General features: G+C 47.7%; 2 protein-coding genes across 2 annotated transcripts; one reads left to right on the top strand and one right to left on the bottom strand.

Annotated features, from left to right (window-relative positions):
* The first annotated feature begins 15,152 nt into the window (after nt 1–15,152).
* OPRL1 (opioid related nociceptin receptor 1) lies at nt 15,153–26,510 on the top strand. The gene is made up of 4 exons (XM_075022606.1): nt 15,153–15,391; nt 15,862–16,115; nt 25,138–25,493; nt 25,772–26,510. The coding sequence occupies exons 2-4, from the start codon at nt 15,889–15,891 to the stop codon at nt 26,293–26,295; spliced, it is 1,107 nt and encodes a 368-aa protein (XP_074878707.1). The 5' UTR covers nt 15,153–15,391; nt 15,862–15,888; the 3' UTR covers nt 26,296–26,510.
* Nucleotides 26,511–39,642: 13,132 nt separating this feature from the next.
* NPBWR2 (neuropeptides B and W receptor 2) lies at nt 39,643–40,714 on the bottom strand. Its single transcript, XM_075022605.1, has one exon. The coding sequence runs from the start codon at nt 40,639–40,641 to the stop codon at nt 39,643–39,645; it is 999 nt and encodes a 332-aa protein (XP_074878706.1). The 5' UTR covers nt 40,642–40,714.
* Nucleotides 40,715–70,440: the final 29,726 nt, after the last annotated feature.

Raw genomic sequence — 70,440 nt, 5'->3', positions numbered from 1 at the left:
ATCTTCACATCTAAGGATGAAATCCTCCAAACAGCCCATCTAAATATTCAGCCCAAAGCCACATAAATGCATGATCTGAAGAACAACCTTGAGACATGTGCAGCGGCCTTGCTGAAAGACAGGAATTTGGAAAAGAGAGCATGAGTCTATGATTCAGAGCCGAGAGAGATTCACTTTACACATAAAAGACAAACCCAGGAGTTAACTGGGAAAAAAGACATGTAGCACACTTGAAGCACATAATGCCCTTGAGGGGACGGATAACAAACTGAGAGCAGCAACTGCTCAGCTGAGTTGGGAAAAGCTCAGAGATGTCCCTCAGCAGGACTGGGAGTAACACATGATCCCAGGAGAAATGATCTTGGGCATCTTCATCCCTGTCTGAATCCCTCGGTTGCATCCCAGGTAAATCGGTACAACAGCCCTGCTCTTCTCCAGGGGTACGTGAGCTCCCAGGGCAGCAAGTCAGAGCTGATGGAGGGGTCCAGAGCCATCAGCGGTTACATCCCAGGGTCCCTAACTGGGTCTAAGACGACACGGGTGGGGAACTGCTCTTTGCTTGCTCCTTTGTAACCCGTGCAAAGGCACTGGGTGGTGTTGGGTTCTGCCTTTGCAAAATTTCAAGGGAGCTCCAAGGCTTGGACCAAGCCAGCTTCTTACTGCAGGCTTAGGGATGTCCAAATGAGCCTGACCCAGCGAAAGGGCTGGCACTTTTGCGCGGCTGATGTTACTGATGTACACACAGGGGCTTATCTGGCCCCTGACGCCCCTGAGGCTTTTGCTGTTCCTACAGAATTGTACAACTGGTTGTGTTTCATCCCAGATGTGAAGGTCAGCCACAGCAGGGAACATTTGGCATCTGCAGAGAGCTGCACCTTCTGAAGATGCTGCTCAGAACCAGGGAGGGCACAGCCTCTGCTCCTGGCACTGGTCCGCAGCCCGAGGAGTGACCTGGGAACTGAGAAACGTGATTTCCTAAATGACTTCCTAAAGGTTTTCCTGGGCTTTTGAAATATACCCCATTGTCTGGGGCTGTGGTGAGGCAGAGATCAGGTCGGTGCTCTACTGTACCCAGCGTGGAGGCTCGGCACTGGCAAAAGGGATTGCTGAGAATGAAAAATGCCCTTGTGTCATTTTGGGCTGGGAGGAAGAGGATGGTACTGGCAGACCCGCACAGAGGGATTGGGGGGAACGCTTCTGCCCAAAGCGAATGATGGACTGCAGGCAGGTTAGGAGAAGATGGATGAACGCAGACTTGGAGGGGGAAGAAGCTGGAAGTCACTGCTGTGCGTGTTTATGGCAGTGCTAGCGGGGCTCACGTTTATAGCAGCACGTGTTTACTGCCGGCTTCTGCAGCTGCCATAAACAGTTTCAGCACTCCCGAATTCACGGCTGGCTCTCGAGAGCCCTTCGCTGCATCGCACGGGCATGCTCCGAGAGCAGGCAGCTGCCAGCCCTGCTTCTCAAGGGCCGAAGGAGCAGAGCTCTCCTCGGGCTTCGGGGGCCTTCACGTGCCCCATCCGATTCCCTCGTTACGTTTTGCCGCGTCTTGTTGTTAAGGAGCGAAAAACCCAACAGCCCCCCAGCTTACTAGGAAATGAATTTTCAACACTCTCCTTAAGGATGGAAGCTGCACCTGGTATTTCTTAGAATGAAAGCAAATATTTTGCTTGCTTGCTTTGTTTCTTTCTTTTTTCCTAGAAATTAATTTTCAATCATGCCATCTGGTTGCCAGAGGTGACATTTTCTGCAGCTGAGGTAGCCGATGTCATGGGAGGGTGCTGTGGAGGACTCTGAGCATTTCTGTTTCACATTTCTTTTGTTTCTTTTCCATCAAGGTCACGGTGTCTCTTACCCAGGGTTTGGCTCTTACTTTAGCTGGAGCTTTCAAGAAAATGTTAGTGGCATCGTTCCTTTCTGGGGAAAATGCTGTGCAGGGTTGACTGAAACTGCAGGAAAATTTGGGTGAATTTCATCTAGGATTGAGCTAGAAATTAAGACGGGATATGAAAGTTTGCTTTGAACTTGTGGTCTTTGTTTGTTCTGTTTGGATGCTCGTGATGCATGTGCTTTCAGGGAAATCAGTGCACATCAACTGAACTAAATCCTCAGGGGAAGAAAAGTAAAAGGAACTAAAATCTTTTTACAAAAATATTCACCAAGCAAAACTTTTAAGCCCAGTACATTTCCATTCTGGAAATAAAGGCGTCCTACAGATGTTACTGTTAGTTTTATGTGGAAGGCACCCGGGTACAGTGATGAACTTCCCTAGCAGAGCATGTATGGGATTTGTGCAGGCAAAGCCATGAGGGATGCAGGGAGAAAACCATTCCCTGTGCAAATCCACCAGATCCAGCAGGACTGGATGAAAACGTGTACGTATACTCTCTGCACACCCACTGGTGTGCACAATCTTTGCACTCTTGGATCAATGTGTTGCAGCTCCCAGTTCCCAATTTACACACAGCGTTGCAAATATAATACACAGAAACTGGGGTGTTGTGGAGCCACTGGCCGGTTTGCTGGTGTCCACTTCGATGCCCTCCTGGATGTTTGGGCCTTGGTTCCCTTGGTGAGTGGGGCAGGAGCGAAGGTGTCAAACTCTTCCCTTGAAATACTGAAGATTATTGTTTCCCCTTCAGCTACTGAAGTTTGGCAACACTTGCAAATGTCATTGCCTGTCAGGAAGATCTTTTGCATTTCCCATCCCCTGGAGTGGAGGCTGCCTATCAAGTGTCTCTTCACCACACTTTAATGTTTCTGGTAAAACTACTGATTTGATTTTTAGATTTTGTCTGAACAGAATTAGCACATATCACATGCTTGAGCTGCCAGTTAAGGGAAAAGCCAAGGAATGGTCAGGGGAATAAACCAAGTTATCCCTGCCAAGGAATGGTCAGGGGAATAAAACAAGTTATCCCTCCTGGGGCTACATCAGCAGACTAAGCCTTGAAGGCAAAAGCTTTTAGCCCACGCCATCCTGCTTTGCACATCACAGGGATGACAGGGACAGAGGTGGATGACAAGTAGGGCCTTGGGACGGGTTCTGCCCAGATTGTCGAAGTGAATGTTTGCAGGGCCAGGGTGCCACTCCATCAGCCGTGCCGTGCCTGTCCTTGGTGGGTATTGACCAGCATGGAAATGGGGAGGATGAGGTGGTGGCTGGACATGGGGCTGGGGCTGGGACGGACCAGCTGGGTGCCGTGGCTGGCTGGAGATGGGAGGTGAGCAGGAGCTTGCGAAGGCGTCCGGGCTCTCCCGCAGTGGTGGGGTGCTGGGGAAGGATGGTAGAGCATTTATGTCTCTCAGGGAACACTGGCAACAGCAACGGATTTGGCTGATATTTAGTGACGACATATCCATTTCTCCTTCTTGTCTAATAAATATGATCTCTCTCACAGGCAGAGATCTCAGCTGAAACGTTTAGATGCAGAATTAACTCAAACACTAAAAGCAAAAAACAACCCAGAGAGGTGCATCTGTAGCACTGCTAACCCTTGCAGTGTTCAAGCTTCAAGGGAAGACTATCAAGATAATTTGCCAGGGAGACTTGCAAAACAGTATGACTCCCATAAACTGCTGCTGATGCATGCCTTGGAAAAGAAAAAGCCATCTCTTCTTGCTTTAGACAGGGTCATTTACTGCGCTGCCTCATGTTTGCAGAGGAGCGCGCTAGAAGTGAGTAAGATGCTGAGCACGAGTCTCCTCTCCCAACACAGCTGCTTCCAGCAATGTTCACTCCAACACCTGCAGACGTGCGAGGGGACACGTGGTGTCTGTCACACACCGGGAATGTCAAGGCGAGGTCGGGAAAGTGCAGCTTTGGGGCTTTGCAAGTGCTGTGAAATGGTCAGCTCAAGGAAAGCTTAGACCCCACTAACCTTCCACTAGAGAAATGTTCCTATTTTCTTTCAGGTGTCCTCGCTCCATCCTAGGTGTGAAAAAGCCCGTGTGTATTCACGGGGATCGAAGAGCTGACTAGACAGTGAGAACAAAGCCATATGCTACGTGTCATCATTTATATCCTACACTTTCTAAATCCCCCACCAAGATCACAGTATTCTTCTCACTTAGGAATTTTATGGAAGGAAAATAAAAGCCTAATAGAAGGCAGAATGAGCTCCATGTTTTCTGCTTCAGCATCACCTGCTGGTTCCAATGGGATTTGCAAACCCATGAAAGAGCTCAGGAGGTGTTGGGCAGGAGGTGCAAAGCAGCCCATTTTGCAGGCTTTGGGATTTTTAATGGGATGCGTGGGTGCTGCTCTGTAATGGCTCACTACCTGAAGGCTTAAATGAAGAAAACAAGGGCAAGGAGGACAATAATAAGGCAGGCTTGTTAAATCACTTAAATTTTACTGTTGTACTCTGAGATTCACAATGAGGAGGCAATAAAAGACATCCTTGGGCACAATTTAACAACCACCCTTGGTGACTGTGGCACTGAACTGCTTTAATATCTACTTTAAAGCTAGTAGAAGCAACTCCAAGTATATTGTAAAACCTAATCCATCTTGTCTGAAAGATCAAAGTCTGCAGGAAAGCACAAATCCAAACCTCCAAAAGTATAATTACCCTGAGCTGCAGGAGCAATATTAAAAATGTCATTTCCCTTCTTTTTCCCTTTTTCTTTCCTCAGCCCTCATTCAGATTTTCATGAAAACAATTGACAGCATGAGATGATGCTCCAGCTTGTAGAGTGATGTCATACAAAGGTAAGATCTCAACTGAGCTTTATAATTTTTGGACTTTAAAAAATTTTATTTCAAGAACAGAGTTTTTTTTGCTCTTGAGTCTGTCTTCTCACCTGGATTGACCCTCAGTGCAGAACGGGGACCTAATCCATCTGCACCAAACCTCGGCCATGGGGAAACCTTGGGAAGAACTTGTAGGAACATCCTTCTGGAACAGCCAGTCCTGGGAAAATACTGGTATATGGACATGCAGTGAAAGCTCAGGCAGCATATGTTGCCTGATCCAGAGGTCATGAGATGGAGACTGTCAGGGCAGGGAGGAAAAATTGCTCCCAGGATTGTCCCTGACCTGTGCAGCATTTTTATTATTGTAGAACTAGAAACCTTCAATCACACTTCAGGGGTGGTAGCTGGAAGTGTTCAACATATACAGTAATAACAAAAAATAAAAGACAGGTGGCAAAGATCACCTAAATTTTCATCAGAAATGAACTCAATGAGATCCCAGAGGAATTAGATGTCTAAGGCTGTTTCTGCATTTTCCAAGGCAGCTCTGCCACTACTTTATCACTCCAAAATGTGGAGGTTTGATGCTTAGGTGACTAGATGAGACCTGGAGATGGAATAGATTTCCTGTCCTACATAGTATGCTGAATGATTAAAAAACCTCCCTTATTTACTGGACTGAATCTGAGACACTTCTAGGTAGTGCATCCCCCCCCCCCCCCCCCCCCAGTTAATAATAAGATTTCACAAAAGCCTGTGAAATTTCCCAGTTTCATGTGTCACAGCTGTTCCACCCTTTGATGTTGCTGAGATCTGAGCAACATGATATCTAGGCATGTCTGTGGTCTCAGAAAGCTTTAGCACTTGCGGATGCTATCAGAATTTCTCAGCAATCTGGGATGCTTTCCAGGGGAAATCTGTTCTGGTTTGTATTAGAGGTGGACTGTTTGGAGCAGAGCAATTAAAAATGCTTTGAGAGGTTGTGATGTGGACTGAGCAGGGGATGTGATAAATGGGAAGGGGACTGGGGAGCCTCGTGGCTCTGCTGGTGCTGGCAAGGGGATGGGTGGGAAAGCCATCGGGGGTGGGTGCCTTCGTCCATCCACCTCACTAGTGGGATGTTGCTTTCAGATGACAGTGCCCTCGATTTGGATGGCTCTCTCATGACTGCAGCTCCTCTGGCATGGCAACAGCACTTTGCAAGGCTGGGACATTTTTACCTCTCTGAGAGGCTGCTTTACTCTCACCTCCTGCATTTTAGCCCCAGGCTCCTGGTATCTCTTCCCCTCTGTCCATCTCGTAAATGAGTTTACAGAGTTTGCAGCACTGTCTGGGTTTCTGCAGGAGAAGCACAGTGTAAAAAGTCAATCCTTATTTCTGTGATTAGTGCAGCTGCCTCCGGCTCTGAGCTCACACTGCTCTGGGAGATGGACTCAACCCAACACTGCCTCAGTGAAGCTGATGGAGGGTGCGAGTCAGGAAAAAGCAGAAGATATGAAGCAAAATGGTCTTGAGGGCTATTTAGGGGAAGTAATGAGAGGGGAAGTAATGGGACTGAACTGGGGACAGGCCTGGCAGGAGCATGTCCCTGTACCTGAGGGAGAGGATGAGGTGCCAGGGTGGCTTCTGAGACATGCAATGGTTAGCAAGAGATCCAACCGTTTCTGCAGTCGGTCACTCTTTGGGAAGGTCTCAATCTCTTCACCTCTGAGAAGCATCTGATAGGACTCCTCTCCGTGGCTTCCTTGCTCTGATTAGGCACATTTTCGGTACCTCCAGCATCTTCCTCAACTGCTTGCTGCTCCTTGGGCTGAGCCGAAGGGGAAGCAAGGGACAGCGCGGGGGAGCAGAGCAGCGTGTGAAATGGCTGATGCCCGAGAGCTGGGTGCAAGGCCAGGGGCTTGTCCATCCCTTCCCACTGCCAGGAACATTTCCAGAGCGCCGTTCCCATCCCTCCTGCTGCCTCTGGTCCCTCCTCCAGCGCTAACCTGCAGCTCAGCACTCACGCACAGATCTGACCGGGGCAGAGCTGTCTCTCACCCTGGCACCTCTGTCAAAGAAATCACCCGAGAGCACAGGCAAGGACCTCGCAGCCCTTCTTCTCTCTTTTGCACAGCCACTTCTCTCAACCCCCTAACTCAGTGGCTAACCAACTTCGCCAGCACATCTGGTCTTGTTCGTGCTCAGCGCCAGCATCCCCTTGGTCCTGCAGATGCTTGTTCTGCACAGGCTGCCCGTGAAAAGCGGGGAGGGAGATGCAGCAGGGACCAGAGCCAGGCTGATGAGTCCTGACCCAGAAAATGAAACCCAGGAGGGGTTTCAGCTGGGGTTCCCAATTCCCTTTGCTTGGGAATTGGGTCCCTACATACACCCCAAATTGTCCAGATCTCTTTGCAAGGATGCCTGGGAGCCTGGTGTTAGATGTCTGTGCAAAGAATCAATGCTGCTCTTGTTAGTGCCAGAAGCAAGGTATTCCCATGCCACCCATAATTTCCCAGCTCCATGGCTGTGCCCAGCTCTCATTTACTTCTCATCCCAGCCCTCGAGTCAACCACAGAGTAAACTGGACACAGGGCAAATGGTGTGCTGAGGGCTACCCCATCGCAAGAGGACCTCTGGGGAGCTTTATGCCTCCTGGTTGCAAAACACTTAAATAACAGCCCCAGATTTGTTCCTTTTGTGTTTCTGAGAGCCCAGTAGTGAGAATTGTGGCAGGGTATCTATTTCTTAAAGGTCTTTCACACCATTTTTCACATTCAGAAGAGGAGATTGTAGTAGGGTACGTGTTTCTCAGGGTCTTTTCACACAAACTTTCACATTCAAAAGCCTGCCTCAATCACACACACTCAGTCTCAGCATTGGTGCTTTTGCCAAACCAGGTTTAAAAACCTCTCCCAGTTCCCAAGCTGCTGCCGCACCATTTGTGCAACAAGCTTTGCCGAGGCTGGAAGAGCCCATGGAGAGGAGCAGCTACAGGTGACACGATTTCATCCCATGATGAGCACAGGTGATGCAGGTTGGGTGGGTGAGGGATAAAAGGGCTGTGTGGGGCTGGGGAGGGGGGTTTGGTGGTGTGGAGGGTGAGGGATATGTGGAAACAGATCAGCCCTGGGGGAACCAAGCAGCTTCTTAGGTAAGGCTTTGGCTTGGGGCAAGGTGGGAGAGGCTCTTTATGGAGGCTAAATATTGTTTTTGTAGGGGATTGGTACGATTTTCCAAGCTGGGAGTGAGAGCTGAGCAGCCCAGGGTGCTGGATAGCCCCTCTTGGTCACCAGTGCACCTCTGCCCACTCAGTGTGGGTGTGCATGTGGTCCTGTGGGCAGGCATGGCTGGGCGCAGTCATTGGCATCTCTGTGACAAATGTAGAAGCGTTTTCCTATTTTGTCAAACCTTCAGGCCCTGGTTTTTGGCTCCTAGTGAAGCAGCACAGCTTTGCTGGAACCAGCTTATCCCAGCAGGGCCGTTGACTCTTAATCCTACATAAATTATGGGGAGCTGGAGTGTATGTACAATACTTCTGGTATGGCTCTTTGCATGACATCTTCAGAGCAAGCATGACAGCTACATAAATAGCATATGTGAGGAGACATTACATATCTGCTGCTTGTTGCATATTATTTGCATACATATCCTCTACCTAACTGATGGTTCTTCCTAGTTATAGATTTGTTTGACTGCAGTGTTTTCAAGGCAGATATTCAAGCCTTTGAAAAACTGATGGGAATATATTTCCCTCTACAGTTGCTTGAAATTTTCAGTAAACATCTATTGTTTCCTCTTGCTAGAGAACAGAACAAGGGAAGGCTTCTGAGACTGCATTTAGGTGGGTTAAAACTGTGAAAACAAACTGCCCAAAAGCAAGTTATCAGGCATCAGCTGCTATTGATCCAAATAACAGCAAGATCTTGAGTGACATCTCTTTGGGGAAAGCAAGTGTGGAGGGAAGCAAACAGCAAATGGACCCTGAATATCTTGGTGCTAGACTTTTTTGCAGTGAATTTGTTGCTCTCAAAGCTGCTCACGATGTAAAATGACTGCAGTACAGAGGCGATAAGCAGATCCTTACTTTGAAAGACTTCTGTGAAAATCGCCATCTGAGCACAGAGGTGTTTTCCTCCCTAAGGGATAAGAAGTTAAAGTGCTGGGATGGAGCTTGGAGGATCTGAATTCAGCATCTGCTTCTGTTTCTTACTGAGTACCTGTGTAAATCATGCAACTATCGTTTCCTTCCCTTAAATCAGGGACCTTTCCTCTCTCAGCATCTGGGCTGTGGGGACCCCCAAATAGGGAGCCCTGGATGCTGGGTGCCCACTCCCAAAATGGTGGGGGGGAAAACCCCAAAACAGTGTCCTGAGTGAGGGGATAGCAGGGGGAAGGAAGGTTTCTGTCTTGCAGGAGTGGGAGGATTTGCTGTCTTCAAGGTCGATGGGTTTGAGATGCAAAGAGGAATAAGACTGTCAAAAAGAATAGAATGTTGCAGAGAGGATTTTTAATGGCCTCGTCCACAATAACCTGAAATGATCAGTCCCTGGAAAATTCCAAATAATGATGGCAAACAATAACATATCAGTGAAGTGAGTAGCATTGTGTACTCCCTTTTTCCTGTTAGGGCTTGAGGGATTTTGCTCTAAATGAATTTTTGGTGAAAGCACGAGCCACTCTAATTACCTGTAAGTAGTGAGGATCAGGCTCACTACTGCACACAGTGTTCTTCGAAATGCAGGCAGCTGCTGGCATTAAGTGGATCTGGTTATTCTCCTTACCATGGGCTTTGTAGCTTAAGGGGGTGTGGAACCTCTGATCTTGGTGGCTGCTGTCTTTTGGACGTGACCGAAAGGCATGAAGAAGGCATGCTGGAAATATGGGAGAGACTGGAATAGGACTGAAGCAACTCTTCCTGTGAGGTTGTGCTCAGGTTTTGGGAGCTGAATGGCTCTTTCTTCTCCTGTTGTGTGGTCCCAGGAAAATGTAGCAGGAGCTGATATATTTCTTGGCATTGTAACTTCATGGCTTTGGGAGCTGGAGAGCAAATGGAAGGAAAAAGATATGTAGAAGAGAAGTGGAGAGAATTTCTTTGTGTTTGAATTGGGCATGAATTATACTTGTTGCACTGTCCTGCTATTTTAGAAAGAGGAATCGATTGACTCCAGCTCTGTTAGCTAGATGCCCCTGGGGATCAGCTGTCTCTTGCATGAAATTGTTTTATTGTACAATAGGCCCGTTCCTATGGATCAGTTCCTTGCTTGCAGTCTCAGGAATGGGCAGGGAGGTGCCCAGCCAGCAGCAATGTTGGGTTTTCAGGGTACAGAGAGAAGCAGGAACTGACCCCACGGCTCTGGCACAGCAAGAGGTGAGAGCAGGCAGGTGGAGCTGCCTTTCAGGGATGTGGGGGTGGATTTGCTCGGCTGCTGTTCTCTGCTGGCTTGAGCTAATGGCTGTGTGCAAGTGTCTGGGCTTATATTTATGACTAGGTCCAGGTGTAGATGGGGTGTACTGGGATCAGCCCCCTGTGATGTGGACTGGACCCTCACCATCACCCTGCCATGCACATCCTGAGATCTTGTCTCAGATATGCTCTTCCTGAGAAATTCAGTGATCATGGAAGGGAAACAGGGACTTTGAAAGGGATGGGGGACATGGCCTGTGATGTGCTGCTGACCCCGTTCCCCTTGGTGGGTCTGGGTTTTAAGTAGTGTCCCAGTGCAAGCTGATGTCAGCAGGAACCTTTTTTTCCACAGTGTGTTTGTTCCCAGGCCCCTGTTTGCTCCTTGGGAGAGTTATTCTGTTTTTCTTTCTTTGTTCTGATGCTTAGCATTGCAAAAGAGGGTCTGCAGAGATTTCTGCCATCTCTAAAGGAGTCTGATGGAGCAAATACAGAAGCTACAATGAATATGTATTATTGCAAATACTGAAGAAACCAATGTCCCTCTTCTTAATAGATGTTATTTCTCATTCTTTGAACAAGTCTGTTGGTGATGGAAGGCAGATAGTCTACTTCTGGAATATCTCTCGCCTTGCGTTGTTATGTGATTTACGACATCACACAAGGAACAGAATTTGTCACCACCATCTCTGGGAAGGACCACTGAATCCCCTTGTAGAGAGGACTCTGGGGAGGTGGGTTTTGGGGCTCAAGAGACAATTTTTTTTCATTTTGTTATGTCTTTTCATTCACTACTTCCTGCCAGTTTCTCTGATGCTCTAGTAGTTTGCCATAGATCTGTGATATTATGTAAAGCAGTCAGAATGTTCATATACTGAACCCAACATCTCTTGCTCTTCTGGAGCTGGTGCAGTGCTGAGCAGTGACTTCTCTGTGCTATTCTGTGGCTTCACCATCCTAGATCTCATTTTCCATGTCTGTTTTGCAGGTTTTCCAGCTCTGGAAATTGCTTGAGCTCTTGCTCTAACTTCTCTAGCTGTAATGCAGTTTTGCTGTGTGGAGGTATATATTTTTTTGTTGTTGTTATTAAAACCCAGTACCTGCCCTGGTTGCTTTCTTAGTGTTTAATGCTTTGCTGAAAGATGGAATGCCTGCTGGCGCTGCTCTGCCTGCTCAGCTGCAGACACAGTTAATGTCCCTGCTCAGCACTGACCCAGTGAAGGGAGCAGCGATGCTCAAGGACCTCCCAGTGCTTGCTGGTGATGCTGGCCTTGGGGAGGCCATGGCTAGTCCAAGCTGCTGCTGGGCTTACTTTGACTTGTACAGCTGCTTAAGAAAACTAGAAAGCTGGGAAAGAATGAGCAGAGAGCTCAGGGAAGAACTTGTAAGGCCAAGGCTGAAGAGGGTGAAATGGGGAGCCAGAGGGAATGCTCCTCAAATGCAATTCTTGCTGGAGGGGTGAATGTGGGGCGGGTTGAGCAGCCAACAGCTGACTATTCAAAAGTGCAAACAGTTGGTCAGGAAAACAAGACCTTTTGTGCTTTTTTTGCACAAATGTTTAACAGCAAATAACAGTCCTACCTGCCTGTCGCTTCTGTTTCTCATTCTACCAAACAGCTTGAGCCCAGTTTTATGATGCTTGAAACGAATGGGTTCACCAATGGTAATGCACTGCCAAGGCCATCGGTTTTGATGAGTGGAGGCTGTGTGTCTTTACCAGAGATGGTTTCAGTGTTTATGGTGTGGACAGGGGTGGGAGAAACAAGGCTGTGTGTCTCCCTGTGTGTGCCTTTTGTCCTTGGCTGGTTGCTGAATTTGTGTGATGATTAATGTGCAAAGAACAAATTTCAGTCACCATCAGTGGTTGGGGTGCAAATTTAGCTAATTAGCATTTGGCATGTGGTTGGCAGGTGCCCATCATCCCAGGAGTAAGGGCTGCATTTTTGAACCTTTTCTCTCCATCCTCTCCAGCACATTCTGCATTCCCCCCAGCCTTCCTCCCTCTTCTCTCCAGCCCAGGTGCTTGTCCCTGCGGAAGAAATGATTTCACGTCTTGCAAAATTAATTCTCTGCTCACGATGGCCTTGATTAAACAGATTGGCAAACTATGCTAAAGGTGGCAAAACAGCTCTGACATGCAGATGTCTTCACCTCCTGAAAGAAAAGGCAAAAATCTGTGGGCTGTTGCTATTATGAAATGCAGGTGGCTGTGGGCTGTTTTCTGCAAAAGCAGCGAAAATTCTCCATGTTTAGGAACAGCGTCTGTAAAGTTAACCTGGTTGAAACGATGGTAGGTGTAATTATTGTCACTTGAACTAGATTAGCTTGAAATAGATAAGGTTTGTTCATCCATAACTGTGTAGACTGTACTGATGGTCCAGGAGTTTGGAGATAAATATGCTATAGGTATGTGGGGAAAGCCCAGGGTCCTGCCTCTGCCAACATATATCCATTAACCAAGCACAGAACAAGTGTGCTTGGGTCCCAGCTGTGATTCTTATATTATAAAGCCTCTGAAAATTTGAAAAAAAACCAAACAAAAAAACCAAACCCCAAATATGCACAAAGCTCATTTTCAGACAAATCTTAATTTTTAATGGATATTCTAATTATTTACCCAATTGTTGTAGTTTAACCCCTGTTGGCAGCTAAGCACCACACAGCTGCACTGCAAAACCAGCACACCAATTAACAAACTTTTGTATATTTTCAGTTTGAGTCTTATTTTGCAGATATTCAATGGAAAGTGGGGTTGAAAAAAGAGGTATTTGCACCATGAATGTGTTGTTGACTTACATGTTGATGCTCTGGACACTTTCTTGTAAACCCAGCATCTATTCGTGGCGTGTCACCTGCTGCCTTCGTGTGTGCTTTCTGGGCAATCATCATCTGGAAGAAGGATTGCTTTTTTGGCTTTTTCTTTTTTGGCGTTGTTTACATTGCTGTCTGCATAGAAATCTTCAAGGAGAAGAGTTGATCTGTTTTTTTAAGAAATAGGCTGGGAGAAGTCCTTTTGGGTCATGCAGATGAAATCTTGGTGGCCTTCCTTGGTGCATAGGTTCCAATGGACAGGGGGAAGACTTCAGATAGGGGAGAAATCTGGCAAGTCTCCTGCTCTTGACCATGAGATGTTCTGGAAGGACAGATCTCTTCATGGTTGAATTAGGATTGGGGTGAAATCAGGTGGAACAGCAGGATTGGAACTGAAGGTGAGTGGCATGAACATCCCGGGCTTTTTCCTGTGCAAGAGGACAGGGCTGAACAGTGTGAAGATGCTAGATGGACAGAAGAGGAGAATTTTTGGAAGAGTTTTAGTCCCAGACACAAAACATGTCTTGGCTGTCAGTAGTTCAAGGTGGCAATCCTGATCCCCTTTTACAGCAGTCATTCCAAAACACTAGGCTGTATCGAGTCAAAACAAGGACCCCAACAAGACAAATAGGTGAACATGCTGTATTTGCTACGCTGAATGAACATAAAATGAGTATGTGAAGGGCTAAGTGCATTTATTGGGGTGGGAGCCAGCAGAGAGGAGCAGAGCTGAATTTGCAAACACTCTTTTCCCGTAGACTCCTGGGCTGTCCAGCCAGGCTGTCTCACACTGATTTACTGCTGTCCTTCCTTCAGCCTTTGAAAATCAATCCATTAACAATTAAAGTAATGTCTAGTCTAGTATTTATTTCACACTCTTTCGTTAATGGACTGACCAAAAAAAACCCACCTTCAAGCGCTAGGACTGTTGTATTTCACAAGAGGGCTGCATCTCTGGGTCATGCTTTTTCCCTTGTTCCCTGTTACAGCTGAGACCTGCTCTTATGGAAGCATTCAGGAAAATTACCGTGCATTACTATACCATACCATTACACTCCCTGTAAAGAAGGTGTAGCTTCTGTGCTAAATATCCTCAGACATCCATTAAAGCAGAATTGGAGCAGAAAGGGCTAGCCCTGACTGTGTCTGCTGGGCCTAAGCAGCTCTGCGTTGGGCTGTGGGCTCTGGAAGAGAAGCAGCATTTGCTCCCCAAAAGGCCATTTTCCTTTTCCCTGTCTCCTTCTGGGCAATAGCAATGTGCCCCAAATTGGATCTGACCCGTGTGTCTCTGCTTGTGCCCTCAACACGAACTGCTGGGAAATGGCATCTTCAGGGAAACACTATAGATAGCCAGAGGCGCCGGACCATGAGGCTCTTGTTTTCAGCAGCCCATCTGCCCCTGATCTGGAATCAAACTGGGGATGGGTGCCAAAGACCTCTTTGCATCCTGTTTTGGGGGGTGGCATACCTGGGGGGCTCTGCAGCTCCTGGGCACTGAGTCTATTGTGGTCGATGTCCCGTGGCCAGACTGGGAACAGCAGGGACCTGGGGGGGTCTACGTGGATCACACCACCCTAAGGTAATGAATTTACCACTGCAGCTGCTTGAAATAAATGTGCTACTGTAACTCTGATCCGAAGTGCAGGATGCTTTGCGTTACAAAAAAATGACATCTAGCAAATGCTACTAGCAGAACACTAAATAATAACAGTTTTTTTCCCCCTCACTTCTCAGTCCTCCTTGTATTTTTGCCAGTTTCTAGGTCAAATCCCCCATTCCGCTTCTCCTGCGCTAGCCCAGCGTTCAGGTTGCACAATTGCAGAGGAGGGAGGAATTTGCATCCCGAAGCCTTGTCTCCCCTGTACCCCCATCCTTCCATCCTTCCCAGTGCCTCTGGGTGGGAAAACCCACCCCAGGTAGGCTGCGGGTCCCCTCCACAACTGGGGGCTGTGGCAGGGTTTTTTTTTTTTTTGGGGGGGGGGGGAAGGTGATGGACCCCCCCCTCCCCACTCGGGGGGTGGGATGGGGGGGCGGCCGGCAGCTCGGAGCGCCTGCGGGGCGGGGAGGACGCTGCCCTTGGGCTCGCAGGTGTAGGCTCGCTTTCCCTTTGGTTATTTATTATTCCCCCCCTTTCTCTTTTTCTCCTTCTCCCCCCCCTTCCCTGCTTTTCTCTTACGCAGTGGGAGAAGCCAGGCAGCCGGGGCTGGCTCTGCCCAGCCGCCGTCCATCCTCCCTCCCTCCCTCTCCCCCATCCCTCCCTTTTCCTTAAAAACGTGGGCTCCGGGGTGCAGCCCCCTGCGCTGGCAGCATCCCTGCCTGCGAGAAGAAGCCCCTTACCCCCCCTTACCCCCCTTCACCACCGACTGCCTCCGAAGCGGAGCCTCCAGCCGTGCCCGCAGCCCTTTTTTTTTTTTTTTTTGGTACCCCCCCATCCATCCCCAGCCTCGGGGTACCTGGATGCGGCCGGGGGGAGCACAGCCGCGCTAGTGGGGGAGGAGGTAAGGAGCCAGCTGGGGTTTATTTTCAACTTTGGGCTTTTTTTCTACCTTTTTCCCAGGGCAGGAGCTGGGGGGGTTTGTACCCCAGCCCTAGTGGGATGCTGCGGCGGCTTTCGGAGGGCACCGTTGGGGTGGGGGGGGAGGTTTGGGGGTACAAAACCCTATGTTGGGACTCACCGACCCGGCAGGCAGGTAGGAGCATCGGAGGGTTTTGGGAGGGATGGCGTTGTGCAGCCCGCAGGTCCCCTGCGCTGGCGGTGTGGAGATATGCGTGAGCTCCCCGTGTGCTCGGGGTGCACCAAGCTCGCAGGGTTGCAGCCCATCCAAATGCTCTTGGGGAGGTTTGAGGGGGGCTGCGCTCTCCCCAGCAATAAATCGTCCTCCCTCCCCCAGCGTTTCTCACGCTTCGCTACGGTCCCGCGCTGCCCGATGGATCAGCGGATCTTAAAACTGTCTCTTTGGTGCCCCAGGTCCTTGGCACAGGCTGGTGTTTCAGGATGGACCCGCTCTTCCCTGCCCACATTTTGGAAGACCCTGACCTGAGAAAGCTGCTGAACGACTCCTCCATGCTGAACCTGAGCTTTCTCCCCAGTAACTGGTTCAACAACGGCACGGGGGACAGCTTTCTGCCTCTGAGCATCAAGATCACCATTGTGGTCGTCTACTCCATTGTGTGCATTGTGGGGCTGGTGGGCAACTGCTCCGTCATGTATGTGATCGTCAGGTAGGACACGCAGGCAACACGCCAGGGAGGCTCTGGGGAGGGCTGTGAGCGGGGCAGAGCGTCCCCCCGAAATCCCTGCGGTGGGTAAAGCAAGGCAGGCGCTTCCCTGGTAATTGTGATGTGCTTTAGAGGTAATGATGTGGCATTCGTTTTATTGTTTTGGTTTTATTTGTTTTTCTCCCTTCCTAGGCTGTGATGGAGGTTCCCACCAGCTTTCAGCTGCCCTCTGGTGCCTCCTAAAGTTTAACCCAGAGAATGGAACAGAGCATTCAAATCTGCTCAAAAAAAAAAAAAAAAAGGAAAGAAAAAAAATGGGGCTTTTTTGCAAACTGCAGGACAGGGAGCTGGATGTCCTCAGGGAGGGCAAAGTGCTGGGAGCATCCCGCTGCCAGGGTGTGCCTGATCTTTAACAGGACCTCTCCCTCCTGTGCCATGTCCAGCACCCCAGCTGTGGCTGCAGGTGCTGCTCCTTCTGGGAGCTGGTAATTTCCAAAGCTGAACCTAGTTGCAAGGTAAGGGCCTGCTGGGAGGCTCAGTCTTACTTTTACAGGGGGGAAAAAAAAAAAAAAAAAAAAGAAAATCACAAATACAGCTCTTCCAACTCCTTGGAAACTATAAACGTAAATAAGATGTGACGGGATGCTGCAGGGTTGAGGGCAACTTCTCCGGCTCCTCACGCTGAAGTCGGGAGAGCAGAAGGACAGAGCACGGAGCATGCACCGCTCCAGCAGCACTGTCCAGCCTCCCTGCACATTGCTGGCATTTTAAATGTCACTGTCTGGTTCTCCTGTGATCCAAGTCCCCCTGTTTTCTGGAATCAGAAACCTTGTTCCTCCCTGTAAGTACAAAATAAGTTTATGCAACCTTTAGGGCTGTGATTCTGTGTCAAATGCTAGCAATGCCCTTTGATCTCTGTACCCTGTATGTTAAGGAGTGAGCTTCCATTTTAGACATGTCTCAGAGCAGATTCCTGGTGCAGGTGGATGCTGCCAAAGACAGGGTGAATTTTTCTCCTGCAACAGAGGATGAAAATCTTTAGCAGGTATTCAGACACTGATGAGATTAAGTATTGCTCCTGGCAGGAGCCCTGCTGCTTCCAAAGCATCTTTCCCTTGAATACACACAACTCGGCTGGGGGAGATGCTGCAAAATTAAGTTTTCAGTATCACAGGTCGGTAAACGGTGGCTAAATCTCTGCTACAAGGGCAAAGTGACGTGACTGTTCATTAGACTGCCTGTCTGTGCTCTTCCTGCCAAGGAGTTTATGGCAGGGAGAAAGGATCATGTTAGCCCTGGAGAATCTGGAGCTGGAGAGGAGGTTTGCGGTGCTGCAGTACCATGTTTGGAGAGCTCGTGTTTCTGTTCAGTGTAGTAGCAATGATTCAAGTAGGCACGGTGTTGGTGGGTGCGTGTAAGCGTGGTGAGTAGTGAGTCTCTGCGAGTGAGAAGCCTCTGGCCCACAGCGATGCAGCTCCCTGGGAATGACTGAGCTGGTGTGCGGGCAGGGGAAGGGAATCTGTGCACCCTGGATGAACCTCAGATGTGTGTCAGAAGGAGAAGATTTGGCAGTCTGCAGGCAGAAGACTCTGTCTGCAAAGGTCTCAAGGGATGTGGACAGCAGGACCCTGCTGGCCCCTGCCCGGGGCTGTGGCCAGTGTGTCACCAAGAATACAAATGTCCCAAACCAGATTCCCAGTCAGGATGGATGTGTGCCATGACTATGCGGGGTCATGCTTTCAAAATGGTGCCTTCTGTTCCACTCCTGTTTGGCTTTGATACCTTCCAGTTGGGTAAATGGAACCCAAGAAAAGAAAAGGGAGATTTAGCACTGAAATTTCCCCTGGAACTTAACTTTTTTTTTTTGTATCTTCTGGTTTTAAACAATTGAAAACTGAAGACTGGTGTCAGCCCCACCTCCCCCAGGCCTTTTCCACTTCTGTTTCCCCTTTATCCAGTAAATCCCTGTATATATAGAAGAGCCAATAGAAGTTTTAATTATTTGGGCACTCCTTTTTGGGGATTCACCTCTGTTTTTCCAAAAACCACTCCCATGTGAGTCTGGAGGGACCCCTTGAATAAAGTGTGCTGGGGAGTTATAACTGAGCTAGAGCACGTGTAGAAGAAGCTGCAGTTTCCCCCTGGTTCTCCCCACCAGTTTCTCCTGGGAGCTCAGTGCTGGCTGAGACTAACACTCAGCAAAATGACCCTTCTCGGTTTGGTGAGTAAGTGCAACTTTTGGTTATCTCTGCCCAGGATTTTCCTCTTCTTGTTCTGCCCATTAAGGTCAGGAGCAGGTGTGGTGGTAAACTGGACTCAATATCTCAAACTCTTGACCCTGATCATGTATGCAGATTCATGCAGAGCTGCCAAATTAGTGGCCATGCACGGAGGATGTTGATGACCTCTCAAGCACAGGTTTTCTCCCCAGACTGGGGCATTGGTGCTTCTGGGCTTCATGACTTAGCGTCTTTTTTTCAGTAGGTTGAAAGTTGGTTGCTGGTATGTCAGCGTGGAGTTTTGGGACTCTTAGCGATAGATCTCTTCCATTAATGGGAAAAAGACTGCTAAACCCTCTGTGCTGCACCCCCACCATCTGTAGGTATGGTGCACCCTACAAAAGCTGTTTTTTCTCTTTCCATGCTTATATTTCACCAGGGATAACCAGACTTCAGCTTGCTACACAACCTATAACAAAAAGGTGTATTATCTTCCAAAAAAAGAACGGTACTATGACGTACACAGTAATTGTTTCCTGTTTTTGAGGGAGTTGGGAAATAAAAAGACTCTAATATCAGCACTCAAGGAAACTGGAGGCATCAGGAAGGCTTGGTGTTTTTTTGTTCCTCTCAAATGAGTTTTTTGCAGCACTGATGGAAAAGTTTAAAATCTCCCGGTATTTCAAAAATACAAATTCAAAGCCTCCTCTGGGTTTTCCCCTCTGTTGTAGAACGCAGCTTACATCTCTCTTATATTTGGAGTGATTTAACATTTTAAATGATTAATTTATAGAGACGGTCATCGTGTGACTGTCAATCCCCTTCTAACGCTGAGCAGCGCTAATTGGATAAGACCAAGAAGGGTTCTCGTCAAGAACACGATTTCCTGGACAGCAAAGGGCCTGTTGTGGAAACCTGCCTTGTCTGCGGCTTTGTTCTGCTGGCTCATTGTGGAGTTCCTTGCCAGTGGAGATAACGCCTCCCCTCCCTCCTTCTGCTGTTTGTGCTTTTCTGCATATATTTCCTGTACTGCTTTTTAATGAGAGGCAGAGAGGGTTTGGGGGGAGAGTGGAGGAAACCAGGCTGCTGAGGTCCCTTTGATCTAGTAACTGAACGCTGCAAGGCTGGATGCCCTGGAGCTTTGTTTTTAGGAAGAAAAGTGAAGGGGAAGGAGGATATATTGTTCTTGCAATGGCCCTGGGGGTGGCTGGAGATGATGCTGACCGAGGTGTTGCTGTACGGGGTGTGACGGAGACCCCCAAGCCTCCACTAGGGACAACATGAAGGTTCTGGTCCAGGAATTCCTCTGTTGTCCCCAGCTCCATCATGCTGCTACGATGCTCAGCAGTGATGATCTGGAGGACTCCCTTCCTCAGTGTTGGCTCTGCTCGCCTGGATCAGGCCCTTGAGGGAATGATGCCTCGTTTCTAGGGCACTTCTCTTTGCCATGGCAGCTTTCTGTTGGGAGCCCAGCAAAGTATGGGGGATGCTCAGCTCTCCCTATTAAAGAACATTGTTTCAGAGTGTTTTAAGCAGCTGTTTAGGCAGATTATGGCTGTCAGGCCCCTACACTTCCATTTTCTGCTTCCAGGTGAAGCTTTAGGAGGAGGGATGTGATGGGGAAGTGCTTGTGCTGGCTGGCTGCCTGGGGATGGCTGTGCCAGCTGTTATTTTGGTTGAAAACTGCATCAATCCCTGAGAACAGGGGTGAGGGCAGCTGGCTGTGATGAGACAGGGAAAATGAAGTTAATTATGACATTGCAGAGATGCTGATTTTTTAATAGAAAGCTTTCTAAGGGAAAAGCTTTGACCAGCTGTGTGTCTTGGAGCTGAAATCAAGTGAGTATTTAATGCAGCAGGGACCAAGTGGACACCAGTGGGACCATCTGAGACCTTGTCTCTCTCCAGATTAGCCTCTTTTAGTTTTCCCCGGCGAAAAATAAATACAACTGTTGCAACCAAGGGCTCTGTGCTGTGCAGAGTGATTGGAGCTGGGGAAGGATGGCGAGGTGAGCAGGAGGGGGACCTGCTGCAAAGGACAGGTCTGCAGCTCCCCGATTTCCAGGTCCCCATGAGCCCAGATGAGCGGGGCGCAGCCACAAGCCTCGTAACAGCCGTGTGTGGCCCCTGCCAACGCAGCTCCTGTGACTCCAACGTGTGCTGGAGGGCTCTTGGCTTCCCCTGGCTTTGGTGGGATGAGTGAAAGGGAGTTACCCATGTGCAGCAATAATTCAGTGATGTTTAATGTGGGACTCGGTTCCCAGTGCTTTCCAGGGACTGGGCAATTCCCAGCAGCATTTAAGACCTGAGCAGCTCAGCAGAGGCAGATCCAGCACATGAACAGGGATGAGAGCATCTTGCTGCAGGATGGATGCTGGTGAACACCCTCCTTAGACCGAAATGCTGTTCCTGATGGCTGTGTGCCCACTTGGGGTTGCATGAGCATCCCTATGAGTGCCCAGGTGGATTGCAGAGGCTTTTGCAGCTGCAGCCACCCAGCCACTGCCCTTGGGGCCGTCCAATGTCCCCATCCATGCTGGTCCCCAGAGAGCACCTTGAAGAGGGAGGGCACCAGTGTCACCCAGCCATGGCAGTGAGACTCAAAGGGCAAGAAAATCATCTGTCCCAAAGTGTTGCTGCTCGCCCTGGCTGGCTGCAGACTCCTTAACCCCTGTTAATCAGTCACCATCCTGCCAGGTAATTAATAGGCTTTTATGTGCCGGTGTTGCTGTCCGCTTTTGCTGTAGCGTCTGGCTTCATAGTCCAAAGTGATTTAAATTTGTCCTTAAGTTTGTCCTCTCTGTGTTTTTTTTTTTTTTGTGGCCTATTAAGAACAAACTGGCTTGAATTGGGTAATTTCAGGATGAGGGGCTCTGAAAAGGTGATCAGAGCAGCAGGGACACAGAGAGCACGGTGTGGGTGTATGGCTGGGAGGACACAAATCACGACGGTACGTGCCAGATCAAATATCAGCTTCATAAAACCTGTGGGCTAAGAGCTGGCTGGGAGCAGAGATGTCAGTGAACTGTTGCTGATTTCCACTGTCGGAGAGTGGGAGCAGCTTGGCAAAAATCCTCCCTTGAGCCTTTTCTGCTCTGTTTTGCTTTCCTGTGCGTGTCCAGGGCGGCGAAGGCTGTCACCGATGCCAGGGCGTGGGGTGGGAAGGGAGGGAGCTGCTCAAGGTGAACAGCACTGTCTGCATCCTGATGAGCTGGAGCTACGAGTACCAAAACCTGAGAGGCAGAGAGCTCCTGGAGATAATGCTCACGGTTCCCCAGGGTTGAAGGCTTTGCTTGTCGTCCCCCTGCCCCTGGTGTCTGCAGCCCTGCTTTGGGTTGTAGGGTTGCTGCAGCCGGCTGGTCCTTAGCCCTGGAGCATCTGGAGCTGTTTGCTGCCCTGCAGCCTCAGGGTGGCTTGGCTGAAGGGAGGGGGTGATGCTAAAACAACAGGTTTGCAGCTTATCCCTGAGGCTGAGCCAGGGACAGAATCCATCCTTGTGGAAAAACAGGACCTCAAAGCCAAGTATGTGGAAGAGCTGTTTCCTACCCGTCTCCTCCTCTCCCAAACTGCGTTCCCCTTGCTGAAGCAAGGTAACGCTGCTTGAGGTCCACTTGGCTTCCCCCTCCTTTTTGCTGAGTGCTGAGCTGATATCCAGACATTTTTCCTCTTAGGCTTCAGCATCCGGGAGAACAGAACAAAGTGATTACTTTTGTGACAAAGGTGGAGCTGGCTGGAGAGCTGAGAACCGCCCTGTGGGAGATGCTCCATTAGGAAATTGCTTCCATGACCAAGTGCAAGAAAGTGGCTCAGCGGGGAGCTAATGTCCTCCGTGGAGGCCACAGGCTTATCAGCTTTGGAGCTGTGCCCTGGGGGGGACCTTAGGTGCCTCCTAGAGCCCAAGAGTTTAATTTATCTTTTTTTTTGTACAGATTAAGAAAGAGAACACTCTCAGTTCCCAGAGGAAAAGAAAAAGAGGTTAATCCACAGAAGTGATTAAGCGATTTTTGTTTGTACTGAACATTCTGGAAATGTTTGGGAACATTGGTTGGTTGGGATAATGGCTGTTGGCTCTCAGTGTGCAGAGAAAGTGGAGCTATAAGTAATTAATTAGGTGTAAATTAATTTCCCCACCTTTCAAGCGCACAAAATCAGCCTTAATAGCCACTTAAGGTGGGTTGAAGGAGGTAAGCAGTGGGCCAGCTGCCCCAGCATGTCCCCATGTCAAAGGCAGCTCTGCCGTCACCTTGGAGGGAGCAAGGAAAGAGGCAGCAGAGAGGGATCCGTGTATTGGGGGAGAGTGGATTTTGCAGGGCTGGGCTGAGCAATTACGCCTGGACTCTGAATTCTTGCTGAGAAGCATCTTGGAGGAAAGGGGCTGGTGAGTTCTTCTGGGGTGGAGGGGTGCAGGAGGGAGCTGAAGGTTTGCAATCTGCACACCCCAAGCTCAGGGCTAGCTGAGATGCCCCAAACTTCTCACTGTGCTGGGGATAGGGGCACGTATAGAGGCAATGTGGTTCCCCATGGATGCTGGATGGGTGGTAGAGGTGGGTGGATCGCTGCTTGTTTCTTCCACCGGTCAATTAAAAAAACCAAACACCAACCTTTAATTTTTTTCTGTTTCACAGTAAAGCTGCTCATCATTGTTCAAAAATGCACTTGTTATTCCCTCAAGTCATAACATCAGGAAAGCAGTCAGGGTTAGAGGCATGTTGATGAGTTGCCTCTAAGTCCAGTCCTCCTGGAAGGATGGACTGGAACAAATTTGACCTTTGGGAAGCTTGGGTGAGCCCAGCCAGGTCTGTGGTATGCAGAGGAAGACTACAGCTCTCAGGACACCTTTGCTAACACAGTCTTAGGTGACAATAATTTCCTGAAGCCTGAGCTGACAATACTTACATTTGTGTGGGCTGATAAAGAACAGTGATTTCATTTCTTAATTTTAATTACCCCCCCCGCTGACCTAGAGGGGAAAGTGTCTGAATTCATTCACAGACTCATCTCATGCCCCCTGTGTGCATTGCCTCATTTATGCCAACTGCAAGAATTCAAACAAAAAAGCAAAACTTGCCCACCCTGAGATGCTGCTGCTCTGGAGTTCACAGCACTGGAGCCTGTCTGTTTGTGTAATTCTGCTTAGAAAGTCCCAAAGCTTTAAAGCCCTGGCAGCTGCCTGGTTGTGTTTTGCTTGTTCACCCCTTCACAATAGGAAAGACACTGATATTTTTCCTCTGCTGCTTTTGGTTATATAAGTTTATCTGATCTGGGCTGGCTTTCTAAGAACCCACTGTCTTGCTTGGCTGCTGCAGTTTCTGGACCAGGAGGAGCCTGACTCAGGCTTATGTGGGGACCTCAAGGGTTTCCATCAATGTTCATCTGCTCCAAAAGCTTCCCTTGGCTTTCAAGATCAAATGTTTGATCATTCTTGCTTTCTGAAGCCATTTTCAAACATCTGACTTCTAATACAAGCACAGCTTAGAGCTCTAAGAGGGGTAAAATAATAGAGTTTATATTCTGGATTGTATATCCCCTGGCTGTTATTCTTGCAAACCTGACTATGTCACCATGTGTCTCAACAAAGTTCAGAGTGTGGCAATGATAATCTTCCTCCAAGCATTCAAGTAATCAAGAGCTGAAGCTCAGACCATCACCGGGCTGGTGGGGTACAGTGCTGAGGCGTGCAGTTGTGGGTTTGCTGTTCTAAATCAATTTGACAAAAGGTTTTTTGGGTCAGATCAGACCCTGTAATATTCCAACACATATCAAACTGCAAATAGTGCAGTAGTTTATGAGTTTAAGTGTTACCCTCAAATGAACTTGCCCTCCGTTAATAACACATCATTGTCTGCCATTTCTGGCAACATTTCTGCAAAAGCCATTAGTATAGTAAATGATAGATGAGCTGTAGTTTTAAAATTGTACCTATCTGTGCTCTTATTTTACCCATGAGAGGAACATCCTGGAGCTGAAATGTTAGATTCAGTCACAGAGTCACTGTTGAGTTTCCATTTCTGCAGACTCTGCATGTATCCTTGGGAAGGTGATCGCATCTTTTTTTGCATCATTTCCCATGCGTAAAAAGGAGATGATTGCCATTAGAGCAAGGTGAATCTTCTTTTGGGGCAGTCAGTTCATGCGGTAAAAGTAATATAGAAATGACAAAACCCATTTGCAGTAGAGTTGACTCATGACTTTATCCACAAACTACCCCTTTCTTTAGAAAGATCCATTGTGACGTTTTGATTTCTGATACAAACCTCATTCCTCACCAGTTTTTAGCTGCCACTGGCCAGGGCTGGCCATCTTGCCCATTCTGATTTGTTAGCTCACATTAGCCATAGTCTTTGGCTATGAGCCCATACAAAATGGCTGATCAGCTTACCCCTGGGCCGTATGATGCCTTTCAAATCAGCTTACTGCCTTAAGCTCTTGCCAACATCTATAATAATGAAGCCACATGTGATGAAATCCTAGATTAGCCTTACCGAAGCCGTTTTTCAGAAAGTATGTTCTGAGTTGACAACCTCAGGCTTTTGTGGTCCTCGCCTGCAGTCTAAGGAAATAAGCTTCTCCTGCCCGTGAAACTGATTGCGAAGGCACCGTTTGTATTGTTGTAGGAGCTGGGTTGAGCTGTGTGTTGATAAGCATGTGGGAGGTAGAAAGGAAAGGGTGGTGTTCAATCTCTTGTTACATTAGAAAAACACAGCATCTCCTTCCTGAAGTGGCAGAACGCCCTCTTTGGTAGGCTTCAATGTCTTGCCCATCATGGTCAGGTGGAGCTCTAACCATTGCTCATTCCTCCGTTGCAGATTCACCAAGATGAAGACAGCAACCAACATTTACATCTTTAACCTTGCTCTGGCTGATACCTTGTGTCTGATGACCTTACCCTTCCAGGGTACAGACACGTTCCTGGGCTTCTGGCCCTTTGGCAATGTGCTCTGCAAGATCGCCATCTCTATAGACTACTACAACATGTTCACGAGCACCTTCACCCTGACGATGATGAGCGTGGACCGCTACATTGCTATCTGCCACCCTATCAAAGCCCTCGACATCCGCACTCCTCACAAGGCCAAAGTGGTGAATGTCTGCATCTGGGCGCTGGCTTCTGTCTTTGGCATCCCAGCAATGGTGATGGGATCTGCGGAGAATGAAAACAACGGTCAGTAAAAAGGCGTCCGAGGGGTGGGAGGTGGTGGTGGTGGCCAGGAGAGCCAGTGGGCTTGGGGAGCCATTGGAGAGGGGTACCAGTTTCATCAGCATGGTGAGCTCTCTACTGTGAAGCTATTTTAACTCCTTCCTTTCTGCCCTTGCCTCTCTGCATTGCTGCTACTGCTTTTCCAGTATTAAACAAGCCCAAACTAAACTGAACGTGCGGATGCTTTTCTTCTTGATATGGCTTTGCTGATCTTCCTTTCCTTTTTATTTTCTCACTTGCAGAAATTGATTGTCTAATTAAACTCCCTTCACCTGTGGATTACTGGGATCCAGTGTTTGGCATCTGTGTCTTTCTCTTCTCCTTTATGATCCCTGTGTTAATCATCACTATTTGCTACAGCCTCATGATCAGACGACTCAAGAACGTCCGCGTCCTCTCGGGCTCCAAGGAGAAGGACCGAAACCTGAGGCGCATCACCCGAATGGTCCTGGTGGTGGTGGCAGTCTTCATCATTTGCTGGACTCCCATCCAGATTTTCGTGCTGGTCCAGTGCTTGGGTGCCAAGGCAGAAAGCGAGCTCGAGCTGGCCATCTCCTGCTTCTGCACCGCGCTGGGCTATGCCAACAGCAGCCTGAACCCCGTGCTCTACGCCTTCTTAGATGAGAACTTCAAGGCGTGCTTCAAGAAGTTCTGCTTCCCCACCGCCTTCAGGACGGAGCTCCAGATGTCCAATAGGATGTGCAGCATTGCCAAGGACGTGGCCTATGCCTGCAAGAACTCAGAGGGGACTAACAATCCGGCATGACTAGGCATGGAAATTCCTATGGTGGCTGTCGCCCAGCAGAGTCCAACCACCCCCACGTCAGAGCTAACTCAGATAACAGCTCTTTAGCAGGACCTCAAAACTGAGAGGCAAGAAACCAAGGAAACAATTTTGGGGGTTGGGAAAACCGGATCTGCAAGAGCATGAAGAAAAAGTGAGCCCATCCGATGCATTTTTAATTCCAGTGCACCCTGCACTAAGGAACGTGTTTGAAATCAGCCCTTTGATTTCCTGCAAAACCCTGGTGGTTTGCAACATTATTAAGAATTCAGGAATTAAGGGTTTAAAACAGGCATTGCTCCTGGGACTTACACTTTTGCTGCTGGGAGACGGACAAAATGCAAACTCTTCCATTTCTTTTTTCCTCCCTGAGTTAAGACGTTAACAGCTCCTGTGGCTCACCGAGCGCTCGTGTGCGGGTTTTATTCCTGCGGCATTGCTCTGAAATTAGACTTTGCTGAAGCCAAAGTGGGCAGCAGCCATCAGACAAAACCCAAGATCATCTCCAGGATGAGTCATCACGAAGGGAAGGAGGCGGGGAGGGAGAAGAGGGAGCTGATGGAAAGAGAAATTCAAACTGCCCGGTGTCTGGGAGCTTGGGGAAGGACAACATCGGCTCCTGCAGACGGGGTCCGCAGTAAAACTCTCTTCCTCGAGAGGGGAGCAGGGGGGTGAGAAGGGTCTGTCAAAACTGATGAATGTAGCTCAGAAGAGGAGGAAGAAAAGATGGATGCAATGAACACAAATCCTTGTTTACATGCTGCTATTGCCTTTTTTTTTTTTAACTCTGTGTTTCCATTGTAATAATGGACAGAATGTGTCTATATATACACATCTCTATAGTGCTAGAGGTACAGCTATACTGTAGGATTTCATCTTGCCAAGCATGCCTTGGGGATCTTCCTCAGTGAGAGGAGGGAGGAATAAAGTGGCCTATGTATACATGTATTTATGTACTGGGGAAAGCCATTTTGGAGAACTCAAAATGGCAGCTCCTCCAGAAGACATGGACATTTCTGGTAGAATAGGCAGCCTAAACCAGTCCCACCTGCTCCACATGAGATAAGCAGTGCACAAACCATACAAAAGGTGGATGGTTTGGGGTTTTTTGTTTTGTTTTGGTTTCGTTTTTTTAATGAAATAAGATCCACGATGCTGAGAAAGCTTGGGAAATGCTGCCAAGGTACCACCCCTCCTGCCAACCATAGATTGATTTTCCTCTCCCAGTAGGCCAAAGCTTTGTCTAAAATGAAATGCCCTGTCATTTCATTTGATAATGAAAGCATTCCCGAAGAGTTTAACCACCGAGTGCCCTCCGTGCTGGCGGGGACAGCAGACTTGTATTCTCCCTGTAGCACAATAGCCCTGGGAAATCTGGCCGGTGGTGGCCAGTGGTGCTGATGGGGAAGCAAAGCAACGACCTCCCTTTGGAGATGGGAGGTCAACACCAACGCGAGAACCGGCAGCATTGTCCGGACTGTAAAGATTTCATGTGAATATATTTCTTGTGCTCTGGTCTACGAGATTCTGTATTTTTAATGTATTGATTTGCCAATATTTTAATGCTGTCACGTTCTTTATATATGCTGTATAAAAGAATCCAATGTTATATTTCTATGTGGAGTGTTTCCCTTATGGTTGGGCTTAAAATATAGATGCAATTCCAGTGTCCCACATATAGGACCCAGATCCCTTGTAAACTGCTCAAGCTGGGAGGATTTTCATGCTGATTAGCATTTGACTGGGAATCTGGAGGGATACCAGAGACAACTTTGCAATTAGCGCCTCCCCTGAATAACATAGGGGGAGGAGGAAATCTGGGCACTTTAAGCACTTTGCTATGGGTGTTCATCCCCAAGCACTCACCAGAAAATCTCGTACAACCCCCAAGCATGTAAAGAAGAACTCCCCGCCGGCAAGCTGCATCCGTGCCCTTGGAAAAAAATGAGTTTGGTGGGCTGTCGTGTTCGTGGCTACAATAACGGTGTTGGTCAGTGAGCAACCGGGAGTTTTCTCAGCCCGTCAGCTTGTCCTACAGTCTGACAGGGTGCTGGGTATGGCTGTGCATGAAGCTGGGAACCGACTGCCGGGCTTTTTTTTTTGCAGTGCCATTAGGGAGCAGGAGAGCGTTCGTTAGTGGCTGGCTGAGGAACAGCCACCCTCCCTTTGTAGTTCTTGGTTGGGTTTTTAAATAGAGTTATGTCCTCTGAAAAAATATACCAGTGTTTCACCTTTTTTCAATGATGATTTTGTTATAAAGACTATGCTGCAACGATCTTACATAATCAAGTACTCAATAAATGTGTGTTTACTAAGCTTTTGGGCAATTCTGTGGCTCTCGCGGTGAATGTGTTTAGGCATTCTGTTCAATGCTCAGTGGAGTTTGTTATAAGAGCAACAAAAACCTGAAAGCAAAAGCTTTATTGTACTGTGCCTATGGAGTTAAAGGCTTGCGATCAGCTGGCTGGCTGAAGCGCAGGCTCTTGAATTCTCTTCTGAAATGGTTGTGTTGGTATGATTTTACAGTTACCGCAGTGTAAATGACAATTTCCTAGGTGGCTACTTGTGTGCTTTAATAAAGGAATATAAAACTCCCTGTACTTTGAATGATGTGGAGTCTGAGACACTTAACTGCGTGGATCAGGGGATGTCTCATCTGTGCCGCTGCCGGGATCTTTGCACGTGGGCTGATTTTTCCAGCTAAACCCACCGCTGAGCACGTGCAATAACACCGAAGCATCCGATCCCTTCTCATTGAGGTCAGTGGGAATTTTTTGTTATACAGGCAACTTTGTCTGCAGGCAACCTGGAAAGAGAAGATGCGAAAAGGCTAGAAAAGGGGTGGTTGGAGAGAAGCGTGAGCTGCCTGCACCCTGCCAGCCTCCGCGCCTGCTCTGGGTCTCCCAACAGGCAGGGGGGCGATGCTGGCACCTGCCTGCTTTTAGAGGGGAAGTCTGATGCAGGACTGGAACAAGCTCTTCCCACATACTCTCCCCACACATCCCCAGGCTTACGGGGTTAGGCATGATCATGGAGAGCAATGAATTACGGAACGGCTCTGAAAATAAAGCCACAGCAATATTCTGTAGCTGGGAAAGGTGGATTAGCCAGCGAGATGTGCAATAAGGAAAGCATCTTCTCTCTGCACAGAGATCAATATTCCTACTCAGGCAGGTAAATATCAGGAGAGGGTTTTTTATTAACAATGGTGATTTAAAAAAAAAAAAGAAATTTTTTTAAAAGAGAAAGAAAATTGGTGAGAAAAGAATGGAAATCTTTATTTCTTTTCTAGTTCAGTTAATTATAAGTACCCAGGGGTGAGGTCTTATAGCAAAGCCATAAACCAAAGTACTTTATTCAGTATTATGGGATTTATTAATGTACTAAGCGTTCTCCCTGCTGCTGCTGGCTGGTGACAACTGCTGGAAAGGCCGAGGAATGGATGAGCCGGGGGCTGAGCTCTCCCCTGGGGAGCTCCTTGGCTCACGGCACTGGCACGTCTGGGCAGATCTCTGGCTTTGGAAGGATGTTTTCCTCTGCCGGTGCTACCTCTCCCTTCCTCTCCCCCCCCCAGGCTGTTCAGCCAACAACTTTCCCCCCAACACGAACCACAGTTTCTAAAAGCAGAAATAAGGTGCAGAATTTACACCTTCACTGAAGTTTGGATGGTTTTATGCCATGGGAAGAACTTACCCGGGGAGGTGCTGAGTTATCCTTTACTGAGCTACAGCTGAGACTGAGATTAATTGGTCTGAGTATTTAGTCAAAATCACCCTCCTCATGCCCACTGCCTGTAGGAGCCACAAAGCCCTTCACCTGCTCCGAATGCCTCTGCCCTTCCCTGAGCCTGGCCCCCCGTGCTGAAGACAATTTTAGCAGGTGGAAGAAACCCTGCCTGCAGAAAACCAAAAGCTGCGTTTGCCCCACATGGTGTCCATTGCTCTGTGGCTCAGGACTTGCCCTGATGAAGACGCTATCTGATGCTGAGCAGTTGCCATGTCTATTTTTCCGAGGTGTTTTTGTGAGGAGCTAGACTGTAAATACATCTTTCCCCCCACCCCTGCCTTCTTTTTTTTTTTTTTTTTTCCCCCCAGAGGAAGATTTCTTAACTCATTAAAGAGCAGTAACTGGACTCTGATCTCTCTCCAGGTACTTTGGGATATCACTGCTGGGTAGGACAATGTGTGCCCGGAGAGGGATGCCTCTCACCCTGCAATGCTTTATAGGGAAGGTGAGTTCTCTCCATAGTTAGATCCTCTTTGTTTAAATGAAAAGGATCTCCAGAAGCAGCTGGTGCTGGTGCAGCCTTTGCTACCTGCTCAGAAGAGGGACTCAGACTGGCAGCAAAGCAGGCTCTGCCAGAAAAACTCCGGTTTTCTTTCCTACTCATTTCCCTGTCCTTGCCTTCAGCTATTTTTGTGGATATTTATGCATAAGCAAATTTCTCCTTCCTTCATCAGGGAGAACCTCCTTCGGACAGATCCTGAGCTGTAGCCCTGATTGTGTGTTCATGGCTTCACGCCGTGTTTCCACGTGAATCTCTGTGGCGGCAAAGCTTCGCCGCTGTGACTTTGCAGATTCTGGTAATTCACATCCCTGCTCTTCACCTCCCAAGCTGTTTGAAGACCCAGTTCTTCATCCCTGGCCTTCTCCTGTGCTGAGGAGAACCACGAAGCTGAGATGAGAGGAATAGAGGTTTGCAGGAGGGAAAACTGTCTCAGCTTCGTGGTGGAAAAGGCTTGTGAGGTGGTGAGGCTGGAAGAAGGGAGAGAAAATGGAAGGTGGACCTGAGGCTTCAGCATCAGCCCATAACCCAAGAGTCACGGTGCTGTGTGAGGAACAGGGATGGACTGTTAGAAAGTAGAGCATATGCTGTGTGATGTTAATGGGTGTTTGGCAGAGGGTTTTTTTTTTTTTGGATGGGGATGTGATGTTACAGGATCTGTAGCCCCTCCTTGCCATGGCTGAGCTGATGCAAATCCATTTTGAGTGGCCTACAGTGGCCACATGCACCTGCCCTTTTGCCCATTTAGACTGGGGCTACATGCCGCCTTTGCTCAAAACACATGAGAACAGATGTGTTAAGATCATAACTAATTTCGAAAGAATGAATTTTAGAATTCTTCCAAGCAAAGGGGCTACTATTGGGGTGGGTGCACTTTAGGCCAAAGAGCCACACAGCTCACAAACACCCTTTGTTCCTTTTTTCAATACCCTGAAGCCTGGATAAATTGCATGACAGAATGAAATAATCAATAAATAGAGCGACATGGTTATGTATCTTGGCAACGATGATGCTAATCAACCATGTACACCGACTTTGCTCACTCTCTCTCCCTTAATGCAGTGAAATCCCAGCTGTCTGCTGTCAAGGAGCGATGCCAGCTCTCTGCAGCGCTGGGGGACACACACAGCCCTTTCCCCACCTGCTGCATCTCCTACTACATATCTTTCTGCTGCAGCAACCTAAAAACCTCACTAAAGGTAGAAAGCGCACAATAATATCCAAGCCCAGTTGGGATCACCTTCACCCCCCTCCTGGAGAACACCTCTCACGTTCAGATTCTTGGGAATTTGGTCCTGCCATGGTTAAGCTGCTGGAAGGACCTCTGGGAGCAAACCTGGTTGCTGTGTGCTGGCACGTGGCATCACTTGGGATCTTCCTGAGTACTGAGCAGGTTGGATCATTTGTGGGTCCATATAGCATGGTGTTATACATATCCTTGCCTCTCGCTCCTCTCAAATCCTTGTGCCTTTTGCTGTATATAGGTGCTGGATGGGAAATTCTATCTGCACAGCCCATTCAGGCAGCTATTCCTGGGAGGTCTCGTAACCTATGCAACCAGCCCACACTTGCAGCAAAAGGTATTTTTCCTCCAGTCTATGTTATTGCTGCGAGGGGATGTAGCTCCTGTGCGGTTGGGGTCCTCCTGCCTGCCTGCAGTGGTCCGGGAGAGCATCCGCCGCTTCCCTCCCCTCCAGGCCTGCAGCCAGGCAGGATGGGCTGGAGCCAAGAGCTGAGCAGCACCAGCCCTGCCAAACAGCAGATTTTCAGCGTAGTGAAGGATGAATCTGCAAGAAACCAAGCAGGAAACTTGATTTTTTCCAAGGAAACCACCGACAGAATTAACATCTTGCCACAGTCTGGTTTTGGTTGCATCAGATCACCTTTCTCCCGGCCAGAGAGAAGAGAGCAGGCAAAGTTTGAACTGGCTCTGTCCGTTCTATAAACATTGATTTCTCTGTCTGTTTTCAGTCTGCCATGTGCAATGAGTGCTCCTAAAAGCTCATGCCACGCTGATTCATTCAGTGATGGGGAATAAAAACACAAGCTATGTAGTCAATATGAAATCAAGATTAATGGCTTTTCAGCTTGATTTCCTCTGTGTGAAATGAATCCCATGTTGTGATTTGGGCATTTAATGTTTGTTCAATGTTAGGCATTAATAGAAACTTCTCCCTGTGCACAGGTCATTTGTTCACATATTTTGGACTTTCCCTCATCTCAGCCTTGCACTGCTCTTGCTTTACTTAACCACAGAGAAAAATTCCTGGAGATAATCACTTGCCTCCAGGGATTATGTGTAAAAGAGCAGAAAACGAGCCCAACCTCTGGTGCTGGTGTTTATTCTTGCTCCCTGCATTCCTGTGGTGGCTGGGAGGTGGGTATGGAAAGCCGACCAGGGCTGCTCTCTCCGCAGTTTGCTTTGGCATCTGCACTGGGGTTTAGTTTGAATGTGTTCAGCTGGAAAACTGCCTCTTGTCTTCCAAGAGTGTGTTAGCGATGCCACCGAGCCGTTCTGCCTTGGGGCTATCCGCCAGGATGGTGTATGATGAGCTGCCCAGTTCTGACCTGCCCCATATCAGTCTTATCTCTCCCAGCTCCTGGTCGGCTCGGAAGGAAGGAGCTCAGCCGAGAGTTCCCCATGGCGTGGAGGAGCCCGCTGTCTCCATCGCACGGCTAAGAGAAATGTAATTACATCCGTAGCATTTCCATCAATACAAGCCAGCAGCAGGCTGAGTCTCAGGGGAGGGTTTTCATTGCGTTGAAAACTGACTTTATTAATTACCAGCCTCTGATCTCATTTGAGGGTTAAGTTTATGAAACTGAATCCTTATTTCTCTGCTTTCCTTATTCAGCTGCCTTACTGAGTTTTGTACAGTGGATGGTTTGGACCTTAGAAATGTATTCTTCAGGCTTGAGCTGTGCAGGGGAAGCGGCAGCGGAGATGACGGAGATGTACAGAAGTCCTGGTGAAAGACAGAGAATGAAATTACATCTCAGGAAAACTGAAAATGGGGACAGTTGCCTGCTGTAAAAAGTCTTACTCCCAAACTATAGTTTATTTTTCCCTCACCGGGGAATGCTGGTGGCATCCCCAGGGAGGGGACATTTTGTGGGGTACTTTAGCAGAGCCACCATCAGCCTGCGGTGCAGCCCAGGCTGCTCACCTCCTCCCGGGAAAAGCTTTCCAGCCTCTCTGTGTTTATCCAGTGAGCACCAGATTTGGCTGTAGACACTTATGGGAGTGCCTGTTTTTTATCTAGACATCAAATATTTTTTTTTTTTAAAAGGGAAAATAGCCACTAAACAGCCCTTGAAGCTTCAGGCTAGTGCCTAATTCCGCTCAAAGAGCTTTGTTAGATAATTGTAATACTTTTCTGAGAGAAAATAGAGCAATTGAGGCTCATAATTAAAAGCTATTCAGACAGCTTTGATCTTTTCCTCTGCATCTTGACTTACCAAACACAAATGCCAATGAGAAACTCTTGGCAATATTTACTGATGCTATTCTCGGTGTTTGCCTTTAAATTAACTCCTCTTCCTCCCTTCCAGCAAAAGGGAGGTGGGAGAAGAGAAATGTGCCAATGTGACATGTGGCTTTTTGAGAGGGCTTTCTTTGGAAAGATTTTCTTTTTTTTTTTTTGGAGGGTGCCTAGTGTCCTGTCACTCAATGATGACAGCAAGTGTGGAGCTCGTCTGGAGACCTCAGAGCTACCCTAGATTGAAGGTTTATCACCCCAAAACTGCCTCCGGGCACAGCCTCGACTGCAGTGGTGGTGTAGATGGGATAAGCCCCAACACAGTTTGCCCCGGGCATGGGACCAAGGAGCTGTCAGTGCTGTGTCCCCACGGCCCATAGAGGGTCCAGAGATGACCTCCTGGCTCACCGTGAGATGGACCCCAGCCTGGGGAGTCCTCTTCTTTTCCGCAGCAGCTGGGAATATCAACTCTTGAGGTGCTGAGACCCTCTGAGGGCACCCAATCGGGCTCGTTTCTCCCAGAACTAGCAGCGAAGCCAGAGGATCACCATTTCCTCGGGTTTGCAGCAGGAGCATCAGTGACACATTAGCACCGATCGTCCCTAATCAGGATGACACCCAGGGGCTCCCAGCATCCCGAGGGTGACAAGGTGAGTGCTACAGATAAGTCAGGCTGTACAGAAAAGGGGCAAATTCTCTCTCTTGGATTGCTTTTAACAGCATCCTCTAGAGACCCTTCTGCTTCCTATCTTCCGTATTCCAATTTTTTGCTCATCCATTTTTAATCTCTCTTTTCATTTTTTTCCCATCTAAAGATGCTTCTGAGAGCTGGGCCTTCATCTCTCAGTGGGGTATTATTTCTTTTCTCACCCAAAATCGTGACCAGCCGTAGGAGATAGCGCGAGACTGTGTAAGTACTGGGGGATCACAGCTTCGCGGGGGAGCAAACTGCAGCACAGCTCGGATGAGGACAATTGATTGAAACAGCCATTATTACTTGCTGCAGCACAAAGATTTAAAAAGCAATAGTAATTTCCGATGCCCACCTCTTATCTTGGATGCCTGTGTTTAAAGCCTGTGGTGTGAATATGAGCTCTGTATGAGCCCTAATTCCTGTTTCGGGGGTGGAAAACGGCTGCTTCTTCCTCTCCCGGGGATGATGAAGCAGAGTTCTCCAGGGCTGTCCGTCCTCATGGGTGCAGCCGGAGCAGGGAAGGTGATGTCCGTCCCGGAGAGGAGGCAGGCAGGAGCCTGCTGCCTTCCTCCGTGCTGCTCCAGTGGGCAGGTGAAAGCAGAAAACCTTCAGCTCCTGCTGTGACCAGAGAGCTGTGAGGTTCCCTGGCACCTTTGCACTCATTAAGACATCCAGGACTGTCCTGGAAGGAAATTTCCCTGGCTTTGGGGCTGAGCTGGCTTCCCTGCTTGATGCACGGCTGGCTGGGAAGGCGGTTAGGATGGGAGGGAGCCGTGGGGGTTGCTGGTTCAGTCTCCTGCGACCCTGCAAACCCTGGAAGGGATGCTTGGTTTAGGAGGGGATTGATTTGGTGAATTTTTAAGGGGATTTATTTCCCCACTTCCAGTCTTCAGGATGCAGCTAATGTGGGCTGGTGTGATCTGCAGCAAGCCAGCCCCAGCAGCCTGATGAAATTCAAACAAATGAGTGGGCGAGCAGGTTTTCCCTAGGGTAAACTTGTGCAACGAGTGGGCAAGGGTCTCCTCAAAGGTGGTTTCTGCTCTCCCAGAAAGAGCCGTAGCAGCCTGGCCTTGGGTGCCATGCTCAGAGGGTCTGCCCGGGCATGGACAGCTTGAGTTTGCGGGCTTCTCCGCAGAAGCACGGTACCAGCCTGCGTGTGAGGCTGAGCAGTGCTGCGGGAGATCCAGCGATGCTGAGCTGAAAGCAGAGAGTGCCGCTTAGTGCCGTCGAGCTGAAACACAGGGTCCCACTGGACGCTCTGCCGGCCGGCACACCGGCCAGCTCGGTGCACTGATGGGAACGAGAGCCCCATCTAAGCACAGGAGGAGACCTTGGCCAAAGCAAGTCCCTTCTCCCCTTGCAGCCTTGCGCTCCATGAGAAAAAAGGAGCCAACGCTCCCGTCTTAAGCATTTTACACAGAGGAAAGCACGGATGCAGGCAGGATGCTGTCAGAAGAGGGGATGCTGAGAGATGGGGCTGCTCACCCTCGGGGAGAGAGAGCTCGGGGGGATCTGAGCAATGTCTGTAAATGCCTGATGGAGGATGCAGAGAAGAGAGAGCCAGGCTCTTCTCAGTGGTGTCCAGTGGCAGGACAGGAGGCACAACCTGAAATTTGGGAAACTTCATTTATATGTAGGAAAAAACTTTTACTGTGAGAGTGGTGAAGTACTGGAACAGGTTGCCCAGAGAAGTGGCATCTCCGTCCTTGGAGACATTCAAACCCAAGTGGTCGTGGTCCTGGGCAACCTGCTTTAGGTGACCCTGCTTGAGCAGGGCGGCTGGACTGGGCGATCTCCAGAGGTGCCTCCAACCTCAGCCACTCTCTGATTCTGTGACAATCGTGACATTTGCTTCAAATGGGAAAAGCTCCGGCAATGACACTATCAGGTCTTTAAGTGGGTGACTTAGACTCGAACGGTACTTTCCACCTAATGAAATACATTGAGTTTTCCACCTAATGAAATTTATTGCCTTTCCTACAGACCTAACACCAATGAGCAGCGGCATTGCAGCTAATTAGACAATTTGTGTGTGAGGTGACATCATTGGAGTCAGTTTTCTGCACTCAGAGAGGTTTTTCCACCTGGGGAGCCCATTGCCAGCAGGTGGCAACCGTGCTAAAGCAGTGGGTGCCCACGATGCCCGCCTGGCTCTGCTCCCTGGCCTTGCTTGGGCTGCTCCAAGGGGTCACACAACACCTCTGCACTCCCTCATCTGCTGCTGGCACCTGCCTTCTTCCCTGTGAAGGTCGGTCAGGACCACAGCACCCAGCTTTCCTTCCAGAATTGGCCACCCCTATGGCCCCCGGTCCTCCATCTGCCAGGTCTTCTTCCTCTTCTCCAAATTCTTTTGAGTCATTTGATGCCTCTTGAGAGCCATCAGCACTTTCTAAGTGGAGCTGATCTCTTCTCCAGGTGCTTCCCTGTTCCTCCTCTTGTGACTGGGGCTTGCTAAGCATCACCCCCCACACCTGCGTGTCCCAACACACACACACACTGTCAGGACCAGGTTTTGAAAAATCCTTGTTTGCTGATTGTTGCGAGGTGCAGCTAATGAGAAATAAAGACAAACCATGCAACTTGGCTCAGGGAACCTTGGGCACTAAATCTGGGGGGTTTAAGATTGTGGGATTAAGGACCCACGGCTGTGGTCTGTTCCTCATGAGGCTGGCTGAGACTGGGGATTCAGCTCTTGATCTTCACAGCAAGTTAATGTTACAGTTGGTATAAAAAAGAAAATTCCTGGAGAAGTTTAATGTGGAAGAATGTGTTCTCCTTCATTGTTCTTCCAAAGTTAACACCTTTAATATGGAGAAGGCAACACAAGTGAGCTTGTATTCACAAATTTCATTTTCTTTTCTAAAAGGGAAAAATGAATTTGCCATCATGATGTACTGAAGGTTGTTAATTTTGGTGTCGGGGCTCTGAGGGCACTGACAGGACTGAATTGCCCTGAGTGGCCTCACCTGGGGTCTCCACCCACACCCTCCCCCATTGCTCCAGGAGCCCATTTAAGATGAGCCCTGCAGTTTCCAACTCTATTTTGTTAGAGTGATACCTGTTTCCAGCCCTGCCTCCTGGATGGATGGACAGACAGACCTTGGACTTGTGTTGCAGCCTTGTCTCCAGCCCTGTTTTCTGGATAGACCTTGGATGACTGCGGGAGGTAGCTTGTCTCCTAGATGGGCTTTGGTAGGTGCAATATAGCTGGTCTCTAGTCCCATCTTTTGTTTTACTTGTCCTGCACTTTCCTGGTGAAGTTTAGACATGGAAGAGCCTGGCTTGGTGTCTGCGGATCTGAGGAAAGCTGGAGAGAAAAATTTTAGCTGAGACAGCCTTCCTTAAACCAATAATATATATACCCTGTGGGGCTAAAGGGTGCGAGAATAAGCTTTTCACGGCCCTCCCATTTACTGCAGCCCTACAAGGCAGCTTACTGCTGTGCTTAGCTGGGCATTGCCCTCTAGGATAAGGGCTGAGGGCAGTTTGTTTTTTTGCAGAGGTGATGAGGGGTGTCGGTTTTTGGCATTGCTTTGGCCAAAAAAAAAGTCTCCTTGCATTTAACAAGGTGCTTTGGTGGCTAATATAGAGCCAAAATAACAGAGCTGTGGCGTGTGTGCTATCTTGGCTGTGGTAGATGAGTGTTAAGGACTGAACGTGGCCCCAAGCCCTGCTCACCTCTGTAGGTGGGTGGTGGAGGTGAGACTTCTCCATCCTGTGAAAGCTGGAAGATGTGGTGTGCTCATCCCGCTGTCTATCAGTGAGGGAGAGGTTCCCTTGCTGACAGAAGGAGGAGGGGGTTTCAACGTGGTTTTGGTAGTTCTTGAAGCTTTCAATATGGTATTTCTGATCGCTGGACTCTTCAAGTCCTGGTTCTGTTGAAGTACTTTTACTATTTACCTGTTAAAGAACAAGCTTTTTTTCTGCAGTGGTTGCTAGAGTTTTTCTTGTGGCTTACAAAATGCCTTAATTTTGTTACAATTCTACGATGTTTTATTTTACAGTAGGTAAAATGCAATATATATAGCAAAGACATGGGACAAGTAGCATAAGTTTTCTCTCGTGAAAGAAGGACCAGTCTCTTTTTTTTTCCCCTATGAGGTTTATTTCATTAATCACTCTTAAATAAATATATATTTGACACTTAACAGGAACAATTAGTTAAAAATAATTTCTAACACAAATTCCCACAGTTGCCATAGTATTTGTATAGTGTCTTATCACTGTTTTTGAGATCCAAATCTTGCTTTGGTTTAAATTTAAATTTAACTTGTATTAACAGTTCAGCAGAGGGGATTTGGGTTGGGGGTGGAAAATAGACATTCCTCAAAACTGAAAACAAAGCCATAATACACACACGCACATACATTGACATGAAAATGGTTCATTTTCTCTTCCAAGTACTCATCTTGCATTCTCTGTCCATTTTATTGATATTTCACTGAAAGTGCTTGTTAGCTCTGCTCCATGAAACAATCCTCCAAATAACATAGCTATTAAGAACTGAGCATTACATCGATCTAAACACTAGTCTCCAGCTTGTCTGTGCTGTACAGCAGATGGCAATAAAGGACCACTATGTAGTAGAAGTACACCTCTGAAAAGAAGTTTTCTGTCCTTAATGCTTCAGAGTGTGTCATTAAAACTAAGAATATAGAAATGCAACTTTGAGAAGTTGGGAGGTGCAGAGAGGGGAAAATGCAAAAGTTGCAAGTAAGCAGGACAAACCATGTGAATGATAACGATAAACAGACGCATACATTACATGTAAATGAAAGCACATTGTGCATTCATTAGCCTCCCCTTCAGTCGGCAAAATTGCCCCTGCAAAGCCATGGGACAGAAGGGATCTGCGAGCCCTGATCCACTGTTCAAGAAGTTCTGCACTCCAGCATCTTCCGGAAACTTTTCCGAAAACTGTCATCCAGGAAAGCATACAAGAAAGGATTCAAGCACGAGTTGGCATAGCTTAGGCTGGTGATGAAGTAGGATATACCAATAACCGTGGAGGTCTGCGGCAAGTCAGTGGTCAAAGCCACGATGGTGGCCAAGTGGAAGGGGGTCCAACAGAAGAGACACACAGCCAGGACTATGAAGACCATAATAGTGACTTTCTTCTTGGCTTTGTCCAGGGCTTTAGCATTAGAGTTCAAGTGCATGTTCCTTAGCTTGTAGAGCATCATGGTGTAGAGGATGCAGATGGTGGACACTGGAATGGCAAAGCCAAGGATGAGGGTGTAGATCCTGCTGGCTTTGAACCAAAACCTTTCAGGCCTGGGGAAATTGAGACCACAACTCTTGATCTCCAGGTCATCTATGTAGACATTGGCAAAGATGGTGAAAGGGAGAACTATGATGGTGACTAGGATCCAGATGCACAAACTGACGATCCTGGCTGCTCGGTATGTACGATGTGGCATCCTCTTGGACCTGACTGTAGCCAGCACTACCAGATACCTGTCTATGCTCATCACTGTTAGGAAATAAATGCTGGAAAAGATATTGTAGTGGTCTATGGACAAGATGACCTTGCAGAGGACTTCTCCGAAGGGCCAGTAGTGGAGGAGGTGTTCAGCAATATTAATGGGCAAGACAAGTGTGAACAAGTCATCAGCTATAGCAAGGTTCAGGATGAACATGTTTGTCACAGTCTTCATCTTGGGGGCTTTGAGGATCACGTAGATGACAGCAGTGTTGCCTGTGAGCCCAACGGCACAGATCACAGAGTAAATCACAGGGAGGATAATGTAGAAATCGGCTGCCTGCTCTTGGAAGGTTAAGTTGAACCTCATGCTGTTGTCCAGGTAGCAGCTGTTGCCTGCATTGCTGCAGGTGCTGCTTGGATCATCCCAAAGAGAGTTGTTTCCCATGCCTGCTGGTCACAGACTACCCTCAGATGTCATTGAAAGCCTTGCTAGCCCAGAAGGGAGAGCCTTTTTTTTTTCTTTTTCTGTGAGAAGCAGCTGCTATCTCATTTAGAAGTGGGTTATTTCCAAAGAGTGGGTTGTGAGGCAGCATGGACCATTTAACCTACCTCTCCTGTCCCCCACCATTGCACAAGTTAGATTTTTGAAGTGATCGGGGGAGAAAAAAAAAACTAAAAAAAGATTGAAAGACACATAAGGCTCTGTGAACAAAGCAAACAAAAGAATTGTAACTCCCTGTGTAAGTCAAGGAACTCTTCTCTCTGAGAGCATCCCAGTGAGCTTTGTCTCTTCTCTGCTGGGGAATTCAAGTGTCTCCAGTTCAGCTGTCTGCAGCAAGAGTCCTTTTTGGGGCTGGCAGGAACAGGGAGGGTAGAGAAGCAGCTTTGTGCCTGGTCAGCTATTCACAGCCCTCAGAGGACTTGAGGGATGGCTGCTGTTTCACTTGCACAGCGCTTGCTTTTTCCATGCCGGAGCAGAAGCGTTGCAGTGTTTAATTAGTGCCTTTCTTTGTGTCGGAGTTCAGATGCTTTTCATTGACTGAGATTTCACAAACAATGAAGAACTTTCTGACATGGCTACTCCCCACTCCCAGGGTCCCCTAGCAAAAGAAGGAGGGGAGGGGGAAATAGAATTCAAGGAGTATTTCTGAAACTAAGGGTTAAAGGGGCTTAATTCACAATTAAAGTAACTCTTTAAGCACGGGTAGGTTGTGGTCTGATTCAATGTGAAGACCATCCCCGTCGCAAACAACTGTGGCAGCACACAAAACTTGGCACAGATTGACAGCCAAACCTGTAAATCTCAAAAGTTCAGGATTATTCAGGGAAGTGGGGAAGTACCCTGAAAGCAAATCTACTTTAGAGTCAAAGCAAGAATGATCCCATCTATTTACAGTGGCTACATCCATCCCTATCGCCTGCCCCATGCTCCCAAGAATTCCTCCGCAGGGAAGCGACCGAACAAACCAACCCCCTCTGTGAAGATCAAAGGTTCGGTAACTTGGTCCCCAGGCTCTGCAAAGAGAAGTGCCTCGCTTTGCTTGTAATTTTGCTGTTGCGCGGGCGACAAAGCGAGCAGGACCGCCAAGGTTGGGGAATGGAAGGTTGATTTGTCCCTTACCTGGCGAGCGGCTCCGGCTGCCTGCTCCAGCACCTGCTGCTCCGCGCTGTTGAGCCTCTTGTCTCTAATCCCAGTTGGAGGAGGGTCTCTGGGATGCTGACGTTCCCCGGCTTTGCGATCACATCAACATGGTGGCTCCGTGTGTGCGTTGCACGTCTGAGAAATTAGAACTTGTTCCCACCGAGGGAGGCGGGGGGGAAGTTTTCTCTGTGCGGGGCTATTTCAATAGTAAATAAGGTGGATGCTGGTAAGCAGCTGACGCTCCGGGGTTGCTCTCTTCAGGAATGAGGGAGATGTTGAGGGGCACAGGCAGCATCCAGGGCTGGCAAGCTGTGGCTGGCTGAATGAGGGATGTTTGAAATGGTGGGAAGGGGAGGGGGGGGTGTTAAACTGCTTCAATAGGGAACGCTGGCTGGTTTTAACAAAGGAAGATGCACAAATGGCGGGGGGGGGGGGGGGGGGGAGTGGGAGGAGGGTATACAACATTACAGCACTCAAAATGAACAAATATACAGACGTACCTTGCCAGATCTGTGCTGGTTTCTGCTGCTCTGGGGAAGCTCAGCTGGTTTTCCCCAGCTGGGTCTCTGGTCCAGCTTTGGAAATGCAGCTAAATCCTTCAGATGTGCATCACAAGATGCAGGAGTCCTGTGAAGCTTGACAGAAATGCACCCCAGGTTATACAGCAAAACCAGCAACAATGTAAGATCGCTTTACCTTCATGTCCATATAAAAAGAGGGGAAAAAAGGAAATTGAGGGTCTTTTGATTCTCCTTTAGCCTTTTAAATGTATCCCCCAGCTGCAGGTTGCCTGACCTTTGTTTCAATACCAGGTGAGAGAAAATGCAGGCATCCATCAGTGCTATGCCTGGCAGAGTGTAGTGTCATTTAACCAAGTGGGTCAGCTTGTTTGTATGAGCCACGTAGCTAAGAGCTGTGTTGACTTTGCTCCTCTTCCATAGATGTTTACCTTTTTCTTGCAAGATTACTGTGCACCAGTAACTGGGTGGGAACAAAATACTTCATTGCACACAAAGAGGTAACTCCTTAAGACCATGGATATAACTGACTTTTCAGCAGATGGTAGGTTTTTTTATGCCCAGTGTACAACTATTACAGATACTTTCTGTATCTTGGGCAAAATCTGACCAGCCATTAGGCCTAAACAAAATTAAAAAGAAATTAAAGATTGCCCAAGAAGGCACGTAGGAATGATATGGATGATACTTCTTCGGATGAAAGACCCCCTGAGCCCTCCTCTTGCCTGTCTTGGGAAAACTGCACAGTTTGTAAGTACTTGGAGAGGAAGCAAGGTTTTGATAGGTCTGCAGGGGGGAGGCAGTTTTCCAGGAACTGTTGTTGTCTTTGTCAAAGAGAAGAAAATGCTGGAAGACAGAGAATTTCAGGAGAATGTGATGTTAAAGTTACTGATCTGTAACTGTTCCCCAGGGCAGAAAGGTGTAAGAGCATTTTGCACCAAAAATCCTTCCATCGTGGCTTTCTGTTTTTCAGCATAAAGCACATCTCTCGGGTGTCTGGGAGAGCTTAAAAGCTGTCCTTTCACTATATTATCTTGGAATTGGCTGTCATGCTGCCTTGGCCAGTGACTGGGTGCCCAGGTGCTGCATATTTAGGGACAAGCTCATAAGGGGCTGGGAGTTTGGGTGCTGGGGAGGGCTGCAGGGGCTGGCTGCGCTCCTCCGGATCACGCCGGGGCTGCATCCCTCCCCGGCTGCCTGTGCCGCCTTCCTTCTCGTTATCTGTAGCTCTCGTTATCCGTAGTGAGCACAGTCTTGGCTGGGATGTGTTTGATTAAAACAACCTTGTCAGAGATGAGATGGAGACTAAGAATTTAATCTCATTGTCTGGTGTGAGTTGAGGGGCTTTTGGTTTTTTTACATCCCCCAGACAAATTCACAACACTTCACAATACTTCTGAGCTGTGCTCCTTGCCTTGTTCCCCTAACAGATTTGCAGTAAAAACTCACCTGCTTTGGGGAAACCAATTGCAAACGGAACTAAATTCATGCATGAAATTGCGTTGCAGCAGGAGCACTCCCATCAACAAAGGGAAAATCTTTCCCTTGTGTAGGCTCTGGGTCTGACCAGTGTGAGCTCTGGATCGGACCAGAGCCAGCAGTTGAGCAGAGAGGAGGCATGTGTGTGTATTGGCATGATGTGAAACAAGTTGTGCCTGGAGGGAAGGCTGAGAGGATGTTTTATTCATCTTGTTTTCTCTGGCTGGGTGTCCCTTCCACTTGATTATAAATGTTACAGTGGCACAAAGCCCTGAAAATCAAGTGCTAGTTCAAGTTGCTGTTACGAAGGGCACAAGCTGTATTTTTTCCCCCCTGAGCCTCTCAGACCGATCCTTGTGCAGGCAGCTCCGTCGCCAGCACGGTGCAAGAGGGACAAAGTTTCTCTCCCTGGCAAAAGCATGCCATGGAGATGGACTTTGCCTCTTGAAAACCGTGTTCACGCTAAGCAGCTCGAGTCAGCTGTGCAAACAGAAAGAAAAGGCAGTAAATTAGGGAGGGGGAAATCCCTTGCAAAGCTAAATCAATGGTGCTTTATGGCCATCATAAAGTTGATGTGCTGCTGACTCCAGACAAAGGCCATCCATCATTTTGGAGTTATGGAGAACTGTGCTGCCACTGGTGCCTGGGGAACATCAGGAGTGCTCACACCTGGCTGGGGACAGGCAGGGCAGAAGCTTTCTTTGCCTGGGTTGCTTTTGGAGAGCACTGCAAAACATCTGCTCGAATGATGGGATTATTTCCCCACCAACTGAGTGAGTGATGCTGTCTGAGCCCTCTGAGATGCTTCAGCCCTCCAGTGAGGGCATGGTGCCTAAAAGGTTGTCGTCTAAGGCAGAAAGGTGCCTCGTCTAATGAGGGGCCAGTGAGGACCTCTCCGGGTCACTAGGAGCAAAGCCTACCTCACCTCCCTTCTTAATCCACAGGGGCAATTAAAGAGGATGAGTTAATCTGGATCAGCCCCTGAGATGGACCCCGTTTTTCTTCTCCTTTTTCAAAGTCGCAGTAGTCTCGGCTGGATTTAATTTTGAAACTTTGTTGAATTAAGGCTGCTCTTTATTCTATGCAGGAGTACCAGGGGAGATGAAACCAGGCTTGCTGGAGGGGTGACTTCGCCGGGGAAGGGAATGAGTGTGTTCTTCCTGCAAGGGCTCACAGGGATAGGAGATGTGTTCAGCCATTTAAAATTCAATGAATTAACTGCAGAAAAGGAAATGGAGAACTGATGATGCTCTGCTCTACCTGGGGGTAGTTATGTTGGAAATTTTTAATGCACCTGTGCTACTGCTGCCTAAAGTCACAGATCACCTGCTGATCAGGCAGTAGCTTTCCAGGGCTTCTTCACCCCCTTTGAAAAGTATTTTCTTGTCTTTGGAGTAGAATTCAAGGACAGCTGCCCAATAAAGCAAAATGAAGATGGCTTCTTTGTTACCCCAGGTGCCCCTCAGGATGCACCTTGCTTTTGGCATTCTCCCTTTGGGAACAAGGTATGATCAGCTCCCTGTGGTCATAGTGCTGGTGTTCCTTGTCCTTTTCTGGGGTGGGCTTTGAGCCTCACCTGCGTGTCTGTGTGACAGTCATCCTGGGAAGATCCACAGACAATTTGCAGAGATGGAGCAGAGGTGTGACCGAAAAGCTGGGGCTCACAGAAGGGTGTAATCATGTGAGCAGGTCAGATCTGGAGTGGGATTCTCGTTCTAGGACTCCAGCTTTCCTGGACGTCTAAAGGGATTGCTTTCCCCTCTGCTTCACTTCTCAGCTTTGGAAGAAGGGTTTGGGCAGTGCTGGGCTCAGCATCCCTCCCAGCACCTAAGCCAGGGAGCAGTAGCCCTCTGCTTCACAGGTCTTGGACACGACCTCAGAGCTCCTGCAGTCACCAGAGAAGTTCTGTGACTGGGTCCAGTTTGATAAGGCTGCTTTGCTTCACACCCCTGCCTCTTGAGTTATTAGCTGGGGAGATAATCCTGTTTTCCTGGGTTCCGGCTGCTGTCAAAGAGTCAAGTTCATATCAAGGACACAGATACACAATCAATACTCTTTGCTCACCAAAACAAAATGTTCTCGGCTGACTATCTTGCAGTCACTGGTTATTAGGGTGATTTATTTTATATGAGGTGTTCAGGCTTTTCAAAAGGTGGTACAGCACTGCAGGTTAATATCCAGAACTGATTGTGTCAAACAGTCTGTAAGTGACAGCTTCTGGTGAGAAAAGCCAGTGTGCCTGGTCAGGTTAGTTATTGTAGGATAACGTTCACTATGGTGTAACCTCTGCCTTGGGGCTGAGTCTCCCCTGAGCTGCTCTGGTCCCAGCCTGGGGACACACAGAGGTTGACCACTGCATCCCCCAGGAACCTCCTCCTCCTCCTCGGCGTGGTGCTGGCTCAGCAAAGGAGCAGTCGGTGAGTGTTGGGGTGAGCTGGAAAGGAGAAACCTGAGCTTATTCATCACCCCTGTGCTGGGTGCTTCCCCCTTTGACACAAGCTGGGACAAGTCCTCCTGCTTCCTAACCCTTCCCGGCCAAAGCGAGCCAGGTTGGCTTAGGCAGATGATGGTGCCTACCTTGTGGGACACCCCTGGGAACCAGGTAAGGGGTGTAGGTGCTGGTTTTTCTAGGGTGTGAGGATAGAGCAGATGTCTCTATTAGTGAACTGGTGAATTGTGAGTGAAGAAAGTGCCTTTGAATGGTAATAACAATTGCAATGGATCCAGCAGCTGGTGACGCATCCAACCCGCCACAAGCTGCAGTGAAGGCAAAGTGGCACTGGAGGTGCTTTAAAGAAAATCAGAGTAATGAGTCTTACTTACAAACGGCCTGTTCTTGTCTGGCAAGGGATGTATCAATAACTGCCCCATCTCTGCCTCTGCAGGGGAGCAATCAAGACAAATGCCATGTGAGTAATATCCTCAGACCAAAGGCGATGGGGAATAAAAGCTGTAGCACTGGGAGGTGGTGGGTGAGCGGCTGGAGCTGTTTGGTCCCTTCCTGCAAGCCAGGAAAGAGGCTGTGAAGCTCCTGCAATGGGTCAGCCCTCATTCCCAGCAGGTTTTGGAGGCCCCTGGCTCTTCTGCAGGACATCCCCAGCTCCGTGGTGCCATTACAGCCCTGGCCTGGACATCTTCCCAGAGGTGCGATCCAGCCGTGGAGGGTGAATGGCATCGCAAGAGGCTGCTTGGCTCCCAGCAAGGAGCTGGTGCTGTCAGAGTGCCTCTGCCATCCTGGTAGCAGTGTGTTAATTAATAGAGCTCTAGCAGTGTACCTGCGGCCGTATGAGCAAGGACACGGTGCCAGTCTTGCTGCAGTTTATAGGTATCGGTGAGAATTTAAACAGTCCAGGCAGAAAACTATGCAGCTTCTTTAAAAACCTTCCCTGCCCCCCTGCTGGTGTGGCTTCAAACAGCTTTGTTTCACCTAGAAATTAAAATAGATTTCCATTCCAGGATGCCTTTATTCTCCAGTATTTTTTCCTGCCTTTCCCCAGGGCTGTACTTTGGTTTGTTTTCTGCCCTGAAGCAGTCCAGTCTGTCCAGACCAAGAGCTCTTTGGGAGAGAAAGGTTTCTGGAAGGGGACTCTCACCCTTTTCAATGCCTTCATCTCCTTTGTGGGGTGTGTGGGGCTTGGGGCAGTGGCTGGAGGTGCCAGGCAGCAGCCTGGGGTTCCCCTTGTCCTGTCGGTGCCTCTACGAGCAGCGGGCAAAGGCTGTCCCGCAGCATGTCCTGCGATGGCTCTGACTGCTGCAGGGATGCTGCTGCCTCATCCTCCTTAACTCTATCTGGAAGCAGAGGAAATTAATCTGCTGGATCGATCGATTTGTCTTCTGGGCTTGGAGCTTTTGCTGTTCCCTATCTTGGTTTTTTTCCACCAGCCCATGTGAGTCACAGCTTTTGTGTAATCTGACTATGGGACCTGTGCCTGTGAGGAAAAAGCATTGTATGTGTCAGTACTTCATGCTGCAGTACTCTAGGTTGCAGTTAATTGCTTGCTTTTGCAGCTGTCTTGGAATGCCGTTAACTCTTGAAACTATCAATGACCGTTGAAAAGTTAACAGGATTCTGTTTTTCTGCTGGTTGCCTTTAGCAGATGTGCATGGCCTGTCAACAAGGGGGTTCTCCAGCACAGTTGTTGGATTGCAGAGATAACAAGCAAGACCCAAGGAGGAATCCTAGTTTAAAAAGATTGGAGTAAAAGCAAAATAAAAGGATGTTAATTGCCCTAACTGGGTTGAAAAGGAATGGGTGTGAGTCAGCAGGTAGAGATCTGCTCTTCTCCTGGATCCCCATCCACACTGCATTTTCTAGTGCCCTGCTGCTGGCAGACGAGGGTGTAGGACACGGGTGCTGTCTAGTGCTGCAACCCATTGGTGTCCCATGCAGGAACCAGGCATTAATTATTTGCTATTAAACTGATTATTATACAGCTGCTAAGAGCCCTTGGTATCTGTGCCACTTCCAGGTGATACAAGTTGTCACTTTGACTTTTTTAATGACATCTGAACTGTCATTTCTGAAAACTCACCCTTTCTGTCATTGCTGGACCTGCTTTGAAAGCTGATAGGCTTTGCAAACAGCAGTGTTGCAAACGGGTTTTAATGCATCTTTGGAAAACCAGCATGGAGCCCTTCAGGGATGCTAGCTGGGGAGCAGGCTCTGTGCAATATATTCCAATATCTCTAAGCAACAGCTAAATGTGTCACCTCATCTGCTTAAGTAGCAGAGCTCCTCTGGCCTAAAAGCCTAATCATCAGAGGGTTATGGAATGCAAATAGCTGCTGAATGAATTTGCTGCTTTCTTCACTCCAGTTTCCCCTCCCTGCCTGTGTTATGACAATGAAATGACTCATTTTCACCTTAATATTGTGTTTTAGAAAAATGTTTTAATGTTTTGCGCAATGTTCATTGTTTAAAAAAGAAACACAACACATGAAATCTGTCTTCTGGCACAACATTTTCCAACAATAAGGACTACGGTCACTTATTACAGCTCACTTTTGCAATTAATACCAACCTGACCTACTTAAATAGGTCATTGTAATTCATGTGACCCAATATCTGCTAACAAAAATTTGGATTTAAGAGCATGATCCTTGTTGGATGCATCAACATGATGGAGGAAATGAAAGTTGGATAACTGAGGTGAGCTTAGTAGGGAATGGTGTGCTATCAAACACCAAGAAAAAAATAAAAAGGGAAGGGAAGGCATTCCTGCAAAGGGAGGTTTACAGCTGGTGCTGTCTGCTCCTCTGCACCCTGTGGTGATGGATGTAACGGGGACATCTGGCTCTGAGCAAGTGAGGGAGGGACTGGATTTAGTATGTGCACCAGAAATAACCAAAAGAGCAGCAACAGTCAGTAGAACCTGGCTCTTGTCTCTCTAAAATCTAGTTTAGACCCCAGAGCAAAGTGCCAAAATTTAATTCCCTGGGGAACTGAAGCTGCCAGGTCACTGACTGGGGTTTTCACAGTGTGCCAGGGAAAATGAGGTCCCCATCAGAAATCCTACCGATGCAAATTTAATTATAGGCAACAACACCATAGAGAAGATGTTTCAGATGCTTGCGGAGGAGAAGCAGAAGAAGAAATAAAAATATACCTCTGTGTTTTCCACTGGGAATAATTTCTGAAGCACAAAACTCCCTGGGCCATGCAGGGCCTCCTGCCCAGGTAAGTAATTTCAGACAAGAGCTGATCGAGTGGGAGAAGGTGTTTTGTGTTGGAGGGCTGAGTTATGGCCAAATAAGTCTTTCCACTTCTAATACCAGTGATCCTTGGTGTAATATCAGTGTCATTTTATCAATAAGGAGCACACTCAGGCTCTGTGAGACCTCTCCATCTCCACCTGCTTCTCAATTCCACTTGAAGGCAGAGGAAAATGATTTCCTCGTAAATGGCCCGTTTCCACCGACTTCTGCAAACTCTCACCGAAGCTTCTTGCCGGGAAGCGGGTTTTTTTTTTTTTTTTTTGTAATAAGAATTGCTTTCTTCTTGTAAATGTTAAGTGATGCGTTTCCCCGCCTCGGGTGTCAGGAGCACATGCTGTACAGAAACACTCCCCAACTGCATCAATAACCTTTTTGTGGTGCTTAGTGAGTCCTAGATAACTGCAGAGTAGTCGTGTGTCTCTGCAGGTTACTTGGCAATCAATTATACGTCTCCAATACATCCTAACTTACAGGGAGGGTGGGATGAACTCCTTACTCTGCAGTCAGGTGCTGGCAGTGCCCATTCTTTTGCAGTTTTATGGGCTCAGCCAAATAATACCAGGCTCAGCAGCCAGGCTGTGTAGGAATAGAGGTGCTTTTTATTTTTGAGACTTTGAATCTCCCTGTTATCTAGCCAGGATTTAAGGTGAAAAGAGCTTTTGGGCTGTAGTAGCATCTCCCCTGTTTTCCCTGTGCAGATCTGCAGTACTCCTGCTTGGCTTGCTCTGTGTTGTGTGTGGGAGCCAGGATCCTTCTACAGCCCTACAAAGGACAGTGGATTTTCTGGGTTGGAAGGAAAAACATCCATGAGAGAGGCAGAATATAATGCTGTTACCTGTGGCTGGTGCTCCCACCTCTGCTCTCAGTTTTTTCCCTTCCTTTCTGCCCTGGGGCACCTGAATAATGGAGGTTTTGTAGTTTTATTGTCTGTATTGAAATCGGTAGAGTATATGGACTTGTTTCCAGCATGAAAACAAGCTGTTTTGCCCATTATATAAGGGAAAAATGATATCGGGCAGAAAGTGGTGAGAAGAAGACAGGTGATCAGCAGATCTTTTTTCATGTAGCCGCAGGGAGGGAGAAAACAACTGCGGTGTGCGAGGTGCGCCGTTCGCGTAAAAGCAACAAAAGTGACCCAAATAGCGAGCGAGCATCAAATATGCTGGCATCGTTGTTAGTAATGGAGCGTCTTCGATCTCTGCCGCCGTGCCTGCTCCTCTGCTTGCCGAGAGGCGCTTGTATTGCGGCTGATTGCGCCTGTCATTTATATTTCGATTGTACAGCCGGTTCTTAGAAAACAGGTTTGCTTTTTTAACTGTCTTGAGCATTCAAGTGAGTCCAGGAGATGCGGGGATGGGCTGATAAGTGGGTTTGTATTGTCTTGGCTGTTGGGTGTTTTGCTGTTTCCTTCCCGTGATGGAGCTATTTGCTTCGCTCCCAAGCAATCCCAGGCACTCTGCTTTTGTGGAAGGCAGACTAGCTAAACAGAAAAATGGGCTGAAAATGACCCATTCTGGGGAAATGCAGTCACTGCGCATTTTCTTCTGGGATCTGCTCATAAGCAACGACAGAGCCTGAATGGAGATCTGCTCTCTGGGGGGTTGCTTATGCTCACACGATGCTCTCCGTCCATCTACAGAGGGTTGTCGCTCCATGGAAACACGTTCCTGCAGGAACCTTCTGGCAGGGGGAGATTGGACATCGCAGCCGTGCGGCTTGGAAAAAAAAAAAAAAACATCGAGGCAAATTTTTCCTTTCATCTCCCTTTCTCGCCAGGAAAGCCAGGACGTCTGCCTGCTGTATTTCATGAGTAGGAAATCAATTGCTGAGGGATTTCTGCTGGGAGATTTGTGCTTTATGAAATTCATGCCAGGGGCAGAGAGGCAGGCTGGGGAGCTGGAAATGATAGCTCCATCTTCTTCCCCTCTGCTGCTTTAATTGTTTGTAATGACTTAATAAGCATCACTAAACAGGGAAGCTGATCCTTCCCTGCAGCAAACACAGGCATGAGGCATTTTATTAGCTTTTCTAGGGCCTGTGTTTGGAATTTCTTTACTGTATTTTCTTCTTTACGGGCTTTATCCAAAGCCTGGGGGGGATCAGTAGGAAAACTGTCGACTTTGTGGTGTCAAGGCTCTGAGTGTTGAGCCAGCAGCAAATCCACATGACGATCTGGGAAGAAGAAAATATGGAGGAACAGCATAATTTAAGCAATGAAATGCTCTTGGCCTCGTCACTCTAGGCATACCAATGCATGCCAGGGAGAGGAAGAGCAAATAAGGTACAAAAAAGGGGTATTTGCAGAAGAACGAATGGAAGTAGCTTGCCGTTTAGGCTGGAAATGCGGAGAAACTTTGTGGCCGGCACACAGGTGCAGATGTGCACCAGCTGCCCAGTGACAAGAGGCAGGTAGAGCAGGAAAATCCCAAATTAAGGTGGAGCTTTCTGGATGTGGGGAGCTGTAGAGGCAGACCTCGGGAGTCTCACGGCCGATACAGGCAGCTTCCCGGGGAGCATCCCTGCCCCATGGGCAGCAGCAGGGCTGGTCCCAAGGGGTGATTTGGTTTGTACCTGGTGGCTCAGCAGAGCTTGGGAAAATACCCCAGCCCGCTCTCTCTTTCCCACAGCTCTGGTCCTCAGAGTTTTTCCCTTAAACTACAAAAACTGAAAATGGGATGGGTTTTGCTGCCTCTTGGTATTGTGCAGCTCAGGGGGAAGGAAACGTCTTCCTCCCTTCATTTTTCTGCAATAAAGCATTTTGTTCCTCTCTGAAGGAGCGGGAAGAAATACTTTTTTTAAAGCTAACAGAGCCAAATTGAACGCCCTTATCATTTGGAACAAAATAACAAAATTATGTTAAAAATAACTCCAGATTTTTGAAGAGATCTTCTGAGAAAATATTTCTCTTGGTGACTGATTACAAGTGGGTATGGGAAGAAACTCTTTGCCTCGAACCACTCAAAGCAGTGATTTTTTCCAAAGAGCAGATGTAATTACATTTTCTGGATGAAAAAAAAAAAAAATGTAGTGGACCAAACAAGCTCCAAGCCAATCTTCATTTGCTGTCAATGGCCAAATTACAGCATGTCGTTACTACCAGCTCTGTCGGACAAAATGTTGCCTTTGGGTTAGTAGGGGTTTTGTTGGAAATCTTTGTAGCATGAATAGTTCATGTACTCATCTATTTATTGGCTTCAGCCATTCCTTTCATCCATCACACCTTTCTGTTGTAAGGCAGCTCATTTAATTATGTTGTCCTTTAATTCAGACATGTGCAACTCTTTCTACTTCTAGCCCCAGTTTTCAGCTGCATGGATGTTTTCTTATCTGTGACCGTCTTCAGTGACGGCCACGCAAGTGAAGGGAAGGAGTTGGCAGATGATAATTTATGAAACTTTCTACAATGGCTGGAAAACCCAACCTTCAATTTCCATCTCCTTAAAAATGCCTGTTGTCTTTGTTTCTTCTCCTGCCTGCTCATTATGCCTCTGTGCTTGTGGTCTTTGTGGCTGGTCTGAATTTAGTGCTTGGAAATGTAATTATATGGCTCCCAATTATTTTCACACAGAAGAATCTTGTATATAAAATAAAAAAAAAATTAACCTTCCAGTATTTTGAAGTCACCTTTAAAACTTACAATGTTTGGGTTTGCCCAGTTTTAACTGGACAAGTTTTCATTCCTGCTTCCTGTCCTTATTGTCATTTATTTAAACAAACAAAACCTACCACGCCCAGCAGATCCTTCCCTGGTACAAAATGATGGAGGATGAGGTGTTGCCCATCATCCTTCCGAGGCTATAAACCTTTGCTCTCTAATTTGTTCTTGGTAACGAACTTTCAGGGCTCAGCAATGAATGGATGCTTTTCTCTTCAGAGTGGGCATTTATCACTGCAGGGGTTACCCTGCAGCAATGATGTGGAAGAAAAGTATGATGTAAAGTAACTCATGTATTGTTCCTTATACCTTAGGACCAACAGCTGAGCTATGTTCTTTGTGGTTTTTTTTTCCCTTTCTCCAAATATCTTTTTCTAGCCCACCAGACAAGGATGGAGGGCAGAGGAAGGAGCAGGCATGTTAAAGAAGGGGATCCAGGTGGGAATAATATTTTTGGGAAAATCACCTGCACCTTGGCTCTGCCACTGTGTGAGCTGTTGGAATGGATGGAATTTAAATGACTTCTCACTTCTTTTGATGTTTCTTTTTAAGCTTTCAAGCCCCTATCGTGTGCGTTATCTCCTGTTTGTTGGCGAGATAAGGGATGGAGGAGATAGCAGCATGTCCTGAGGGTCAAACAAACCTCCCTACATGCAAAGTGTCTCACTTGCTGGGAGGGAGCTCTCCATGCGTGAAAGTCATCTAGAAAAGAAATAATTTGGTGGCAGAGGAAGGAGACAAAAAGTTTGGGGAAGCAATCCCTGGCCTGGTTTAAATGGCATAACGCCTGCTTGGCTGCCTGGGACCTCAGCAACTTGCCGAGATTCCCTGGCATCAGCTCTCCTTCTGCTCCCTGTCTGCTGGGCTGCAAACATGCTGTTGCGGGGTGTGATCCACAGCCAACACAGCTGGATCCCTGTTGTCCCCATCCCACTCAGGGCAAACTTATTAATCACTTGTCTTCCTGGCATGTCCCCATCATCCTTGGAGGCAGGGCTGAGTCTGAGGGGAAACTGGAGGATTGAATTCTCCTTTTCATGGAGAGAAAAGGAAGGATTTGCAATTTGCTTGAGCTCCTGTTTGCAGGAGGAGGGGGATGCTGGCGGGTCTGGGGCTGGTCCTGCTGTGGTCCACCCCTGCTGCAGGAGCTGTGCTTTGGGGCACGGCTGCCTTCTCCCCCCCAGAGCCCAGCTCAGGCTGTTCAGTGACACCATCAGCTCCGCTTCATCTTGAAATTACAGCGGTTTGACACCCAGGTGACTTTGGCATAGGAACCTGGCAGCGGTTACCGCCTGGCTGGCTTCAGGGCAAAGAGGTCATCTGACTTAGCTGAAATCTCCTTCACTGTGGACTGAGTAAAACTGCCTTATATTTGTGCAGTGCTAAAAATCCATCAGAAGCTGATCGCCAAGCCCTGCTGCGGCTGCTGAGTAATGGGATAACCCCCTGCAATGCCACCACAAAACGGGACACTGGGATGGAAATACTAGAAATGACATTTCCGACCGTTTGCAGGCTCTGGTGTTCTGATGTTGGCTTGATGCTGTCAAAGGGCTTGATTTTAATGATTTTTAGAGGCATTCACTTGAAGGGCAGTGAAATGCACCTGAGGCAGCAATTGCATCTCTGGTCTCTGCAAGCACCTCCGTGTCCCTTTGTGCTCCTCAGCACTGAAATCCTGCAAGGACCGAGCAAACCTGGGACTCCAGGAAGACTCAGTAATGTCAAATTTTGGAGGCATTTGAGGCAGGACACTGAAGCAGCAGCAGGTGATGTTGTAACCCTTCATCTTTGTGCTCTCCTGCATGCAGATGAAGCCTGAAGGAGTCAGGGACTCTGTAAAGCACCTTTTTTGTCTCCTGTGGGGGGGGAAACAAGTGGTAAAGCCCTTAATTTCTTGGAGCTTCAGGCATGTGTCCTGCGGCTGCACTGCACCCCAGGACCCAGGCTCTGCTACTTTGCACTGGCTGGTGCTTCCAAGCTGTCCTCTGTGATTTTATTCACAAACTGTTTCTCCTACCGGCCTGCACTTTGCTTTAAAAATTCATTTAAAAATTCAGCACCATGTCGGCAGCTGAATGGGCCCCAGAACTGGAGAGAAGGATTTGAGATGCGATTTGCACCGCAGACTTGTTAAAGCAGGGGAAATGCTGTGTTCCTCCTGTGCTCAGAGCTGCTAATCTTGTTCTGAACACTGAAAACCTCTCCAGCTTCTCTCATTATACCTAAATTTGATTATTGCTTTGACTTCACACCTCTTTCATGCAGGTTTTTTCTCCCTCCTTGGCTGGAAATGTCAGCCCTGAGAAGAGAAATTTTGCTAAGCCTTGGACTTGCACACATTGCACATCCTGGTTCCTAATGCTGCTTTTAATTATCTTGGGAATCTGAGCACGGGGGGGAGCTGGCGGTGACTTTAGAGAGGAGAAAAGTAAGGCACAGAGGCAAAAGTGTAAATGCAGTGTCTGGGTCACTGCAGCCTGCACCTCCGTGGGGATTTGGAGTGAGCGAATTAATGCTTTTCTCTGAATTGACGATTCCTCTGTCGTCTCCTCTGAAATTCCTACGTAAATGGCAATGGGATGCGAATGTGTTATCGCAGGTGGTGAATTGAGCCTGACGAACAGCACAGCCCGTCCCTGCCCTGTGTCCGAAGGTGATGGGAGCAGATGTTCCCAGCCTGACAGGGGGATGGAATCCTGCCGGCACAGAGGAGCGTCTCCTCAGCCAGGTGTCTTTAAAGACTTATCACCTTCTTGGCCTTGCCCATGTGCCCTTAATGCAACCTTCCTTTTGGAAAGTAGTTGAAATGTCTAAACATTAAATGGGTAAAAATACCTGGGCTCTTTTCAGCTCATCCTGTGAATTATTCCAGAGTGAGTTTGGTTCTTTTTCTGCAGATGAAGAGTTACTCGACACTTTTGGCACAACTTCTTAGTGAAAATATAGCCTGTCTTGGACTCCTGTCATCCCTCTTCTGGAAGCAGACGATACGCTGGAACCCTGCACCAGGGTCCTGAGGGGTTCCCTGCTATTGCCCCTTGCTGCTGCAGCCCAAATGCCCCAAAGGCAGCAATGTTTATGCTGCTGAATGCCCTCCTCTGTGTGGAGAGCAGGGCAATTTCCAGCTGCTAGATGGCTCTATTTTGTCTCATGTGCTTTAAAAAAAAAAAAAAAAAAATTAAAAAAAAAATCCCACACTTTGCAATCAGCTCTTTTTTCTGCCGGTATCAAATAGTGAACCCCCTGAGATGCACCATTTTGGAGAGTGATCAGAGCTTGCTGGGGCACTTCAGGCTCCTGCTAATTACCTGTCATTACAACCCAGTCACTCGCTGATTTTTAAAAGCTGTAGGTGGCTTTGCTGGGCAGTGAGGCCATCTCCTGCGGCAGAAGGGCTGGGGATGAGCGATCAAGGGCGATTCACTGCAGTGCTCCTGTCCCCAGGCTCTGCTCCCTGAGGAGATGCCCTGGGCAAGTTGCAAGGGGTTGCTTAAAGGAAATAAATTTATTTCCAAGTCCTCAGGAACTGGGGTGGGTGTGAGTTGCTGTGTTAGGGAGCTCTGAGCTAGCTCTGCTTGAACTAATGCATGTCATGCAGAGAAACTCTGCTCAGACGTTAGTTCAGATCTGAAGAGTGCTGTAATTGGGCTCATCTCCTTGCCATGGATCTGAGTTCAGGCACAGCATCCCGTGGACGTGCCGTCTTGGGTTTTGGCTCGTACAACAAGCTCAGAGCTGTGGTGCCGCAGGGGATTCGTTAAGGAGCTATGTCTCTGCTTGGGCAAATGATGAAAAACTGTTGTGGATTTGGTCTCTTTCTGTATGTTCACAAATTACTCGTATGCCAACTTGTTTCTATTCTGCTGCTTAGAAGTAATATTTCCTGGGAGAAACACATGTTGTCCCAGGAGCAACGCCTGAAGAGATGGCAGCAAGGCAAGGAAAGCCACTGCTGCCAAGCAAGGACCCACATCGGAGCCCAGCTCCTGAAGGAGGATTGCTGGGCCATAGTGAAGCTATTTGGTAGAAGTGCCCTAAAACAGTAGTCCAGCACTGATGTTAATTCTAGCTGATCTGTCAAATCTGCCTCTCTGAGATTAGAGGCTCGTAACTGTACTTCTCAAGTTGAGTTGGTTTTTTGGGTCTTGGTAGAATCCTCTGGATCATAAACCAAGAAAAAACAGTTGGGTCAGCTGGTCATTTTAAACTTTTTTTTTTTTAGTATACATCTTTGTCTCTCCAAAACCTGATTATTATTCACTTATTTTCTATTAAGGTTTTTGTTTGCTAGTTTAATGGCTTGCAAAAAAGTAGGTAAAACCATATAAAAGCATGCAAGATGCAGGTCCTGCCCAACTCCAGCAGAGCTTTGCATTGCTGCCGTTTCCCCCAGGAGACCCCCAGTTCCTCCAGCTCCGTGCTGCAGGGTGGCTGCTTTTACCTGTGGAAGCCTCATCCCGGCAGCATCGTGCTCGGGCCAGGTCCCACCTCGTCCCTTGGGTTCCCCTGGCTGGGTTTCACCCATGCACCGGGGCTCGTGCTGGAGTTGCAGCCATGCAAGGTCCTCACGGGGCTGCGTGGGACCCGGCGTGAATTGTTTGTTCGCCGCTCTTGGCAAAAAGTTGTGACATCCACGTTGGTGTCAACAAGACAACGCTTTAATGCTGCTGCTGTCGGCTTGTCAGGCAGTGCCAACACGCTGTGTCTAAACACGGCTGGGGAGAAGAAGGTGAAGGAAAGCTGGGATGAAATGCCACGTGCTACTTAATGGTATCAATAATTGCTTGGGAATGAGGCCTGCAAGGGGACTTGGGAGGGCCAGGCAGGAGGGACAGCTCTGAGAAGTGCCTGGCACATTGGCAATGTACTAATAATTATCTTTACACGGATGTGAAAAAGTATCAGTTTGCATGGCCTGAACGTCTGGATCTGAAAATTCATGCTGCTTGTTGAAGAAGCTGTGCTGAGCTCATCTTGCTCTGAAATATTATCTCTGCATCTTAACCAGGAACAATATTAAAGTCCTGAACCTACGAATAAAAGTCAGTCATAATCCAGGAGCAAACTGTTGCAATATGCATTTGTGGCAGCTGAGGAGACCTAAAGCTTTCACTAGGTTTATTGTTCTTCTTGGAGAATGAATTCAGCATCAAAAAACCTCCCTCCTTGGTGTTAAAATACTCTCTTCTCAGTTTCAGCTACGACCCGGACATCAATGCGAAGTATTGTATTTCTCCGTGTTGGTGCTGGTGGTACGTTCTGCCCCTGTAGCTCTCTGCAGGTAGGTGTTAATTAAAGATGTGCCAGGGGGTTCATCTGTTTTGGTGCCTGAGCAGGGACTGCAGAAGGCGGCTTACAAGCGCTGACATTTGCTGCGGTATAAAGTCCAAGGAGTAAATTCATGCTAATTAACTTCACACCTTTAACTAAGAGGATCAAGTCGTGTTATGCTTGCACCAGGGTCTAGTAACAGAGGTGATCTCTAAAGGGAAACTTGGTCTGTGTAGGAGCTGGTGGTGCTTTGCTCTGTAAGAACAGTGGTGAGTTAGATCAGTGGGAAACAAGCTGGAGGGTGGCAAAGAGTATCAGAAACTGAAAGGAGAAATGGTAGCGTTAGACCCAGCTTCACCTCTAAAATATCTAACATTTATAAAAGTAGAGGGGCAGATGGCGAGATGACCTCTCTGCTCTGAGCTGATTAATATTGTCTTATTTTTCTTCCTGCTTTTGTCTGTGCTGACCCAGGTTTTGCCATTTGAAAAGGAGCTCAGTACAGCGTCCACCTTCCCCTCCCTTTGTGCAGTGCTGAGCACACAGAGCCGGGGCAGGCTGATGGTGTAGGTGTAGAGTAAAATCTGCAAATATATTGGTGATCCTGAGCCTGGCTGTACCTGGGGATGCAGCTAAACCCACTCAAAAGTAATTTCTGGTAAGTCTGGATTATACTTTCTTGAGTTTGGCAGTGTAAACCTCACCAGTCATTTCTTTAAAAGAAAAAAAAAAAAAGAAAGGAGGAATTAGATGTTGGTATTAGTTGTGCGGGTATCGCAGCCTGCGAATGGCTGCTTCCTGCAGGATCGTAATGAAAAGCCATATATAGCAGCTGCTCAAAAATAAACATGACAGGAGAAATATAAAAAGTGATACACGGCGACTTTGGGGGCGAGCGGCAGCCCCAGCTGTGGCGGCTCGGCATTAAGGTGAAGGATGGGCATGGGGTGGGCTGGATCCAGCACTCCCCACCTTCCAGACTGCTGTTTGCTCCTGATGAAGGACTCTTGCATGACCTCAGCCCCTCTTAATGCAATGTAAATCATTCCCACAGCTCTTGGTTGAGCTGCTGGTATTTCCAGAGCAGGATTTGGGCACAATCCTGCTGGCTGCTGAGCATCCGAGGAAGGTTCTGAGCATCTTCACCCCCAGAACCACGAAAATAGCTCAGGCTCTCCCTGAATCAGGTCTTTATGGGAGGTTTCCAGTCTGTCTGCAAGATTTTTTTTTCTCCCCTCAACAAACATTTTATTTAAGTACAGTGATGCATTTGGGTTCCTTCCCTTATTCATGTGTGCCTGTAAGTAATCAATCATACATATGGATGATACTGTGTATAGAAAAATATATTCCTGGATTGTCACTTTACTTCACTGTCACCGAGCTGAACACAGTCCTCATCTAACCGGGCAAGAAATCTGTAGGAATTTTGGCTCAGCAAGGAGCAGAAAGCACATTTTTCTCAACCAGACTCCCAGCTGATACGGCTTCACTGGCAAAACAGTGATTCCAATTCATCTTCCTGGGAGGAATGTGAAGACTCATTCACAGATCGCAAATTCGGCAGGCCTCCGATTTCGTGAACCTCATTTCACACATCCAATTTCAAGGACCATTAAAATAGGCTTGTGTTTGCTTTGCTACACAGAAGTGCTGTGGTTATTCACAGCAGGACAATACGTGACTGTCCCGTGGGAGCTCTCGCAGTAACCTCCCTTGTACAGATACCCTGTGTGGTCACACAGTCACTGGACAATTTGGGGGACAAAGATGACCCCGGCTGACTGTGGGTGCCAACTATCGTAAATCACAGCGGCTGCATCGCTGCTACAGAGTGATGGTGGGTCCTGGTGATTTTTTTATTTTTTAATTTTTTTTTTTTTCCCCTGCTCAGAAAGCATGTAGTCCCTACCTCAACCCAACCCCCAAAATCTGGCTCCTTGTTTTCCGAAAAGCCGATTTCAAAGCAAACTTTGGAGGATGATGGCGTTGCCTTTCTTGCTTTGCAAAATCTGGTCGAGTGGCCCTACACCCACCCCTTCTACCATCTCAGAGACAAATCCCAGCCCCGAAAGCTGCAAAGGTCAGGAGGAATTTACGCACAGCCACACAGGAGGCCATGTGTTTCCCCGCTGACATTTCCGAACGCACCGGACCACGCAGCATCCAGCCACTGCAAACAGCTGCACAGCAACAGCCCACGACACGTGCTGTGGCTCTGCACCCTCCAACACCGCTCTCCCACCTGCTCCCGTCGTTGCTTTCATGGCCCAACATCGATACAGCAAAAGTGCTTTAAAAATAAATTGTCGGGAGGGAAAGGAGTGCTCTGACCTGGATATTGATGGACTGCTGCCAGAAGGTGCTAGGCTTGCCTCCCTGGGCTGTTTTGAAGGCTGCTGCTTTGCCAGGGGGCTGTGACTTTACGTCTAGTCAGAATTAATTGGTTTCTCTTCCATATGGTTATCGTGACAAATCCCAGCTCTTTCAAACCAGTGGCTGTTTTGCTCCCAACCTCATCGGTGTCCACATGAGGTAACAACAAATATCCTGGTTATCGCATCAGGAGCCCCGTTGTGTTTTCTCCTTGTCAGCAATGAAACCAGCTATTAAATAATTATTTGCTGCTCACAATTTATTTTCTGCTTTATACCCACCCTGTATCTAGCTTCCAGTTACCTTCTGTCTCTGCAGATATACGAACAGTGTGCCACGGCTAACTAAACACGAAGGGAGAAACCTGATTTTGCAATGTTCCGTGCAAACAGGACTACGGTGGTGATGGACTGGGACTTTACGGCACAGGATGGTAAATACTTCAGCGTGACTCCACGTGTGCTCCTGGGAGATTTCTGAGGTTGAAATCTGAAAGGTGAGGCAATTTTTCCTCTGCCTCCTCTAATGCCATGCGGGAGGTGGGAAGGCAGTCGCTGCCTCCTGGGAAGCAGCAACCTGGCACTGGGTTGGCACCTTTGGGTGGGAGTCCCACCGCGACTACTGCAACCCCTTCAGCAAACGTGGCTAGTGCAGTTTGGGGCTGTAACAGCCCAGAATGTGGCAGAGCAGTTTTATATTATTTTTAGAGTTTTGAAAACATTGTTCCCAAGACAATCTCCCTCTTCTGTCATAAATTGTGGAACAGAGAAAAGGGAAAATAGCAGAGGTTTGATTAAATTGGCTTTTTTCAGCCTTAAAATAGTGTCAGCTTGATGCCTGGTATTTTAGAAATTGGTTTAGAAGCATCTCTCTCATCCTGCCAGAGAGGTGGGATTTAAGGCTTCCAACAACAGAAACACTGGCTGTGCAAGAGCAGAGTTTTCCATCCCTAGCACCTTGGTATCTTGTCACACTATTTTAAGCAGCCTCAGCCAGATATATAAATCTACTGCTACAAGCAACAGAAAGAAAATGTTCTACCAAATGGGGAAAAAATAAGAAAAGGGAGTGGCAGCCCTTTCTGGAGAGCTCGTGTGGATTTTGAAGAGTTGGGTGCAAACAAAAGAGGTTTCCCTATATACCTTTCCTTGGAAAATATAGATATTTAATAAAAATATGTCTCCGATGCTGTTGATAAGTTTGGTATGATTTTACATCTGGGAGGAACAAGACAAACATCCTGTTTTTCTGAGATGTTGCCTTTGCAAGGGGAGATCACAAATATCTCATGTAGTTTTGTAACGTAACCCTAAGCAGCACCCTGCCGCGCTCTCCCCTGGGTGCTGAGGGATTTCCCTAACTTGCATTTTATGGGGGATTTTCACAAGGCAGCAAAAGAGCAGCCATGTGTATTTGACAGGCAACGGGGACTGGTGGGTCTGTAGCTTAATTCAGCGGAGCTTTTTCCTTCTGTGATCATTTGTAACCTGAGGCGCTCCAGGGCTCTTGAACTCAGCGGCCGGGGAAGTTAATCAGTGTAATTAGTGATAAATGAACCTGTTCCCTTCCCCTTAGCACGGGTGCGATGAGCATTAGGTAACCCTGGGAGCACTTGCCAAGAGGGGACTTGTTATTTGGCAAGGAGGAGGAAGAAAATATTGCTTGTAGTAACTAGGACAACTTGCCTTCCCCGGGAAGAGGAAGAGAAGCAATTAAAGATGTGAGCGCTGCGTGGAATCGTTTGCATCATTAGCTTCAGTGTCTGCAAACGAGGCCGCTATCTCGAGCTCCGCAGCACGTCCCTGCCCTGGCGTAACCGCCGAGCAGCGCAACCGCCGTCCCGGCTGGTTGCAGGCTGAGCCGGTGGAAAGCAAAGCACGGGTCTGAAATTGTCCATCGAGGAGCGAGGAAGGACACTCTTGTGTTTTCTGAGACCCTTTTATTACTCTTTGCTTCTTTCTTGATCTCTCTGAGATGTTGCACTACCCAGACACGACCCTGCGGTTGCACGAGGTTGTATCTTGCCTACTATGCAGGAATATATATTCTCAATAAGCCGTGCTTCTCCTAACCTTTACTCTCGTGTTTCTGGATTTCTGTCACATGATACAAGAAAGCATGGGTTAAAAAAACCCTAGTGGGCAGGGAAAGGATTAGATGCTTAGGATGAGTGCAGAAGCATTTTTTTTCCTCTCTTCAGGCTGCCTTTTCCTTTTGTTCCACTTTCACACGAGCTCACTTTGATTCTGTTGTTTGGAGCACATGCTCCCTGGGCTTGTTTTGGCGCTGGCTGTCATGCTCACTATTTGTTATTTATTTGTTAATTATTGTTTTGTTCCCCCGCCCTTTCCAGCTACCTATGTGTTTCTTTAAATTTAATTTTTACTTTCATTTACCTGTTAGAGTGATGGATTTTTCTTACCTTTTATTACTTAGTGGTTTGTTTGTTTTTTGGGGTTTTTTTTGTATTCCCTTCATTCTCTGAATTCAACCTTTCACTTGCCTTGTGGTTGTTAGGTGCCAGTTACGTGAGTATTAATTCTTTCTCTGCTGTGCGTCTTAGCTTTCACAAGGAGGTGAGTAGCTCTCTTGGGTTAAACTCATCTCACTTAAATGCCTTCCTTGATGCTGCCTATGTCCTTGGACCACTTTAGGCGGATAAAATCTCGGTGAGGAGATTATAGGTGTGAAGCGATGACTCGAGAGGACAAGAATGCTATTATTCACCTCTTCAGGGATAAATTGACCTCCTCATTTTGGGGAGGAACTGGCTTAGATCAGCACAGAGGTGCCCATTGCAGGTACCCGGGCTTGGAGGGACGGCAGCAGCTCCTCGGGGCTGTGTCTGTGCGGCACCGTGAGGTTTTGTCTTGGGATGCTGGAGCTGTGGGAACAGACACTCCTGTGAGATGCCCGTAAGGAAATGGGGTGTGCAAAAGGGACTGGAAAGCTGATCTGCTTTGCTTAGATTGCTAAGGCTTGCATAGGAAAAAATATTTTTACTGATGTTGTGGAGAATCTGAGGATCCTTCTCATATTCTTTTCCTGCCAAGTCTTTCCCCTTTGTAAGAAAGCTGGAAGTCCAGAGCTCGTGTGATGAAACCCCCTGAATTTTTTTTAAAAATTTTTTTCCCCTCGATGTTTTTATTACATTGGGAGCCAGGGTAAGAGGATGTGTGTAACCTGCCTGCCTTTGTCTTAATGACAGTAATGATGACATAGGGAAGCTGGTCAGAGCAGCGTCACTGCTCTGTCCTTAATTTTCCTTGCGCAACTGCTGGTGATTTAATAAATGAGGCACAGCCAAGACCTTTTGCTCCTCTTAAGCTCATCAGGCAATCATTGCCCCGTCACGCTTTGGCTTCAAATACCTCATTTGCATCTGGCTGCCCTTGACTCTCCTCCACAGATGAAGATGAAGAGGTGGGAGTGTAAGGGCTGGGGGCTGGCTTTTATGGGTGAATCATGAAATAGTGGCCAATGCAGGCTCATGCACGGGAGGTGCTGTGGAAATGTTGTGTGCTGTGCCGTGAAAGATGATAGTAAATGGATTAAACGGGAGATAAAAAGGGGGAGGGCACCTGGTTAGCTGTTGCTGAAGAAAACATTGAGAGAAAATGTGAAAAATATGCCCAAGTCTGTCGTTAACTGCACTGCAGGTCCATGGCTCTTTTAATAATTGACTATAGTGAACGCTCAAATGATATAAAAAGCTCTTCTTAAGTGAGTGAGGGCTTTTAGTGAATGGTGGGGTGAAACAAAGGAATGCTGATTCTGGTAGAACGTTTATTCTAATTTGAGCAAGATCCTTTTTCTGAGATACCAGCCACATTGGATACACTGAAATATCTTCTCCATTAGCTCCGGCAGGAACAGGATAAAGCTGTCATTCAGGTAAACTTTAATCCAACATGTGTCTGCATAGTAATAAGTTAAGTGGGAGCCATCAAACTGTTGTAGGAGTAAGGATGGTGTTTAGAGCTAAGGTAACTAGCTCTTGTCCACTCCTAATTTAATCTTCCTACTTGTACAAGCCATGAGTTTTAGCAGAGCAATTATAATTTATGGTAAGGGTCTGTCTTTGTTGCAAGCTAAGCTTTAAAACAGACCTCTACTAAAGAGGACTTAGCAGTCCTGAGCTCCAAACAGACCTTTAGATCCAAATTTTCCTGTGGTTTGAGAAAGCTCAGGGCTTCAGCAGAATTTTATGGCCTTGGTCTTGACTCTTGGGCTGTAAACGCTCCCATAAAAAGAACGCCAGAGTTATGACTTCCACAGATTTTTAAAGGCTCCAACAGAGAAAGGTCCACCTGGATTCTGGGGACAGGATCTCAGAGCAGAATGCTTTCAAGTGCTGTTAAACTGCATTAAAACTCCTTTTTAGGGGGGAATTATTTTCAAACACCAGCCTATCAACCGGACACATTCTTCGAGAAGGAGCAAACTTTGCAAGGCATATTTAAAATAATTTCACTGACAGGTTTACAGCTGTGAGAACATTAATAAACTGAAATGGCTATTCACCATGCAGTAGCCACTAAGCAATTATGTTTTGTCTGTAGGCAGCCTAATGAAACCAGCAGTTAATGACCTAATGGGAATTTAAACCAGCCCACTGCTCCACAGAGACATCCCTTTTCTGTCCCTGGTTATCCTGCACCTAGTGTTTTCTGCAGAAGTTTAGTGCTCGTTGATGTTCAGGTAAAAACTACCTTATTTTGTAGAAGTGCTGATGCACTTCTGTGGTGGTGTTTCACGTGTGTGTGCCCAGATGCTGCCACGTTGGGGTCACATCACAAAGTCCAATGTTTCTGCAGGAGCTGGTGAGCAGAGAGATGTCCAATAGCACGGCATCGGAAAACCAGAGTGGTGGGATTTTGTTTTAGTGTTTCCCTCGGTGCCAGACAGCATATTCATATTACAAATAAGGCAGCAGAGGGCTAAGGGATGTGTTAATGAACAGGGGACGGATGCAGAGCCCAAATGATGACCCACAGAGGCCCACTGTGCCCTGGCTGTTCCCCAAAGTGATGTCTTTGGAAAGCATCCACCTCCTTTATATATTTTTTTTTTAATTATTATTTTTTTTTTTTTTTCCACTGCTGGAGTGCTCAGAGCCTCTTCTTTTGCACGGAGCAGCCTGAAGGGTCCTGTCCTGCTAACAAGCAAACTTGTACAATCCTTCTCCAGCTCGTCAGCGAGGTAAGGACAAAGTCATTAGCCATCTGCGTGGGGGTAATTAAGCAGCGCAACCCAGCAGGCGGGGGGGCTGCAGGATGCTCCGGGCGGGGGGACTCGTATCGATTTTCTTGTCCAGGTCACAAGGTAGCACTGGCAAACGGGCTTAGGATGTGGAAGGGACAGTTGTCCCCTTGAGTGCAGGTATTATCCCATCCCTCCAAACTCTCCGAACCCTACTGTGGATTAGCTCCCAGCGGAGCCGATGGAGATGAGCATGTGCAAGGAAGGTGCTGGATAAAGGCGATCCGATGACTGACAAGTGAAGCAGCCAGTGCCAAATAATTTTAGCAGCTGTTTTGAGCAGGGCAGGGTCAGCAGTTGAGGAGGCATGGCTCATGCAGTAGCAAACTGGGTTTGCGGACTGCAGCTTGTGCCAGTGAGTTTGTGGTCCTTGCAAAGGAGCCGGAGCAGAGCTGTGCACCGAGACCTCGGGGCTGAGCTCAGGACCTCTGCTGTCCGTCCCTCTCTTGCTCAGTCGCTGATCGCAACAGCCTGCAAGGCACACGCTTGCATCCTTCTCTGCCTCAGCTCAGTGTGGATATCATGCTAGCTATATGAATATCTAAGCCTTTATCTGTATATTGATAAATCAAACATCAGAAGTTGCTGTTTTGGTTCTGGTTCTAATTCTAGGTTGCTTTCAATATAGTTTTCCTCTGACAGTTGATGTATTGTTTCTTTGAACAGTCTGTCAGCCTTTTGACATGTAATGAATAGCAGCATCTGTTTTACCCTCATTATACATATTATTATATGATGTCTAGCCTTTTTAGGTTCTTTCTTCTCCAAGTCCTAATCGCTATGCTCACTCCTATATGCTTTTAATTATTTCTGTTGCTTATCGGTGGACTTTTCAGTTCTGCCACCCACGCTTTGAGCAAGGTGTCTGTGACTCACTGCGCCGTGTGCTAGACATCAGGTCAGTCTAAAGAATAGCATTAGGATGTATTCAGCCATATTTTCTCTTCCTCCCTCTGTGTGCATGTTAATGTTTTGCTGCGAGCACTCTTGCTTTCTGAGCTCTCTCTAGCGGCTTGATCTTTTTCTGGAATAATCAGAGTGATGTCAGGATTTAATCCCCTCTCAGCTCAGAGGTCTGGCTTTTGAAGAGCCTCGGTCATGCTCTCCTACTCATCTTGTCCTGTCCTTGATGGAAATATTAAGGCTTCATGGATCATTTTTCAAGTTTGTGCATGCTGGCAGTGTTTCCCCAGGAAAGTTTTTGAGTCTTTGAAGGGTTTTCTGATGTGGGAATGACAATCCTAATCCTTGATGGGGGTTGCAGTTGCCTGAGTTGTGAAACCTGCTGAAAAATGCTGTTTCTTTCCTTTCAGGTGACTGTTTTCATCAACAGATTATAGGCTTTTGGAATGTCTTTTCAAAGGGAATTTCAGAGAGTCTCTGTTTTCGGTTTCAAAGGGGAATGGTGGTGTTTTTTTTTTTCACCAGCACCTGCTTAAAATCCAATTAGCTAACTGTCTTTGGTAATTAACCATAACGTATTTCAGGAGAACAGAATAACAACAGGACAAAATCAAGTAGTGACAACTCTGTGAGAGTCTTGACTGAATTTGGACCCCCCCTTTCCCAGGTGCAGGATCCTGCACAGCCCCATAACTCACTGCCATCTCCTTTGAGCTCTGCCATGCAGCGCCTTGAAATGCTGGAGGAAAAAAAGCATCCTGCTGCTCTGCTCCAGGTTCACACGTGTACCAACACCTGCAAACCCAAAGAGGCCAGCAGGTATTTCTGCCTGTGGTTCATGTGCCTGGGCTTTGCACACAGGATCTTTTCTTTTGAAAATTTGGCCAGCCTGGCTGCTAGGGCACAGAGCTCTCTGGCTGAGAGCCTTTGGGCTCTCTCCTCTGCGAGAGGTGCTTGCATCTGTTCTTTCTTTGCCAAAGGTTTCCCCTCATCTGAAAGTTCCTCAGAAGGGATGGGAAAGCACGGCAGGATTGCTAGGCTTGATTTTTGGTGTGATGTGCAGTGACTGGCTTTTAGGTAGTTGATTCATCTCTTAGCTGGTAGGCTTAAAAACTCCTTAAACTTTACAGCTAATCACCTGTTACCTATCTGCGACTGAGAACATACTGAGCTTCTGGGCTTTTCTTGAGTTAGCTGAACACGCTATTGCACATCTAAACTGCGCACGTCAGTGCTAACTCGATGCTTCATCCCGCTCATCACGAACGCGAGTGGATGGTTGCTTACACTGGTCCTCTCCACCACCAGAAGAGATGTATTCAAAGAACTGGGTGCCCCATAGGCATCTGGCTATGTGTTTTCCTCAAAAATGTGGTGAGGTGAGGTATGTGGGACTCATTTCTTTAGAAGGATAGGAGAAACAGCTGATGCTCCCCACGATGGGCCTCCCTACCTAGAAGTCTGGCACAGATGTGCTTCTGAAGAGCTTTATAATTTGTCCTTATTATGTTCTATGTGTGACTTAATGAAAGAATTTTTAATGAAAGACCCTTTCTGTACTGTAATTGAGCTCTTAATCTTATCTGAAAAGCAGAGCACAATCCCTTCAGAAACGGCATTCGAGTAACAGCCTATTTGCATTTCCTGCGCCGTGGTGTCGCTCACAGGAGCTGCTCGCTCTTTATTTAAGAGCAGATAATAAACAGTTCTTGGAGTCAAAAATACATCAGTGCTGCCATACGGAGTAAGTTTGAGAAGCAAACTATCTCGCTTCCCAACTGAGCAAGCAAGACCTTCCCTGGTCCTGAAAAGCAAGAAGTGAGCTTTCCCTTAGTGAGCATCTGAGTCTTCATGCAGCTTGATGCTCAGCAAATGGTACATGGAGATGACAGCTGTCATCAAAATTAGTTATCCTGGGCAGGTAAAAGCTGGCAGGAGATAAAAGTCAAACTTCAAAGCAACAGGATGCTGAAAAAATTGTGAGAAAGGCAATGTGTTCAGTGAAAATCTCTTCTTCATCTTAAACCTTCAAAAAACATTTTTACAAAAATCCACAAAAATATCTTGCTTTTGAACAACCTGATCTTCCTAAATAGCATTTCCCAATCCAAGTTATGAGTTAAGAGAGTTTAAAGAAGAATGCTTAGCACAGGATTTTTCATTGTGAGCTTAGATTTTTTTTTTTAATGTGCTGTAGGTTGGCGGGAGGCCACGAGCCCCTGCTGCAGGCTGATGAGACCCTGTTGACCTAAGCACTGATGGATGCTCCCAAAACCTAGTGTTGGACTGGCCCCAACCCAAAATCTGGATGGGACTGTGGGAAGCATTTAATGCTAGAAAATACTCGAAACTTGGTGGTGATCCACAGTTCCCACTCCAAAACCACGGGCAACGCAAATAGTGACCGGTTTGGTGCCTGCTCTGTGCAGAGCTGATGGTCGTGAGTGGCAGAGCCATGGGATGAATCGATGGCTGGTTTGTTGGGGCACGCAAAACCTTACGTCTCTGCTGCTTTGGTTCACAGAACAGAATGCATTTTTGCTACACAAATACCTGGGGAGCGGGAAGGATGAAGAGGCAAGCCTTCTCCTGCCACTGGCCATCGATTGATGCTGTGCTTGTTGCAAACACATGAGTTACGTCTTGTACAAGTCCGTGAAGTCGATGCAGAGGATTCCAGGCTGAGCTCAGATCAGCATGTCATTTACCAGGCGAGTGAGGACTAGGCTCTCCACCACATTTCCACAGCTGGAGATGAGTGGGTTGAATTGCATCCATTGGCAAGATGAGAAATGTGTCATGTTTTTTCTTGCCTTGTACAGCAAATATCCTAATTTAAAGCAGTGCTGTCTTTTCAACTTCTGCTTCTTCCTTTGCCTCCTTGCACTGAGGCATACACACCTTTAGTGAGAAGACCCATCCATTTCAGTCCTGGCACTTCATCTCTCCCACCTGTGCTTCCCTTTGTACTAATCCACTCATCCTTGAGAAGACCTCCATTACTGGAGTAATAGGCACTATTGGATCAGCCTTTGATGTGATGAGCAGGGGATTTTTGTAGTCAACACATCAATTTAAACTGCTGCAAATAAAAGATCAATTCCTTCTTTACTGGAGAAGAAATTAAGGAAAAACCTTTTCATGTTATGAACTAAGTGTATAAGGCTGAAGAGGGTGAAGGTGAAGAGGAGGTTGTCTCCTGAGAGGAGTAAATTTGTCAATTTAGTAAATTAGAGAGAATACACTTGCACCTTTTAAGGAGTCGGGTACCAAAATAATGTCACTGAGTAGGCAGGGCTGGGGTGGGAATCACACTGCTAAGCGAAGCCATGGATTTTGACAGATCTAGTCACACAAGAGCCCGTTTGCTGATGCCAGCTCCACAAAGCAAGGTCCAGAGAGATGGCTGGTCAAGGGCAA

The sequence above is a fragment of the Buteo buteo genome, chromosome 2, assembly GCF_964188355.1.
Source record: "Buteo buteo chromosome 2, bButBut1.hap1.1, whole genome shotgun sequence".
Lineage (NCBI taxonomy): Eukaryota > Metazoa > Chordata > Aves > Accipitriformes > Accipitridae > Buteo > Buteo buteo.
The sequence above is the reverse complement of the archived record's forward strand: the minus strand, read 5'-3'. Positions and strand labels throughout refer to the sequence as shown.

Excerpts from the sequence above, each read along its gene's own strand:
- NPBWR2 (XM_075022605.1), bottom strand. The coding sequence starts at position 40,641 with ATGGGAAACAACTCTCTTTGGGATGATCCAAGCAGCACCTGCAGCAAT.
- OPRL1 (XM_075022606.1), top strand. The coding sequence starts at position 15,889 with ATGGACCCGCTCTTCCCTGCCCACATTTTGGAAGACCCTGACCTGAGA. Across the intron at positions 16,116-25,137 it reads GTCATGTATGTGATCGTCAG|ATTCACCAAGATGAAGACAG; the intron begins GTAGGACACGCA and ends CCTCCGTTGCAG. Across the intron at positions 25,494-25,771 it reads TGCGGAGAATGAAAACAACG|AAATTGATTGTCTAATTAAA; the intron begins GTCAGTAAAAAG and ends TCTCACTTGCAG.